Source organism: Tamandua tetradactyla, chromosome 23 (genome assembly GCF_023851605.1).
Source record: "Tamandua tetradactyla isolate mTamTet1 chromosome 23, mTamTet1.pri, whole genome shotgun sequence".
In the NCBI taxonomy this organism is placed as follows: Eukaryota; Metazoa; Chordata; class Mammalia; order Pilosa; family Myrmecophagidae; genus Tamandua; species Tamandua tetradactyla.
The window spans coordinates 12,753,771-12,825,859 of record NC_135349.1 but is presented as its reverse complement, the minus strand read 5'-3'; the positions used below and the strand labels follow the sequence as shown (position 1 = coordinate 12,825,859).

The window sequence follows — 72,089 nt, the reverse complement described above, 5'->3', positions numbered from 1 at the left end:
CCTCAATGACTCCTATAGATTCATCTGGAATCCAGGGGGATGGACATCAGAGGGGGCCTGGGCATGTCCAACCCCCATCCCACACCCAGCGCAGCCCCCGCTTTTCCACTCTCCCCCCTCGTCCACCTGGATCTCAGATTGAATTTCCACTTTGAAAGCACCTTCCCGGGCTCTCTCATCAGTGTCTGCAGTCTGCTTTGAGGATTTCATCTGGACCTAATCAGTGTGCTAAGCAGAGGCAGATGCTAATGCTCTGTTACAATTTTTCTACATACCTCATTTATCCTAATGTAGAGCTAATACGATATTTAAAAACTTAATATTGTAATATGGACCTCTGCTCACCGCAGCCCCACTCCAGCCAAGGCGGCCTGCGGGGTGAAGGTGGGCTGCGGGGTACCCATCCCGGGTGGGAGCTGGCAGCCGTGCAAGGGGGCATTCCAGGGGAAGGAGGGAATCAACTCTACATCAAGTGCTGCCAAATGCAGCTCGAGGGTCTTTCCACTTAGAAGACCCCTGGCTTGTGTTACTTTAACAACATGGCCTCAAGGTCCTTCCACCTTCGTAGACCATCTTACTCTAGCCTTTTGCCGCAAATTATTCTACAGCCAGTGTTCCTTAAAATCACATTTTAATACCAGAAACATTCCAAGCAGGGCAGAGAAGGCAGTGACTACACTCGGCGCCTGGGGTGGGTTTCTGGTTAGTTTCTGGTTTGGGAGATGGGAAAGGGGCAGATTGATTTGAGAGGAGGAGAGATGAAGAGCATTTCTCTCTTTTATAAATGCACACGCATATTACTACCTTTTTTTTTCTATAATCGCCTACTCAAAGCAAAGCCTCATTACTTAAAAAAAAAAAAAAAGCTGAAGCGTCCTAACAATAGTGTATAATTACTTCACAAATGGTTCTGTGGAGTGATTATGCCATTAGTTGAAATGCCTTCCTTCACGAAGGTTTCTCTCCCTCCTCTCTGCCTTCCATCTGGGTTAGGAAAAGAGGGAGCACGAGGTAACTAGAATGATAGGGACCCAGGCTTACACACAGGGTTTAGAGACACTCGTCTTAGCCTGTTGACTACAAAACCATTCCTGCAAATGAATGTAGGAAGGCAGGAAGCTAAGGCAGAGTTCCCCAGGAAAACAGATTCACCATCAGCCTTAGCAGAACACATATTCAGGCAACCGCCTCTAAGGATTCTGGCCACACCAGATGGAGAAAAGGGGCCTCAGAAACATTTTTACTTTTTCTGATTGGATTTCGGGAACTGGCTGTGGGCAATGTGAGGTCACCCTCTCCCGAGATCTTCTGGGGTCCCTGTGTAAGTCCTGCCAAAAGAGGAGAAAGGCACAGATGACCTTTGGCTGGTACCTTCCTGCTCTGTGTCAGCCCCTGTGCTTGCCACTCCATTTATATTATCTAGTAAGCCAGGTGGTGTTTATTGTGCCCATTCTGCAGATCATGAAACTGAGTTCAAAAAAAATTAAATCACTGCCCAAGGTCACACAACCGGTAGGCTGCAGTGGCAAGAGGAATGCACAGACCTGTCAGACTCCAAATACAGAGTTCTTCCCTTTACAACACTCTGTATGTCACACTGGCCTCAAGGCCATGGGTTGGTCCTGGCATTAGTGGGTCTTAAACTATCACTGAACGTTGGCTGAATAATTGCCCTTCCCTGAGCCTCAGTTGCCTCATTTGCAGAATGGAGCTGATAATACTGTCGGAATAAAGGAACATATCAGGGTTAGGATAAATGAATGAAGAAATGAATTAATAAGGTGCTTCGCCACTGGCTGTCTCCTTCACACTTAGATCAAGTCCAAGTAGAACCTATCCTGAGACACAAACATTCCAGACTCAAATCCTGGCTGCCCCAGACCAATGGCACAACACTTAGATGATGTTAATGACAGAAGACAGAAGCAGGCAGAGCCCCCCCTTATGAATGATGCAGGATAGGTTGTATAATTCGGGTAACTACTTAAAACTACATGTTGCAGTAATAATTTTTATTGATTTATAGCTATAAATGTATTTTGTCAATACATATAAGAGGAGTCTGCACTACGACTGCTAAATCAGATGCTTCATTACCACTGATTGACCGGATGATTGATTCATTCATCATTCAGGCTGGGACAGGCACCTAATGAGCCCTGGAAAGCTCACACGCAACAGATTCTCCCTCCAGAAAGAAGAGGTAGTGCTCCAGCAAGAAGAGACAAGGGTAGCTTCACAGGTGGAAGAATTTGAACTGAGCTCAGAAGGATGTTTTTGAACCAGGGTTAGGCACAAAAGTTTCTGGGTGAACCCACACTAGCTGCTTCCTTTTCCAGGCACTGTTATGTTCGATTGACACCTGCCTCTTTGTACGTTATTCGATGGGTCTCCCCAGTTCGGCTGGGATTTGCAGCTGCTGCAGCAGCTCTGCAGCTCCATCCCAGGGCCACCCAATCTGGCTTCTGTGCTCCACCTGAAGCCATGAACATAGATGGAGAAAACCTCCCAGCCCCCAAGACCGGAGCCCTCAGGGCTGCTCCCCTAATACCTGCTGGCCCTTGACCAGCTCCCCATTCCCCCTGGCTGCTGTATCAAACCTCTGTCCTCTCGGGGATGTAACTTACGTCCATCAGGGTGCAGCCCACCCATAACACCACCTGGAGAGTGCCTGAGCCAGTTTGGGAACACCTCAGGCTTCACCTCCCAGCCTCTTACCCTGCCCAACCCTCCCTTGGGACTGACCCCTCAGGTCCGGAAATCGACTCCCACTTCCAGTTTTGGCCAGCTGGCTCTGGAAGGCCTGCCTGCCTGTGGGTGGATGCAGTGAGCTAACAGGACCTGGTGGTCTTCAATTCCTCCCTCCAGGCCTCCTGGCTTGCCTCACTCTTAGCAGATCCCATTCATCAAGATTTATAAAGAAAACAGTACATGCGAGATGGAAACTCCCTCAGGTCCACCCGTGCCCCTCCAGCCTCTCCACCTCCCAGTGACACTCACCTGTGGGCTCATCTAACCCTGCTATCCTCCTTTCCTCCAGCTCCCAGGAAGAGGTAAGCCCCCTCCTCATCGAGGCTCACCCCACCTCCTGTCTAGCTGCTCACCCTCATTTCCAGCCTCCATAGAGTTCCTTCTCAAAGGATAGTCCAAGAGCCCCTCCATACATAGCTGAGATGCTTGCTAAAAACGCAGATTCCTGGACCACCCACTGGCTCTATGTTAGTTGGCCAGGGCTGCTGTAACAATGTATCATAACCCCCATGGCTTAAACAACAGAAATGTATTCTCTTAGGGTTCTGAGGCTACAAGTCCAAAATCAGGGTTGGCAGAGCTGTGCTTCCTCTTGAAGAGGGAAAATCCACTCCCGGCCTCTGTCCTGGCTTCTGGAGTGTAGTGGGGAAGCCATGCTGCCTCTTGGCTTAAAGTGGCAAAACTCACTCTCTGCCACCATTCCATAGCCATCTCTCTCTGTGTTTCCACATTTCCCCTTCTTATCAGGACACAAGTCATATCGGATGAGGGCCCGGCCAAATCCAGTTTGACCTCATCACAACTAATAGCATTTCCAAAGATCTATTCACAAATAAATTCACATTCACGGGACCAGAGATTAGAGCGTAAACTTGGCTTTGGGGGGACATGATTTAAGCCACAGCAATCTACCCAACAAGAATCTCTGTAGGTAGGGCACTGGAAGCACCACACTCATTACTAGAACGACTATTCTGGTATCTGTTGTCCCACCATAATTGTTTTCCACACTCTTTTCTCCCCACCTAGAACTTGGGCTCCCTGGAAGCAGGGACCGTGTCAAGTTCATCACTAGAATCTTCCTAGCACAGAGCACTGGACCTGCCCCAAGACGTGGTAGGTGTCAATTCAATAGTTATTGAATAAATCAATCAATGAATGAATGAATAAGAAGCAGATAATGTTTCTCTCTGTCAAAAGGGGTAATTACTTCTAAAATCTGTATCAGCTAGGAAGGCATCGCAACAGGTCATTATTTGTCGGTGATTAAATGGATTCGCCTCCAGCTAGCCCAATCTTAACAATTGATCAGAAAACTACACACTTGTTTATTTAAGGGAGGGGGAGGAAGCAGCAGCATCTGCATACCAAGAATTTGTGCAACAAATCAGACGTCTGATGAGTAATTTTCCCCACCATTTAATAAAACCCGAGAGGTACATCTGTTTCAATCACTTTGATCAAAGCTAAAAACAACCTCAAAACATGCTGCCTAATGCAGCCTCTACCTGACAGGTGTGAAGGGAGCTATTACATTGTCTCATTGCATCCCCGGAAGTGATTAATGAAAGCCAACACAACTGGCAATGATAGACCAGGCTTCTGGATGGGGTGGGGCAAAGAGCAGATGGGAGCAAAAGGACATTTGCAGGGCTCCGGGGAATGGTGTGTGCAGAAGCCAGAGCTGGGCTTCCTGACTGGGAGAAGAAATGAGGTCCAAAGCCAGAGCCTTAACTGGGGTCTCACTCAGCCACACGCCAGGTTCTCAAAACAGGTAACAGGCAATTGAAACTGCTATCTGCACTCATGGGAAACATGGCAAAATTAATGGTGGAGTGCCAACGCGTGAAAATAATTAAAGGCAGACCATGTGTGTGTATTATTATCTCTGCAATACAGAGCAGTATCTGGACTTTCCTGGAAAGAGCAGTGGACTGAGACTCAGGAGACCCGTGTTCAAATCCTGTCCCTGTCCCTTCCCCGTGCTAGATCTAGGACTCAAAGAGCTTTTCCTGAGCCTCAGGCTCTCCAGTTATAAAATAAGGATGATGGTTCTTAAAGAGTGAGGGTGCTACATACCCTCATTTGCATATTATTAATGCCTCTAAAAAAGCCTAAACAGTGTAGAAGCATGTAAAGTTTTCTCCAAACACATTCAATTTGCCACCTGCTGCATTAGTCAAGCTCAGCCTTGGTTTTGGAAGTACTTTGTCAAAACGTTCTTAATAATAATCTTTTGATGGAGCAGCCGGGGAGAAATCAGTGTGTATGTTCTGCAGAGCTGTGTCATTTAGCCCTTGCCTCTGTGGCTTCTTGAACTATGTCCTTTTGCCGTGTGCATGTGCTCACGCACCGGTGTGCACACACGCCCTTGAACACGTATGTCTGTGTGAGTGTGTGTGTGCATCCTTGAATCCTAGGCCTGCAGGGATTACTTGTACTGTCAAAGGCTTTGATAAAAGGGTATGGTGTGCGTTCAATCCAAATAAAAGCAGACCGGTTGACAGGTAATTTTTCTGTTCAGTCCACTCTACTGAAAATCATCTATATACACCCACCCCTCGTGGGTAAGCTGGTGTAATGTTTAAGGGCACAGATCCTGATTCCAGAGGACCCAAGTTCAAATCCCTGCTCTGCCACACTCATATGAACTTGGCAAATCACTTAACCTCTGTGCCATAATTTCCACATCTGCAAAAAAGAGATAGTCCTGTGTCCCCCCGCCCCAGCTCACTATGAGAACTTGATGAGCCAGTCTGTGCAGGAGCTTCACGTGGGTTCATAGCACATGGTGGCATCCTGGCCCTAGTCTGGCCATGTTCTGCTCTGCTCAGATGGTTCCGGAAGGCAGAACACTGTCTCTCCTTTCCAACCTGCATCCCTGGGGAGAGTGATTTCATCTAGCACACAATGAACAATCAATACAGGCATGGTAGATGAAAACGAATTAATGAACAAATGCAAAGGATTGCACCTGTTCTAATGGAGTTCATCAAGAAAGAAAAAACCCAATCTGTGCATTAAACCTTCTGAAAAACAAATATACACATTTATATGTCACTCTCCAGGTGTAACATGAATGATTCCTTCCACTTGTTTCATGCTTTACTGATGGCTTTGCACTTTCACATTCATTATTTCGATTAATCCTCTGATATATATTGATAAAGATATCAGGGATTATTATTTTTATTTTAAAGATGAAGAAACAAACTTTTCCAGGAATATCCAGACTCAGGTTTCAGATTTCAAGGGCTACCTCGGAAGTCAAGGTGATGTATACTTAAACACAATTGTCCAGACATGGATGAAAAATCCCGACCTATGCACAGATGTCATGTCACACAGCTGTCACCCTAGAGGGGATCATTCCATGGGGTACATTGCCTTTTCCTCCCAAAGCAGAAGTGGGCTGACAGCAAAAGCTAGAACATGGCAGAAGTGGTTTAGAAGGCAGCAGGGTAGGTGTAAGACCAAGCTTTTGCCTGGGACGGCATGGTGGTATGGTGGTGAGGAGGGGATTAGAATTAGAATTAGAATTAGAATTAATTAGAATTAGAATCAGAAGTTGTAAATCCAGAGAGAAGCCAAATTAGCCTGGAATTTTTGCATCCAGATTGGTAGTAGCTCTTGTGCCCATGAAGCACCGTGCGATGGTAAATGCACATCAACAGACTGAGTGCCACTGTATACCAGGTCCTGTGCCAGATGCCATGGATACAAAGATCAGTGTGAAATGGTCCTCCCCTCCAGGAGTTCTGAGCTGCAACAAAGTGGGCTGGAGATCCCAGCCCAAGGGACAGGAAAGCAGCAGTCCTATATTTAATGTACCATCTCAACGCTTTGTCTGCATCCCTGGTCTCTCCAAGCGGGGTCTGAATTACTTTTGTTTTCCCAGCATGGACCTCTCATACAAGGCAGGATCAAAGCAAGGGCTCCATGACTGCTGTCGAACAAAGAGAAGAATCCAGCAAGAAACAAAAGAAATCAGTGGATTTTGTTTCTACTAACTTTCTATCTCCACGTATGACTGATTGCATCTAATGGTCACAGCTACCCATAAGGTAACTGGTGCATCTCCATTAACAGGCAAATAAATGAAATCTCAGACAGGCTCAATCCTTTGCCCAAAGTCACACAACCACTAAGCAAAAAAGCTTACAGAAAATCAAAACCAAAATAACTTAGTTCTCCCCAGGCCCCTTGCACCAGGCCTGGAGGCCTCAATTCATTTAGATCCACACTTCCTGAAAACCTTATTCTGCCAATCACAGATGCCTTCTAAAAGTATTTGTAAGGAAGAAACTTTGGGAAATTGATCCACTCTGTTGGTTGGGTGTTTGAATGTTCTCGTGCTGATCGGGGCTGCACAACGTATGGAGTGGGGAGAAGGCTGCAGCAGGAGACTGTGTCCCAGGCGGCCCACTGGAAGCCCTTCCCCATGATGGAAAAGACGCATCCTGCTTATCACCGGGACACCCCCATGGCCCGAAACCCTGGAGCAGCCTGCCATCCCCTCTTAACCACCCCACTGTGAAACTCTCTGAAAATGTTTCTTTTCTCATCTTGTCAAAATCCACCTCCTGCGTGGCTGGGAAGCTGTCAGGGTGATCTATAACCCCCAGGCAGGCCTGGCATCTGAGCTAAATTGCCTGAGTCACTAGCAATGATAGAGTCATTCTGCAGGAAATTGGAAATCAATTCTTGTCATCACTGTACAGAACTCCCTTTATCCAGAGTTCCAGCTCACCATGTAATGCAACCAAGAAGGACTTGAAAGCTGATATGACAACAACAATAAGAGAAAAGTCCGTGAGTGTGTATGTGTGTGTGTGCGTGCACGTGTGTGTGTTTATCCAAAAACACGCTGGCATTCAAGACGGTCTCAAGACTCCTTTGGCTGAAGGAAGATGCAGCACCCAGAGGATGAAGAGGTTGTGTCCTAGGGATGGCCAAGAACATAAGCTGCACATCTATGACATAATCTACTTAAAACTGAGAAGGGATGGATTCTAGCTCTCCCTGAAGCCCGTAGCACACATCCTCACATCCTCGGAAAAACAGCTCTGCTGCTCCGAGTTAGTGCAAAACAGAGACCCATGCACATAACCTCCTCGTCATACTCATCCATCGCCAAGGAACTTCCAGGTGTGTTGTCCCAATGGACCCCACAGAAGGCTTTAGTTTGCTTTCGGGTTTTAGTGGGTTCTGCTTGCTTTGTTTGATTCTTCGCTTCGTGTTTGGAGAGTTATTAAGGCCACGAAAGGCCCAGATTCTGATTCTATTACCTATGTAGGTTCCCAGGTGCAGGGTGCATGGATGGCTCAGTGGTAGGATGCTCACCTTCCATGCAGGAGCCCCGGGTTCGATTCCTGGACTATGCACTTAAAATTTTTTTAACAATTAAAAAATAAATTCACAAGTACAATCCCAGAAAAACACTGAGTTTCCCTGCACCTCGTTTTTCTATATTTCCTATAAAATGTGAAAAGGAGTACACACCACGGAGTTACCAGGAACCACATGAACAAGGCTGGACACAGAGAAATGCCTTAGGCTGCGACACCATGACCAGTAACTAATATCCATGTAGCCACTAACCCATTAGGCATATGAGAAAACTGAGCACCCCCAAAAGTTCAATGACTTGCCGAAAACTAGTTCATGTGAAGAACCAGAGAAAAAATTATCACTTTTCTTAGGTTCATAAAATGCATATTTGTCCATTATGCAATTTGGAATAAGGATCTAAGATGTCTTTCTCCTCCTTCTTCTGAGGGAGAGGTTTGGAGACCTTTAGGGAAGAATTCACAAATGGGGAGTCGGTGGCCTTGGACCTTTGTCCACTGAGACTCACTCCTGGTTTTCAGAGACTTCTAGGTACCCTAACCTCACCTTGCTGAGTGGTTCTAATGAGCTCCAGAGAATTCTAAATATTACAGATCACATTGTCAAATACTTCTTGATGATCACCAACAGGAGCCCATGCCCTTGTTTAACAATTTCCCACCCTCCATGGCTTGGCTCAAGTGCCCATCTCTTCCAGGAAGCCCCCATGATTGCATCAACTTCCGATGAGCTCTCAAACTCCTTACCTTGCCTATACCATTTATTTGGCACATATTTTCTGATTTTTTTCCCCATTTTCTTTTCCAAATCTTGCCTCCCCAATCAGACCACAAGTCCCTGGAGGAATGGGCCACACCCATCTCCTCTCCTGTCCAGGTGTTGTGCTAGGGATTGGAGCTCCTCGGAAATCTTAGCTGGGGATGAGGATGATGGTAACGAAGTGCTTCCATTCCTCACTGGATGGACATAAATAGCTCTAGGTCTCAGGAAGAGAAGCCAGGGCTAAAAGTTACAAATATGACAAATAGAGACTCCCGACAAAGCCCCGCCATGTAGTTCTGCAGGGTGCTGAGGTCTCAGCAACATGGCTGGCAGCAAAGGGGAAGCCCCAAATGCAACCAGCTGTAAGGCAACTGGCCCTGAGAGGGTTAAGCAAGGCCTGGTAGTAGGGTATCCAACCATGGTGAACTAAAACAAAAATGTAAGGCGAGCAGGACACTGCTGAGAGTGGCCCGGCAGCAGGTATAGTTCAAAGCCAAAGGAGTATCTTCACAGTCTCAGGCCTCAGGCCACAGCCCAAGGCCCAGGACATGAGGGAAGGCCAAGGGCAAGCGCTGGTGTCTTAAAGAGCCTGACCCATTTGGGATGTCCAGCTGTGACAGTGTTCAAGCCCCACTACTCCCTTCCCCTCTGCCCCACTTCTGGAAACACAGATAAGAAAGTCCAGGTGCCCCCTGCTTTGGCATAAGCAGACATTTCCAAACCGGCAAAACCCCAGCTCCAAACCCTGACCACAACAAAACTCTGAGCTAGTCTGCTTTTCCTGCTTTTTTAAGCCATCCCAGACCGGTTTAGGTGCCTGCCTACATTGCTCTCCCTAGAATGCCTTATGCTCTAGTTTGCCAGCTGCCCAATGCGATATACCAGAAACAGAATGGCTTTTAAAAGGGGAACTTAATAAGTTGCAAGTTTACAGTTCTAAGGCCATGAAAATGTCCCAATTGAAGCAAGTTTATAAAAAGTACAAATTAAGGCATCAACCAGAGGTTGCCATCACTCGAGAAAGGCCAATGACGTTCAGGGTTTCTGTCTCAACTGGAAAGGCCCATGGCAAACATGGCGACATCTGCTAGCTATCTCTGCAGGCTTCTTGTTTCATGAAGCTCCCCAGGGGCATTTTCCTTCTTCATCTCCAAAGGGCTCGATCTGCGTGGACTCTCATGGTTCTCGTAGCTCTGCTGCTTCTGGTGAATCTCTCCAAAATGTTTCCTCTTTTAAAGGATTCCATTAAACTAACCAAGACCCACCTGGAATGGATGTAGTCCCATCTCCCTCTAATCAAAAGTTAATACCCACAATTGGGTGAGTCAGATCTCTATGGAGAAAATCTAATCAAGTTTCCAACATACAGTACTGAATAGGGATTAAAAGATGGATCAGGATTAAAACATGGCTTTTCTAGGGTACATAATCCTTTCAAGATGGCACACCTTATTATGTCAATAATAAGTATATGTGTTCCATCATCAGTCTCAACATCTGAACCACATTTGGGGGTGGGGGGGGATCATCTCATCTTCAAGGTGGGACTACAATAGCTGGCAAGAACCAAACACGGTGCCTGACCCCCTACAGTGAAACAAGCTTGGGTTTGGGTAGGTGAACTGGGGCTCAAGACAGTATTTTTAGCTGGTCTGACATGGAGCAGAGGTCAGGAAAGATGAAGCTACATGAGAGCCAAGGATCCCACAAGATCAAGGCCAGAGCCCGCCAAAGGTGTTAAGCTGAACCAGGCAACTGCAAGGCCGGCCAACAGGTAGAGGCACCCATGCTGCCACCTGCCAGGGCCAAGGAAAGGAGGGCCTGATTTGGGCCAATACTATAAAGAAATTCTCCCTCTAGGGAAAAAGTTGGCAGTGCCACAGCCATGGACACCAGTAAGATTTGAAACAACCTGTTCAAGTAGCAAGCCAAGCAGAAACTAGATTGGCTTTGCCAAAATGATTCTGAGACCTGTGTTCCTTGCCTTCCTCAATCTTACAGGCTAAAAAGCTAAAACGTTCCTTCTTTAGGCTCTCTTTCAACTGAGGGCGATGCTGTGACATAGTTTGGACCAGGAGATATAATCAGAAATTTACTGAGAAAATCATCCCCTGCAGGTTGAAAAGACAAAGCCCAGTATGAAGAAAGCCTTTGTTTCTTCCTCCCTCTTCCTGCCTAGGACACAGGTGCAAAGCAGTGAGATGCAGCAACCACATTGTGACCATGAGGATGAAAGGATCATGCAAGGATGACGGAGCAAAATGTAAGAAGGACCTGAACAGCCCCGGCTTGTTCTCCTGGGAACCTCTGGTTATGTGAGAACAATAAACTCTTGCTTGGTGAAGCCACTATAATTAGTTTTCTCATTCTCACAGGCAAATACCTTCCTAAGCAGCATGTCGGCAAAGCTAGAGGAAAAATCCACAGATGGCTGATCAAGAGCTTAGTCTTTAGCATCAGACAGACCTGAGCTTGTGTCCCTCCCACCTCTGACTTTCCATAAGCTAAGTAGACTTGGCATGTTACCTCTCTTAGTTCCTTAATCTCAAAAGTAAATATGATAGTGCTCGCTTCAAACAGTGATTCCAGGACTTACAGGCAGTGAAATAGTGAAGTCCTTAGCCCAGAGCCTGGCACAGGGTAGGTCCTCAGCAAATTCTGGGTCATTTCCATTAAACCTCTTGTTTCAACAAGGTCAGCACTCCTTGAAAGGACAATTATGGAGAAATTCATTATACCTTCCTCATTTTATACTTTTCAACCATGTAGACACTTCTGTGCCATATGCATGTTCAGAGATCAGTGGGACACACAGATGAGTCTCTAAAGACATACTGAGAGAGAGAATGGAAGTGTCAGCTGCTGCTTCTGCCTTAAAATTAAGATCTTTAAAAGGGCTTCAAGCACATCCCAAGAGGACTGTCAGGATCAAGCACTTGTGTTCTTAGAGACAGTAGACTCGGCCAGTTTTCCACTGAGGAGGCAGAGGGTGATCTAAGGGGCAAAATAGAAGAGGCATCACAAAACCCTTCCCTGGCGTCTCCTCTCCGAAAATTCTTCTAACAGAAAAAATTCTTCTAACTTTTGTTCCGTGATGAACTTTGAGCTTCAAATGCAAATCTGCTGGAGACAGAACCCAAATTCTCTTTAAAGTATAGATAACTGGTAAAAGGGTTTCAATAGAGTGGAGGAAGGGTGAAAATGAGAGTGCACAAAGAGGAAGCCAGAGGTCCCATTGACAAGTTGGGGGCCATCACAATTTGGCCAAGAGTTGATCTTCTATATGAGTCCAGTATTAATCCCTGAAAAACACACCTGTCCCTGCAGTATTTTCAAAGCCTGGGACTCACCCCCTCCTCCCCACTCCGAGGTCACCACCCAACTGGGAGCCAAAATAGCCACTGGAGTCCCTCCAGGCAAATGCCCAGGAACGTCCCAAACACAGGGGCACAGAGGAGCCCCCTGCCTCCCTCCTCGGGACTGTCGCAATAAGACTTGCCCACGGGACCCGCATCCAAGGCTACCCACAGCTGGCTGCATGATCAGGTCCACTGGGACCCACCGACTCATCAGGCAGAAGAGGCTGAAGCAGAGTACATGCGAAGAATTAAATGGACAGTGCTGTCATCCTACCCGTAGTGAACCGTGGCCTGTGGCTACCAAGCATTGACCCAACAAACAAGCATCTCCCTTCCTTTGGGGAAAGCAGAAATCCTCTGTAAAGCAGGAATGTGAGCAGACACACACATATGTGCGCACACAATTTAAGCATGATTCCATTGTATTTTTGCGTGGGCAAATATTCCAATTAACGGTGATAAAACGGAGGCCCCAAGAGTTAAAATAACTTGGCCAAACTCAATCCAACTAGTAAATGCAGTCTCAGGCTCTCACTCAAATCTCTATTCTCTGCCGCTCTGAGTAATTGGCCTAAATACTTCCCATATGCTCCCAGGCAAAGCGTCTTGAGGCACCTTGCCTGTCTATGGCTAGTGGGAGACCTTAAAATTTTTATATTTTAAAGTGTGGAGATGTTTCCAATAGTTCCTGCCTCTGTAAGTCTTCTCCTCTGGATGAAAAAGAATCTGACTGGCACGTCTGCCCCACATATGGCCGCGGCTAAATGTCTAACAGCTTCAGTCCCGCATTTGATGGCAAGCGATGAAGAGGAAAAAAAATAAACCCTTACACAGGAAGAGGCCTGCCTGGCTTCAGCGCATTCTCCTGTGTCAGTATTCAAGATGCGTGCGAGGCCACCTCTCAATAATTTTTAGTGTGTTATTCTCCAGGATCTTTGAAGTTTCTCTTATGGGGAAAACATTTTCCTAAGTTATTGGCCTTTTTTAAACAGCAAAATATGGAAGTCTTAAGATCTTAGCACTCACGGCTCTTGAATACTTGCGCAGAAGTGGTAGGCAGGACCGCGAGGACTTTTCCTTGTTCTCCAGGAGAAATCAAAGCAAAGCGCCGTGTGACCCAGCTCCCACCGCCCCTTTATCAGCGGGGGGAAGGAAGCACTCACTGCTCAAGCCTCCAGGCCTCTCCTGGACTCCAGCAAGAAGGAGGCTGAGCAGGAAGCTGCTGTCCCTTCTGCAGGAAAGCAAGGGTCGCCTGGGCACTGGGACAGTGCTCTGAGTTTCCCCTTAACATATCTCCCTGCCACTCTCCTTTCCTTGATACACTGTCTTATATTCGATTGCACAAATGATCTTTCTCAAAGGCCCCTTCTTCAAGAAACGCCAGAAGGACTCTCTATGATCCATTACATCAAGTCAAAACTTCCTGGCCCCAGGTGGGCCACGGTGGCTCAGTAGACAGAGTTCTCGCCTGCCATGCTGAAGAACAGGGTTCGATCCCCAGTGCCTGCCCATGCTAAAAAAGAGAAAGAAAGTCCCTGGCCAGGTCCTGAGCTCCCTGCCACTGGCCTCCCCCTCTACACCACTACTCATATCTCTGTGAGTGTCAGACCCCACCTGGCCTCTGGGTCTTTGCCTAAGGAGCTTCCTGCACCTGTCAGCCTGTCCCACTTGCTACGCACACCCCAACCCCTCTAGGTCCATCTGATCATTCCAGGGTTTCCTCTACCAATGTGTTGATGCAAATGACATCTTTGGCTTAGGAGTCAGGCAGACCTGAGTTCAAATCCCACCTCTACCCCTTAATGGCACGTGTAGCTTCACGCCTGGCCCATGGGGGACGTTTTACTAAGTCTGGGTGAAGACCCCCAAGCCCTTTCATCCAGGCGCCTAGAAAGAGGCAAAGTGTTAGAGAACCAGGGGAACTTGTTGGTTTTCTCCTTTCATTAAAGTTGCTTAAATGCATCTCATGTACGGATTTTTAAGATTTCACAAGCCACCTCCCCCAAAGCCTGTCTTAACACTCCTGACACATTTTCAAAATCCCCTCCCTTTCTTCTTCAAACAACTGCCAAAGCAGGGGCTCCCTGTGCTTCTTGCCAGTGCTCCGGCAAGGAATGTCCCAGGAATAGGACGTTTACCCACACAAAAATCACTTCCTTCCTGGGCTCTGCATGTCCCATGGTGGCTGGGAATCGCTGTCCTAAGTCAAGGCAGTTTTGCATGGAGCACACCAAGGGCACAACCAGGTGGAACAGGGGGAGAAAGAGGAGCGGGATGGCATGGGGGGTGTGCAGGGCGGGCCTGGGGTTTAGGGATCTTACGGCAGAGGCCGCTCCCAGGGGTAGAGCAGCCCTGGAACCAGGCTCCAAGATCATCCTAAAGTACGGCTTATCCCCAGGGGGGGCCGTCCCACCTGGCAGGCTGGGATGACCCCTGGATAAGCCCAGTGTGGGAAAATAAACAAATGAATGAACAAATACTGGGTGGCTAGACTCTGGATCTTCCTGATCAAAGTAGCCACTTCCTACTTCTGAAAAGCACAGAGACATGTTCGATCAACCAGATGTTACCCAGGTACCTTGAAATGTGAAGGTCAAGTTCCTTAATTTATCTCCTTCTAGATACCCCAGGGTATAGTGGAGCCTTGAGGAGACTCCACACTGGGGGGAGAGGGGAAAGAGGAAGAGCAATCTCGAATCCCCTGGGGTGAGGCTGGTGTCAGCACCCAGAGGACACACAACACGGTCACAGTGTTAAGCAGGAGCTGATGTCAAGAAAGAATCCACAAGTGGATGGGCCCAGTAGACACAGCACACGAGCAGCCTAATTCTAGGTCACTCCATTTGCCAGGAAGGTGCCTTCGATTTCATGCCACAGCCCAGTTTAGCAGATGGTAGTGGCTGCGATTTTCCCAACTTCTGGTTAACAGAATCTATCATACTGCAAAGAAGCACCCAGATGGGACAGATCCCATTCCCCCACCTTCAGGGGTGGTTATGACACTGGGACCTGTGTAATTAGACTACTCCCTCCCTCTTGCTGCAGTGATTGGTTGACCGAGGGTCACATGACCTGACCGCAGTCTGTAGAAGTCATCCCTGGGACTTTGGCTGGGGCCCAGTTAAAACAGTGTTCTCTTTGTGCTGGGATTCTCCACCTTAAAGGACAATGTAGGTCAAGAGCTGTTGGAGGCGCTCTCTCTAAGCCAGCTTGGTAGGTGAACTCACTGCCCTCCCCACTACGTGGGACCTGACTCCCAGGGGTGTAAATCTCCCTAGCAACAGTGGGACCTGATTCCCATTGGTGAGCCTGGAATCATGGGATTGAGAAAGGTTTCTTGACCAAAAAGGAGGAGAGAGAAATAAGACAAAAAGTTTCAAGTGGCTGGGAGATTTCAAACAGAGTCAAGAGGTTATCCTGGAAGTTATTCTTAAGCATTATACAGGTATCCCTTTTTAGTTTATGGGGTATTGAAGTGGCTACAGGGAAGTACCTGAAACTGTAGAGCTGTGTTCCAGTGGCCTTGATTCTTGAAGATGACTGTATGACTATATAGCTTTTACAATGTGACTATGTGATCGTGAAAACTTTGTATGTGATGTGCCTTTTATCCAGGATATGGACAGATGAGTAAAAAAAAAAAAAAGGTAAAAATGAATAATAGGGGGAGATAAAGGTAAAAATTGATTGGATTGAAATACTGGTGGTCAATGAGGGAGGGGTAAGGGGTATAGGATGTATGCGCTCTCTTTTTGTCTTTTTATTTCTCCTTCTGGAGTGATGCAAATGTTCTAAAACATTTGGTCAAGAATACACGTCTATGTGATGATATTGTGAGCCACTGATTGTATCCTAGGGATGAACTGTTTGTATACGAATATTTCTCAATAAAAATATTTTTTTTAAATAACAACAATAAAAGGACGATTTAAACACTAAGAAAAAAAAAGAGCCCTTGGAGGTCCTTCTTGCTACCACGTGGGGAAACTCTGAAACCCACCCAGTAAAAAAAGAACAAGGAGATGAAAGAGAGAGAGACTCCTGATGATGTCAATAAAACTCCTGGATTCAACAGTTTGAGAGACCAGATTCACCCCCCTTGAACTTCCCTGGGACATGAGCCAATAACTACCTTCTGTCTGTTAATTCAGGTTTCCATTACTGATAACTGAAATCCCTCTGACTTGTAACCTGGATTAAGGGCTCAGGGCCCTCACCCTTCAGGCACCTTGTCTGCAGGCAGGAGGCCTGCACCCCACAAAGGCGGGGCCGGAGAGCTCGTGGCCCCTCTCAGGTTCCACAAGGAAAATACCCGGAATTTGGCAACAGGTCAATACCCAGAATTATGCAAGTCTCATCCTCCGTTTACCAGCTGCGTGACCTGGGCTGGCTGTTTAATCCCTCTAGACCTTCATTTTCCCAACTGAAAAAAAAATGGTCAAAATAACATCTACGTCTTAGGCTTTAGGGGCAGTTTTAAAGAGAAAAGGAGTATAAAGGACTTGATCCTGCATCTGGCACACAGCAGGAGTTTGATAAATGTTAGCAATTTTTATGTCACCGTGGTTTATCTGCCCTTGCACGTTCAGCACTGCCAACAGGAATGGCGTAGATTATTGAAATATGTACATAAAGCCCTCAAAACAGCATTTCCACTGATGGTTTCAATCTTCTCCCATGTTTTTTTTTTTTTTTCTTTTTCTTTTTTAACCAGAACTGCTTAATACCAACCCTAAAGCCCAGAAGAATCCAAAATGAGGAGAAAAATCGCAGCGATGCAGTCTCTGGGTGGTGAGGCTGGACCCAGGGATGGCATCCGGAGCTGCCTCCTCCCTTTGGATGGAGGATTGGGTATCACAGGCCTTGTCTCATCCTTGGAGAGAGTTCTAGCTCTCTACATGGGATGCCTGCAAGGTGGCATTTCAATTCTTCCCTGCTGCTCCAATGCAAGAGGCTCCAAAACTGGGCTAAGAATCTGGAAGCTGAGGCCCAGATCTGGGGCTAGTGCAGCGTCTTTCGTAGGTGACTTCATTTCCCCCATTTGTAAAGTGAAAGTTCCATTCGATGGTCTCTAAGATCCCTCCCAGATAGGAGCCTTTGTGACGATAAGTTTATAGAGGCCAGCCTTACCTAGGGCTACCTCTTCTGTGCCCAAAATAGAGCTTCCTGCTTATAGAATTATAGGATCATAAAATAAAAACGGTCAGTTTTCCAGGAAAAACAAGTTTGCCCAGTCTTGATAGCTTTGTCTCCCTGGATGAGAAATTTAGAGATAAATGAACCAACCTTGAACAAATGGTGATTATGCTGATTATTTATATTGATTTTAAGGAAAGCAATCAGGATGTTCTGAAGTATGGAAAAGGTAAGAGAGCCAGAGGTTCAATGAGTTTCTTTAGATTAGAGGGGGTAGAGGACACATCCATCTTTCTTCTAGTTACCCAAGGAAAGCCTTCTCTACCGCAGAGACCCTGTTTGAAGGAACTCAGTGGGCAAGTCAGACTAGAAGCCTTGTGGGTCACACTGAAGACCAGCACACCTGCCCTGTGGCCTGTCGAGCCTCTTTAAACCTTTTAATCAGTTGCCAATCTCTCTTATTAATATGCTATTTTGAAATAATTATGGATTCACAGGAAATTGCAAAAAAGAAAAAACGTACAAGGAGGTTCCATATCCTTTGCCGGGGTCCCCTCAATGATACATTTTGCCAAACAATAGTACAATATCACAACCAGAAAATTGACCTTGGAACAATCATCAGAGCTTACTTGGATTTCGCCAAGAGGTAGTAATAGTAATAGCAATGGTAAAGATGCTTCCTCCTGAACCTCCCACCAGGTCTGGCTCACTGGGCTCCGGCTTCATCCCATTAGGGGTAAGTTTGAAGCAAATCATGATGACGGCTATAGCATTTGGGTTTTGTCCTGCTGCATCTGGGACAAAGAACAGAGGGGTAGGTGACCAGGGATGGAGGAATCACCAGGTAACGTGGTTCTCAGAGTGTGCTCCTTGACGCCGCTAGCCCAGTCTCTCCAGGGAACCTGTTAGAGGTGTAAATTCTCGTGCCACCCCCTCTCCCGACCGGGGTGGGACCCAGCAACATGGGTTTTAACAGGCCCTTCAAGTGATCTGACACACACTAAAGTTTGGGAACCACCAATCTAGTCAAAGTCTGTACTGCTCCATCGATTGCCACGGTGGCTACTTAAATTTAAATAAGAGAAAGTTGAGTGAAATTTGAAAAGTCAATTCCTCTCTCACACTAGCCACATTCCCAGCACTCCATAGCTGCACATGGCGGGTGGCTCCCATATTTAAAAGTGCAGAAATAGAACATTGCCTTCATTGAGGAAAGTCCTGTTAGGCAGCACTGGTCTGGACCCAGCCTTGCTTCTCAGTGGGGTCTGCAGACCAGCAGCATTGGCCACAGCTGGGAACATGTGAGCCATGCAGAGTCTCCTGTCCTGCACCAGATCCAATGAATCAGAACCTGCATTATAACAATATCCCCAGGAACCTGGGCTGCAATAAAGTCTGGGAGCACTGTGCCTTAGGTTGCCACTCAATGGGTTGGTTTAACAACAGAGATACAGTGGTTCACAGTTTTAGAGGCCAGATGTCCCAAAGTAAGGTATTAACAAGATCGTGCTTTCTTCCAGAGACTACGTAGTATCCTGGTGCTGGCTTGCCACAATCCTTGGGTTCCTTGGCTTGTAGCTCTGCCTCCCTCGTGTGGTCATCTCTCTCTCATGTCTGCTCTTCTGGTTTCTGCTGACTTTCAGCTTCTGGCTCCTCTCCCAGAAGGACTTATGGACTTTCTCTCCATAAGACCTCCAGTCATGCCAATTAAGGCCCACCTGAGTTGAGTTGGGCCATATCTAAAAAGGACCTTAGAAGACCCTCTTCACAAATGAGTCCACACTTTATTTTGATAATACACCTTCAAAGGGCTCTATTTACAAACAAGTTCACACTCACAGGAACGAGGATTAAGATTAAGAACATATCTTTGTTGGGGTAAGTGATTCAATTCACCACATACTGGGTTGAACTACTCAGAACAAGTAAGTAACCTGTTCTAGAACTGCTGACAGAGTATAATAGCATAACATATGCTGCCAACCACACCACACTGCGACATTATGGAGCCCACCAGCCTGAGGACAAAACACCATCACCACCATTACTGTGATCATACATCCCTGCAACACATTGGCTCCCAATAGTTCAACATGGCAATCAGCGTAAGTCAGACAGCATTAGAGCGAGCACATTGCTGTCACCATACAAACAAGTTCATGGCTACCTACAGTACAGCATCCCAGATATGGAATCCTCTTACCAGTTACCTCCACAACTTCCAAAATGGACTTGAGTAGGGAATCTACAGTACCAGAGGGAGAAACCCTGTGGGACTTATAGCCACAAAGCTCTCAATGACCAATGGGGTTTACTGAGTCTGTCTGTGTGGTGTCTTGTTCCCAAGAAAGCTGACTGACATTGAGAATCAGGGTTTCATATGTTGCCAGGAAGGTCTCCTTGCTAACGACCCCCAGTCTCAGACAGAGCCTCCACTATGTATCTTGGAGAAGGAGAGCCCATCAGCTTGTTATCCAAACCCACAAAGAGGCAGCCCTCCCACCATAAAGTGCTAGTCAGTTCCACATCCAGCTCTGACAATAACAAGAACTAACAAGAGCGCCTTAGAATTGCCGCAAACAGATCATTCACTGGCAGAGACGGTCTAAGGGAGGCCCCTGACAAGGGCATTAATGCCAGAGCATTAAGATGTCTTTGATAAGGCTGCTCTAGAAGCTAATAAAACAGTAGCAATACTCTGCTACTGTGGTTCTTTGCCTGCACCTCCAAATATGGCCCATTGTGAAGATTATAATATCAGTTAACTCCTGTGTTATCTTTGTGATAAGACTGTGACTCCACATGAGCCAGCTGTTGGCAGGTTTGCAGCTTTGAGGGTCTAGACACTGGCCAAAGCTCATGAGGCTACTAGTCTCGGACCAGTAATTGTAAATTGCTCTAGATCAAAAACTCCAAAGTGTAAGCAACCACTCTCGTTTGCTAAACCCAGGACAGATCCCAAATCCTGGATTCTTGTTTTTCTGAGACATGAACAAAATCAAAGACTTTCCCCCAACCCTCAAGTGAACTTGACCTGAAGCCATGTCTTCTCTTCATCTCCAGCCTGGCCATCAAACCTGGTATCCGGAAAGGCATGGTGCCATGGAAGGTGCTCTGGGTTGCAAGTCAAGAGAGCTGTGCTGGCTCAACCACTTGGCCTCAATTTTCTCAGCTAAAAAAGGGGAGGGGTAAAGTGAATAGTTTCAGAGACTATGACTAAAGAGTGAATTACCAAAAAGCTTAGTAATGTAAAACTACCCATTTGCTATCCTCACAGATTCTATGGGTCAGAAATTTGGTCAGGCATAGTAGGGACAGTTTATCTCTGCCCCATGGGGTCTGAAGCCACAGCTGGAAGACTCAAACAACTGAAGCTGGGACAGCTGCAGCTCCTCCAGCATTCCTCACTATCTCTTTGTGGTCTCTCCTTGTGATTTCTTTTACATGGAAGCTTCAGGGTAACTGGATTTCTTGGGTTCCCAAGGCATGGCCCCAAGACATGTTACTTGTATGACCCAACCTTGGAAGTCACACAGTGTCACTTTTGAGACATTTTATTGACTGGGCAATTACAAAGGTTCATCGAGGTTCACAGAGAGGGAACACAGACTCCTATCTCTTGATGGAGAACTGCCCTTGTCACAATGTAAGGAAAACACGAAGAAGGGATATGTATTGGTGGTGCCATCTTTGGAAAAGACAATCTGACCAAACAATCTCTTCCAGAAAGAGTTGATGCAAAGATTAAATGACATGACAGTTATACAATCACTTTGGGAAATAAAAAGTGCTGCATGTGTGTACTGTGTGTGCTGTTTACTCACTCAGCAGACATTAACTAAGCCCTTGCTTTGTCCTAGACACCAATGAGTGCACTCAAATACCCCCATCTAGTTGGGAGATGGGTGTGAACCCAAGGACAAGCACAAGAGTAATGAGTGCTATAAAAGAGGGATAGATGAGGAGCTATTGGCATTAGGAGAGGACAAAGCATGGGCAGATGGACAGACAAGAATAATATGAGTGAAACTCCTTTGCACATTTTTAAGTGACAGTAATGGTGGTGACAATCTTGGAAAGGAATATAGGAAGAATTTGCATTCACTTTATTGTTTTCTTTTGTTTTTCCCTCTTGACAAACCTTACTCTATCTCTTCCTGTAATCCAAGTTTCATTCATTTAATTGATCAATCATTTATTTACTCAACCGCTATTTAAGGACGGTCTATTACATGTCAAGCATTATGGGAACCTAAAAGAAGATAACACATGGTTTCTGCCCTCAAGGGGGTCTGAAATGGAGATCTTAAACAATTGACACAAAGTGGGTACAAAAAGATTAAAGCAGGAAAATCCACCACCACATCTCTCACCTCTCCCCCACTGCTTGCTCCCTGTAGTTCCTCTGAGGTGGGCACAGACAGCTCCAAAAACCCTAGGCACGAGAGCCCTCAGCTCACCAGATAAGGACATCCACCCCAGCATTTTGGCCATCTTGCAGTTCCCTTTTCTCAATCCCATTTGTCTCCTCTCATGCTCCCTGCCCTTCCTCCAGGTCTGGCCTTCTCAGACAAGACCCCCACATCTGCCTGCAGTCCCTGCTTCCCCAGCATTTGAGGGTTAATATTTTCTAATGCTCCCTGCAGAGCTTGAAGCTCAGCTGTTATTGCCATTTGAAAATTGCTTCTTTCAAATTGCTCTGCTGCCTCTTAGAAACAACCACAGTGCCATCCTCTGGTGAAAGTCCTAGATTCCACTTGTTAACAACCGCACTCTGCACTCGGGAGATGGCTCTAATGATTCCTGGGGCTCCTTCCAAAGACCCCTCCCTCCCCACACTGTGACCTCACTATCTTCCTAAAGGAGCCAGGGGGTCCTGATCTACATCCCCACCGTGGAAATTCTGGGAATCAAGAGGAAGTCGCTGGAAGCCTGGTCCTCAAAGGAAAAGGAGACATGAGGATGCTCAGACACCAGGATGTCGGAATTAAATAATCCTGTGGCCATCCTTTTGGTCCGCAGGGAATTTACCCTGTGGTAGGAGAGTGGAGTGGGCTGTGCCTCTCTCCTGAGATGTTGGTTCACTGGCCAGGGAGCAATCTTAGAGGAACAGAAAGTAGAGCAACCAGGTGTCCAGATTACATTTGAGCTTTCTGCCCAAGAAGAAAGGAATTAAGAAAATAACAGCTGTTTACATGTAATACATGTAATACATGTTCATGTCTGGTATTTTCTCTATAAGCAAATTTCATCCTGAAAATATGATGATGAGTTTCTAGATTCATTCATTCATTTGTTCATTCAAACCTACATTTTTTTAGCACCTAATATGTGCCAGGCACTAATCTAGGTGCTGAGAATAAAAAGAAGACAAAATCTCCTGCCTTCATGAAGCTTACATACTAGTGGGAAGAGACAGACAATAAAATAGACAAGTTAAATACAAAGTAGATCACAAAGTACAAAGAAAAACAGCAAAAGCAGCAAAAGATGAGGAGGATTGGTGGGGGTGACATAACTGTTAACAGGGTATTCGGGGGAGGTCTGAAAGTGATAGTTGAAAGGCCTGGAGATGGTGAGAAAATAAACCAATGGCTTCTGGAGAAAGGGAATTCTGAGCAGATGGAAAACATGGAGATGGAGTGTGTCCGTTATGTTTGAGGAACATGGACCGATATGCTGGGACGGAGCCAGTGAAGAGAAGTGTCATAGGATAAGAAGTTAGGAAAGATAACAGGCTCCAAATTCTTCATCAGCATCATCATTAGCACCCAAGCTCTGGTTAATCCTAAAGTCTAATGATTACAGCTGGGAGCACTAGGCTGTATGAAAACACCAGTATGACAATAGTCGATCACATTGAACTGTCAAAATAAATAAATAGAGCCAAATATATTTCCTTCACCTCAATCCAATCCCTTTACTGGTTTGGAACTTGATAGTCTTCTACAAAATGATTGTCAGAGCATGTTTGAACACCTCCCCTGGTGAGGAGCTGACTATCTCTCCAGAGAGCTCATTCCAACTGTCAGATCCAATCCTTTGGCTCTAGGGTTTTAATATTTCTCAATTCCAAGAATATCCATGCCACAGCCTGGTGGGATTGCTTCTGTTGGTTAGAATAAAATTGGAAAATAAGCCATTGTACCACCTCCACTCTCTTTTATACCCTGGGAAAATTCTCTGCTACTCCTCCCACTGAGAGAAGGAGCCTAATTCTATTCCCCCTTGATTCTGCACTGGCTTTAGTAACTTGTTTGATGGGTAGCTTGCAGCAGAAGTGGCTTCTACCTGGATCTTTTGAAGCACACACTTTTGGAACCCAGTCACCATTTTGTGAGAAACCTCAAGTAGCCCTAAGACAAGCCCAGATATGGAGAAGAACTGAGGTCTCTGATTGACAGCACTAGCTGAACTCCCAGCTGAGAGTCAGCACCAACTTCCCACCCATGTGAGTGCACCATCTTAAAAGTAAATCCTCCAGCTCCCAGCCACCCCAGCTGACACTGCATGATACAGATATAAGCCATTACCAGCAGGCCCTGCTCAAATTTCAACTTCATGGGCAAAATAAATAATTATCCTCGTCTTTGGCTTCTAAATGTGGAGGCGATTTGTGGCACAGTCATAAATATCTGAAACATCCTCACCCATCCCCCTTAACTGAGAAGCAACCTTAGCTCTCAGCTGATGTGAGTTGGTGCTGGAAATGAAATATGATCCTTGCATTGGTCAGAAGATTCTTCTTTATGATGAGACACAACCTAGCTTTCCTTAACTTCCATCATCCATTCAACACTTACAAGTACCCACCATGTGCAGACCCTATGCTGGAAACTATGGAAGACAAAAAGAAGATGGGCCAGTCATTTCCTCAATAAGTTATGCTCTAACGGAGGAAATCTGAACCCTTCCAAAATGAGGCCATGTGTTAAGTGAGGAAAGAAGAATTATAAAGTTCTAAGAAACCCCAGAGAAGGAAGAAATGTGTTCTGCCTGGTGGGGAGTGGCAATGAGCCAACTCCAGAGGGATGAAAAGGATTTCACCAGGGGAATGAGGGAGGGAATGGGGAGAGGGAGAGTGGAGAGTGGATTTATGAAAGGACTGGAACTTAGAGGGATTGTTTAGCAGGCTACAGTAGCTGGAGCAGAGGATGGAGATATGAGGCTGGGAAACATGGTCAGTTTTTATCAAAAAGGACCTTGTAAACCAAGCTAAGGGTTCAGATTTGATCTTGAAGGCAGTGGAGAGTCAAATGAGAGGTCTAAGCAAGGGCAGAGCAGAGGGAAATTTGCATTTCAGAAAGGACTGGCTGCAGTGACAGGCTCAAATTGAAAGAGGACAAGCCAGGAATCTTTTCAATAGCTTGGTCAGGAAATAACAGTGTCCAAAATAGGGCCCTGGAGTTGTAGAAGATATTTCTTAGGAAAGATTACAATACCCAATTGGAGATCAATTGGGTGGAGCAGAGAGGTCTGTTAAGGAGATCCAGATCTCAGCTGGACAGGTGTGAGGAAAGGAATAGCCAAGGCCCATTTGGTTCATTTTGGACAGCTCTGACCTGGCCCTTGGGACAACTCAAACCCTGCCTGTATTTCAAAGGTTCAAAAGCTGCCATAATGTCTCAAGTTTCTTGCGTGGGTGAAGGTCATTGGCTCAAGCTTCTTCGTTCCCAATAGCCTTGTTCTCCTCTTGTCTCTTCTTTCCCGATAGTATTAGAATCCTCATCTGCTCATGGGGGCAAGCCTCTTCTCTTAAACCCTACTCCAGGAAAGGACAGACTTTGCTAAGGCTTTTAATATCTTTTTAGATGTCTTTTTATTGATTATAACATCAATATAAGGTGTTGAAAACCTTTGAACATGCATAAAAGTATAAAGAGTAATATAAAAAGCATTTATAATCCCATTTCTCAGAGAGAGTCTTGTTCATATTTTGGGATATTTCCTTCCAAGATTTTCTCTATTCATATATATTTGCTTTATCGATTAATATTACATTAACAGCTTTTTTCTAGGTCTTTCATATTTCCTGAAAAAACACTTTTTAAATGGTGGAATGGAGTCCAATACGAGCAAACCTAAGCCTAAGTAATTAGTCCCCTATCATTGGACATTTAGGTTGTTTTGTGTATTGTGAGGGAAAGCTTTTGTTTGTCTTGGCCACTACAAAATCTGTTAAGCATGTTTGTGCATAAATCTTAGGTGTACATTTACAATGATTTCTTTAAAACCGATTACTGGAAGAGGTCAAGGGTTAAAAGATTTGAACAGGTTTAAGGTGTTTTATATTTATGACAAAGTTTCTCCCTCAAGATAAAAGGATGGTTTTGTCAGGTCCACTTCCTTTCTACCCTTCCCTAGTCAATTGTGAACAAAAAGATGCAGCCACACATTTCAGACCCTGAAGTTTCTGGAAGACATTTACTGGCTCTGTCCTGGTGGGAATTTGAAACTTGTTTCTTCCCCGCAGGATGGCCTTACCCCATGATTTACAACCAGCTTGTGCCTGCTCAGTTGCTGCAAATGCTGTCCTCAAAGACTGTCAGCCAAAATGGAATGAAGTACCCAGGTCACTTGGCCTCTGAGCAAACACTGGGGAACAGTGGCTGCTCTCTTCTGCTTCCAAAGGAGCATGCTGTTTTAATTATACCCAAGAATGCCTTTGTGAAGTCCTTCTGCTCTCCAGAACTTTTCTGTCAGTCCTGGGGCCCAGTCTGCTTATTCCCTGGGCTGTCTTGTCTGAAATTCAGCAGCTGGCCAGCCAAGTCCTTGGCCACCTCCCCTGCCAGGCCCCAAATTCTAGGCAAGGACTTTGGGGGTTACTCATCAACAGGCATCCAAGGTGCCTGGATGAGGGGCTCTGGCCCAGACTGTGGAATCCCTGGACAAGGGCTGGATGAGCTTCAGCTGGCTGGGGGCAAAGCAGCATCCGTCAGTCCTTTCTGCAAGATGTATAAGCCTTGTCCTCAAAGCCAGACTCACTGCTTGATAGGAGCTGGGGAGAGAATAGGTAGGATGATTTTAATCCCAATCAAGGGAAAATCAGTCCAGAATATTCTTATCCAGACTGTAGAAAGAGGGAGCTGCTCCAAGCATGCTCAGACCCTTGCATTGTGGGCTTGGCTAGTAGGAGAAGGAGCTGGCATAAGGAGGGGTCCTGCATTCTCTGGGCAGGAGTGCCCACCTCTGGATAAATCCAAAATGGATAACTGACAGGCAATGGCACAGCTAAACTGAAGCAGGTAATGCGTTACCAGGGGTTGGGGGTGGGGCAACTTGCTGTGTTGAGGTTGAGAGGCCAAAGAAAAGGGGAAATGTCTTCCTCTCAAGCTTTGGCCAGAGTCAGATAATTACATTTTGTTTTAAGATGATCACACTGGCACCAGGAGAAGAATTGCAGAGGGCAGGTCTTTGAGGCTATAGAATCAGTTAGGAATATTCTACAGTTGCCAGGGAGAGAGAGTTTGGGGTCAAACCACAGAAGGGGCAGAGGAGATGAAGACTAGTGGAAAACATCAAGAGATCAAGGAAGCAGACTGATAGGATCTTACTGTGGGACATCTAATAGGCTCTAATTTCCCCAACTAACGATGACAATAATAGCACCTGCCTTACAGGGATTTTGTGAGGATCGAGTCCAATGACACATGCAAAGTGCTTGGAATAGTGTCTGGCTTAATGAGTCTCATCAAAGATAGGTCTTAAAACAGTATTATTTACAACAATATCACTATTATGTCAGCTTGCAGGTCAAGGCCAAAACTATAATCTGAAATCAACATGCAGAAGGCAATTAAAGTCATGGCAGTGGACATGATTGGCCAGGGCAGAAAGAAGATTGGAAAATGAGGTGAAGTTGTTGCTCAGGAGGGATTTATGAAAAAGTAGAGAAAGAGCAGCTCAAGTGGGACCAGGTAAGAACATGTTGCAAAAGCCAAGGGGAAAATGTGTTTTGAGAAGGAAAAGGTGCCAAAGTGTTGCAGATGGATCAAGAAAGATGAAAACTGACCAGTGTCCCTTGGATTTAGCCACAGAGAGGTCATGGGGTCTTTGGGAAAGTATTTTCAATGGTGACAATGAGACTGAAGTAAATGGAAAGAACAAGAACGTGCATGACAGATGGTCATCCCACATTACATATCTAAGTGCACAACAATAGAGGATTAAGACTCGTCTAAGTAACCCAGGGCTTTTATGACAAATACCACACAATGGTTGGCTTAAACAACAAGAATTTATTGGCTCAGCATATTGGAGGCTGGCAGTCTTCCAGTCAAGGCATTGGCAGGCTTGCTTTCTCCCGAAATCTGTTCCTTCTCATCTCTCTCTCTCTCTCTCTCTCTTCCACTGACTGCTGACTTCTTCTGATTGGCCACACCCAAATTTCCCCTGTTTATAAGGACTCCAGTCATATGAATTAAGGTCCACAGTGATTCAATTTGGCCTTACCAAAACAAGCTCTTCAAAAATCCTATTCACAAATGAGTCCACAACACAGTAATAACACCTTCAAAGGTCCTATTTATAAATGGGTTCACACCCACAAGAACATGGATTAAGACCAAACATGGTTCAACATGCTGTAGGAAGCAGCATATTAAGGTATGATGGCTCTGTTCTTTTCTTCCTAGCATGGTATAAAAATAATTATGAATGGATTAACAGTGAACAAAGGAAGCCAAAAGATACAGTGTCAAAGTAAGGCAGAATGAATTTTTTAAGGCTAATCATGATGTAAAAATATAAAACAGAAAATGGCTGAGGCCTTAACTTTAGTGTTTAAGAAAAACTTTCATTACTCAAGAGCTGGCAAATACAATGGGAAAAAGGTAAGAGTTGGATGTGGCCCAAAATAACAAATAGTGTCAACTGCTGCTTCAGAACTTTGCAGCCATGGTAATAGTAAAACCCAGACAATGCAAATTCTTGTGGGATTTTAGGGCTCTCTGCTATGGCTCTGCATGTTTTCTGCCTGTCCTGGGAGTGCTGTGAGGATGGTGGTCTTGTCTTCTTGCCCTCTTTGGCATTTGCAGTGCCTAGCATGGGGTCTGGTAGACCTCAAAGGACAAGAAGAGTGTGTGAAAGCATGGAAGGTTATATAATACAATGTCAATCTTCCTTGAAAGATCAAGGAAGAGTGCAGATCTAAATTAGAATTGCAACCCTCTAAAAAATGTGCACAAAGAAAGACATAAAAACGTTGAGCATATTAAGGTCCAGGGTTATAAATTGGATTTTTTTCTATACTTTCTTTTCCTAATTTTCTATATAGGTTTAAACGTTTATAATGTTAAAACATGAAAGAAAGAGAGAGAGAGAGAAGGGGGGAGGGAGGGAGGGACGGTGGGAGGGAAGGAAGGATTGGAGCCAGATGACTTGGCTTAGACCCAACCATGCCACTTACCAACTATGTGACCTTGAGTGAATTCTTTAACCACTCTGTGCCTCAGTTTTTTCATATATAAAATGGACATAATAATCATAGAGTTTTCTAAGGGAAAAAAACAACAATTACATGTTTGTGTCACTCTGAACTCCTGGACCCAGATCCATGCCATTGTCCTGGTGATGATAGGGGAGGTGGGGAGTGGTGATGAATTTTTCATGCTCCAAAAATGGGTGGAGATCTCCTCTTCATGGAAATGTCCATTTTTTTCCCAAAGCTCTAGGAAACCTTGCTTAGCTGCTTCAGATCTGACCCAAATGTTCTGACCCAAAGGTCCTATCTCACATTTCTGCGATTGTCCCCTGGAGTAGTAAAAGCAACACAGGTCTCCCAAGAGCCGTTATTTACGAGCAAATGTTGGAGGTTTGTAATACCTCCGCCCTGCTGAGCTAAGTGTCCACTCTGACCTCTGGATTCTGCACACATTGGCAAGCAGAGAACAGGTTTTTCTCCCCACCATCCCTCAACCGCACCCTGTTTCTACGGCCCGAAGGTCTTAAAAGACAGGACAGAGTAATATCAATTTTTCCTGGCTGAGGCCTGGGAAAAAGAAGAAAGGGATCATCTATGATGGACCAAGATGTCCCAGGAGAAACTCTCCTGTGCTCATTCCCTGGCTGGTGTAAGAAGTTGCCTCTTTCTTCTTTTGGAAGGAGCAGATGAGCTTATTGCATGGCTTGGCTCCTCAGGTCTTCCATGTACGGACCAAGGTCTGTTCTCATTCCTGGACTTAAGCCTGAACTGCTTTCTCTCGCTTTATCCTTCCAGCTCTCAACAACCCCAACCAACCTTTCTGCCTACTCCTTCCTTCCACACTCTCTCCTCACCCTCCAAATCCAACATTGGTTACACACCCCCAGGCTCTTGAATCCTCTCTGCAATGTCTCTCCTTCTAGGGGCAGGAGAGGGCGAGGAGATGATATCAACTACCACTGGTCCTTTTGGTGTACCCTGTGGAAGCCTCCAGCTTGGGCATTGCTGGCTTGGCCCCTTGGAGCTTTCTCTTCGCAGGGAGTCTCTGCCGGCCTGCTCCTGACCTGTCTAATATTCTCTCTGGATCTCCCATGAGACTCCACTCCTATCATTCAGTAAGTCCCCAACAGCAACTTTGTTCCTGACACTGATCTTTACAAAGGAAGTGCCCATCTTATCCTCTCAACCTTTTCATCTTGGAGCCCTTCTGAGGCCCAAGGTTCCAAGCCCAGTCCATGGACTCTCCCGGGGCTGCCTCAGACCAGACCCTCAGCCAGGAGTCAACAATTGTTAATTGCCCTTGTCTTTCATTTATGCTTGAAAACTAGCTTCTCATTTGACCTTGTTCTCCTTGGTGAGTCTAAAAAAATAATCTGGGAAAACAGCTGCAGAGAATTTGGTAAACGATGCGATACCATGTCTTCTAGTCTTTGAACTAGTGTCTTCAAATTATTTTGACATCCATTTGGTCACCAGACCTTCTAAATCACTCTATAAGTTGGAGCGCGCCCATATTTTCCAGATGAAGAACTTGAAATCCAGAGATGAAGTGTATTGCCCAAAGTCAAACAGCCAGTAAGTGGCAAAGCTGCAATTTAATGTCCAATGTTTCTGCACTAGTCCCCTGCTCTCCTCCTGAGGGCAGGGACCAAACCCCAGGGCTGTGCCCAGGACCCGAGGCCCCAGATCCGTTCTAATGGCCACTGCAGCGACAGTTTCAGCTAGGTGGTGAGTGGACTGCAGAAGCTAAGAAAGCCCAAAATGAGCACTCTTAGGGCAAAGAGGCTAAAAAAGGGGAGGCATCAACCTCAGAACCAGGGAGTTTCCATCTCCACAAGAAGTGGAGCTGTGGAGTCACATGGCAAAGTGCAAGAGCCAGAGGTGCTATCTCAGACATTTTCCCTGTTGTCCTTTCTGGGCACTCTTGGATACCCTTCCTGCTGAGCCACCAGCCCTCCTACTACACAGGGCACTGAGTATCCATTCTCCCTGGTATTCTCCTGTCTGGGCCTCTTTCATCTGGATATAGTGGTTCTTCATTAGGCCCTTACTGCATGGAGACTCCAAGTCTCCTTTGGGCGTGTCTGCATTGTATATAGAGACCCTAGAAGACACCATCCTAGCCCAGATTCTCCCAAAAGCAGAGCCTGAGAAAGGAGTTGAGTGCAGAGCATTTATTTCGGAGGTTACTCCAGAAAGCAGAAATAAGGCAGGGGGAGAGTGAGATGAGGGGTGGGGAGGAAAAGTTAATGAAGGATAAGTCAGTGAGGTCACAGCACTCTAGGTGAGGCAGGCTCTAGTCTACTCTAACTCAGAGAAACATTCAGAAAGCCCCTAGAATTATCCTCAGAAAGACAAGAAGCCGGGGCAGTTACCCATCAGTTCCCACCTTCACTGGCCTTATAAGGTATCCTAATCAAGGGAATGACACCCCATCCTTTTTACCATATTCTATTGGTTAAAAACAAGTCACAGGTTCCATCTGCACTCAAGGATTGGCACCATACAAAGATGACTCATTAAGGTCACTGTACAGTATGTTTGATATACTAGGTCAGTGCTTATCAACCCCTGGTTCTCATAAGAATGACTTGCGAACTTTTTCAAAAACAACAATGCCTAGGGCATGCCCCAGAGATTTGAATTAAATTGTCCAGAAGAATCTGAGGCATCAGTATTTTTTTTAAAGGTCTCAGGTGATTTAGCGTGCAGTCAGATATGAGAACCACTTGGCATGGGAAGTGGGGAAGGAAATGGAATTCTGGGGTGAAAGGAGCTGTCCCAGCCTCAGCTGTGAGTCTCACCATGACCTTCTCAGGTCAAAGGCGATCTTTATTTCTCAGCCCCAGCAAAAATAGCCACCCCCAACTTCTCATTGCATCAAAGCTCTATCTCTGCCTCCAGGAGCTGGGCTGGGTTCCTGTTCCTCAGCCTTGAACAGGCTTGGGGTTCCTTCCCCCTCCCAGCCCTTTTCCATCTTCCCACACCTTTCCATGGTTGCATACCCCACTGGCTCCACATTCATTTCGTCTGCCGTTATTCTCACCCACCATTTCTTTCTCTCACTTTCTTTTTCTCTCTCACCTCCTACATCAGTCAGGGTTGGATCAGAGAACCAGAACCACCAGGAGATGACTATAATAAGAATTTATTACAGGGATTGGAGCCCATGCAATTGTGGGAACTGGTTACAAAGTCTTTATGAGGCTGTCGTTACTGTGTCTGGTGCAGGAACCTGCAGTCCACAGGGCAGGTGGTCAGGTAGGAAAGACGGAGATGAAGCAGGGGAGAGCCAGGACAAGCTGCAATCTGCGAGGCTGAGCTGGAATCCATGAGGATGGGCTGGAACTCACATTGGTTTCTTGTCTTCTTTCAATTGCCACCTTCAGTGTCAGAGCTGATCTGCAGGAGAAGCTGGGACCTTTCAGCACAGAGACAAACCAACAGCTGGCCTAGGGATCAGAGGAGCTGAAGCCAATTAGGTGTGCCAAACTACACAGGGAGCCTCATCGAGGCCTGAGCCTGCATCAACCTTCCGTGTGAATCAAGAACACACCTGCTGCTCCACATCCATCTTCCGAATCTCATGTAAAATAACCCTTGTGACCTAGGCTAACCGAGAACTAAGAGGGCGTGGTAGACCGAATCGTGTCCCCCACAAAGACATGTTCAAGCCCTAATCCCGAGTTCCTGGGGTGTGAACTCATTTGAAAATGGGATATTTAAAGATCCTACTAGGATGAGATCAAATTGAATCTGAGTGAACCTTAATCCAATGTGACTGGCGTCCACAAAAGCAGAGGAAATGTGGGCACAAAGACTGAGGAGGAGAGAGAAGGAGACAAATCACCACGTGGCATAGGCAGAGAATGAATCACGCATTGCTGAGAAGCCACCACCAGAGCGCTGCAGACTTCAGGGAAAGCATGTCCTGCCCATACCTTGATACCAGACTTCCAGCCTCCAAAACCATGAGCCCATATATTCCTGTTGTCCAAGGCAACCAGCAGGTGGCATTTGTTAGAGCAGCCCTGGCAAACTAAGATAGCAGGGAAGGGGATTCTAGGAAGTTCAGTTTCAGCTTAGCTATGTTGACACAGTGCAAATGCACCATACCTCCCCTCTTGCCTTCTCTTTCCCACTTCTCCTCTCCATCTTTTTCTTTTTTCCCAGGAGATATCTCAAGGCTTTTCCAGTTATGATGGTTCATTTCTGTGTGAATCTGAATATTTACTAAGGAAGTTTGGATGCTTCAATTGGATAGAGGGAAGGAAGAGAAAATGGATCAAGGAAGAGGGGATTCTGTCTGGTAATGGTAGTTGAAGGGGGACCCACAGTGAAAGTCAGGTCTTCACCTTGCCACCCAAACCAAAAGTGATAAAGGGGCCTGCACTTTCCAAGCCCCATCGGCTGCCTCCCTGACCCCCATGTCAGGGTCCAGGACCTCTCACCCCTCACTGCAAACCCCTCACTGTACTTAGGAACTTCTCTGGCAAAGGTCCACACTGGAAAGAGTTTTCCTTGGGTCCTGCAAAATCAGGGCAAGGTCCCTGGCCTGGGACTTGAAGATATTTTTCCCCTGCAGTGTTTCTTTATGTTTATACCTTTTGCTAGATAAGTCCAGCCTGGTACCCACCACTTCCAATGATCCACTTATCTGAGAAAATGTAAAATTATATACATCCTGAGTATCTGACCTTGCAGCACTACCAGAGCCTTGAGTTGCAAATGGGGATATTGAATCTCTGCAGAGTCAAATGACTTGTCCATGATCACTCAGCCAGGAATCAATAGATTTAAGTTTCCAACTCAAGCTTCCTGGCTCCTGGCCAGGGATCTTTCTTCTCTGCCAAGCTACTTCGTGAAATAAAGACTCAGAAAGTAATGTGGTTTGATTTAGTCCTCCAGGGATGGGCTTAGTCAACTAAGGCTTATTAGTGGAAGCTCCCCAAAGGGGCCTTATGAGTTCATGCTTAAGTGGAGGAAAGGTTGTTGAGTCCCCTTCAGTGAGGCCAAAGCTCCTGTTAGCTGGAGGAGAACCACAAATATTGATCCAAAGAACCAATTTACCCAATAAATCAGTCCTATCTCTACCTGGGAGATTTGCCACAACCCAGGCCTGCCAAGCCAGGCAGGCCTCCGTGAGATCTAGGGCAGACAGGACTTTGAAATGAGGGTAGCACTGCAGGGAAATGAAAGTTCCTCCGCTCAGAAGGGATAATTTGGAATTTGGGGCCCTCCTGTAGGATCTGCTGGCCTCTGAGCTCAAGCAGTTAACATGAGCTCTGCCATCTTTCAGAGGGTTTGGAGATGAAACACAGTCAGCCGCCACACTTTTCAGCACAGCCGAAAACAGTCTGCAGGGGCCCATCTGGAGCAAATCAGTCTCACTGGAGTGAAAAATAGCAGATGTCGGAGTACGCCAGCAGCCCCGAGAAACTCGAGCCCTGCTGCCCTCAACTGTGCCCTCACAAATCATCCTTGCACAAATCACTCACTAGCGCAAGGCAGCCTCTTGGTTCCTGGCTTCTCTACTGCCCTGGAGGCCTATCCACGGCTGCAAAACAGGTTTACAATCTGGAAGGGAACCCTGGAACCCCTCAGAGAGCTGTCATCCAGGTTTCCTGGCTCTAAGTCAAAGACTCATAGACTAATAGGACATCAGGGCTCAAATGAACCACTAGGATCACATGAACCAACACCACCATTTTATGGATAAAGAGACTGAGGCCCTGACTCAGCAAATCTACTCTGAGGCTTTGACAATGACTATCTCTAAAATGCCTTGGAAAAATTAAGACCTCAGTGAGGTTTGTTTCGATACTTAAGTATCATCTGTAACAAGCCAGGATAGGTAGATAGATAGATGGATGGTTAGAAGGACAGGTGGATGGATGGATGGACAAGCATGGATGGATGGATAGATACATATAAATAGGTAGATAGTAAAGGATACCAATAAATAGACAGATAGATGATAAATAGGTAGAATGGATAGACTGATGGATGAATGAATGGCTGGAAGGACAGATAGAGGACAGACAGGTAGATCAATAGAGAGGACAATGAACAGATGATTGGATGGATGAATAGATGGATGGATAGACAGATGGATAAATGGATGAACAAATAAACAAGACAAGCAGAAAGGGAGACAGAGAGAGAGAAATATTGAGAGAAAAAAATGAGAAACAAACAGAGACACACAAGGACAGACAAAGATAAGAAGGAAAGAAGGGAGGGAAGAAGGGATGTGGGAACAAACCAGGACACTTTGCTTCTCATTGCTGGCCCATGGGGTGTATTGGTAACTCTTTGCTCTCTTCACCTTGTCACCCAGACCAAAAGTGTTCCAGGGAGATGCTGCTGGCCTACCCCCATTGGCTGCCAGTTGCCTGAACCCCACTGTCTGCCCCAGGATCCCCCACCACAGTTCACTATACCTAGAAATTATCCTAGCAAAAGCACCTGCAAAAACCAAAAATTTGCCTTGTCTTTGGAATTTGCCAGAGCTTGCTTTCCAAACAGACCTATTCTTCCTCAATAATTCCCCAGACAAATCATGCCAACTTGACCAGAATTGACAGAGTCCAGGTTTTTCTGAGGTTCTCCAGCTTTGGCCTCCCCGAGCAGCTTGGCAGCCCGGTATCATGGGCATATCCACGGGCTTTATCATCAGACAGACCACACTGACTCTGACCTTCACCAGCACGGTGACTTCAGGAAAATCTTACAATGTCTTATCTATAAAATGGGGAGTAAAATACCTAGTGTTGTTAGGATTATTAGATTATAAGTATTTACTACAGATCTGGGCACATAAAAAGGGCTTGACAAATGGAAGATGCTTTTATTAAAGCTCCTTGCACAAACCCTAGCACAGAGAGAGAGAGTCAAGCCATGGTGGCTATGATAATTATGTGCTGTATCAACAAAGATTGTGACCTTCATGATCAAAACCTCATCTTAACTTCCTCAGCACCCATGGTTCTTGTGTGGATCTAGGACTTAAACTTTCTGATAGATTGGCTATTGGGTGACCTGTTATTTTCTCCAGCATGCACCATCAAGGGTTTCTTTGCAGCAACATGGACAACTTTACAAAGGCCAATGGGTTTCTCCAAGAGAGCACAGTTTTGACCTCATGGCCAAATCCGTGCAAATCGTTATATATACAACTGTACTCTACTTCCCATGACCATTTGGCACAACCCCAATAGCCCAACTGGACCCCAGGCATCTCATAGCAAGCTCCAGAAACATATCCCAGGAGCATATATGCCAAGGCAAGACAAAAGTGTGAGATGAAAGGAGAGAAGTACACAGAGGCTTTCCCCAAATACCTTCATCCATGACCAGGCTTGCATAGTTCATTCATATCCAGAGAAACATGCAAATCCATTCCCCATTTCCCACCCTCAGAAGAACTTTTCTCTTAGTTTGCCTTATTAAATATTCTTATGATTGAACTTCTCATCACACCTATGCTGGTTTAAAAGCATTAGGTATACCAGGGAAGTCGTGTTTTAATCCTGATCCAATCTTGTGGGAACAACCGTTTCTTTTAATCCTACTCAATAAAGTGGGTTGGAAACTTGCTTAGGTCATCTCCACAGAGATGTGACTCTATCCATTCCAGGTGGACCTTGATTAGTTTGCTGGAATCCTTTAAAAGAGGAAGCATTTTGGAAAAAAGATATAGAGGCTGTGAGGCCAGAGACCTTTGGAGATGAAGAAGGAAAACACCACCAGGAGAGCTTCATGAAACAAGAAGCCAGGAGAAAAAGCTAGCAGAGGTCATCATGTTCACTATGTGCCTTTCCAATTGAGAGAGAAACCCTGGATGTCATTGGCCTTTCTTAAACCTAGGTATCTTTCCCTGGATGCCGTAGATTGGACATTTCTATAGCCTTGCTTTAATTTGGGCATTTTTATGGCTTTAGAACTGCAAAATTGCAACTTAATAAATTCCCCTTTTTAAAAGCCTTTCCATTTCTGGTATATCACATCCTGGCAGTTAGCAAACTAGAACAACATCCAAAAAGTTAGGAAAATTTCAGAAAAATATATCAAAGAAAATAACAATTAGGCACAAGCCTAATACCAAAAGGCGTCCCCAACCTTTCACAGAGTGGATCTCAAAGTGCAGTCTGCAGGCCAGCAGCAGCTGCAGCACCACCAGGGAGCTCGTTGGAAATGCAGATTCTTGGACCTCGTGCCAGATCTGCTGACTCAGAGACTCCACCTGGGGGGACGCCAGGCGCCCTCCACGGGATTCTGAAAGAAGCATACTCAAGTTCAGAAACACTGCTATAGTGTTTCTTTTCACTGTGCTTTTTAACATACTTGAGTTCATTCTATGAGCACACTTTTATGTTTTGATTATTTCTCCCCTGACATTATATCAAAGAATCCTCCTAGGTCATTAAAAACAATTTTTAAAAAAATATTAATAATCATCCTTCCTAAAGTCATATACGGCCCAGCGCCACGGTTGCACCATCATTGACTTAATCAGAATTTATTTCCAAACAGCTTCGGGGCAGCTCTCTAAGCCCCATGGTCCAACTGGATTCTGCAAAGTTTGAACTGCATGGAACAGAAGCGGGAAAACCTGTCAAGGGACCCCTCCTGAGACAAACCAGGATGTCACTTAAGAGGAAAGTGACCCCTCCTGAGACACACCAGGATTTCATTTAAGAGGAATGACCATTACGGAGATAGGTTCAGGCAGGTCAGAAGAGAGGGCACTGACTTGAAGCCCACAGAGGGGGCTGCAGGCCTGGTTCTATGGCCTCAACAAACCCACTGCCCTCTCTGGGCACAGGTCTGACCAAAGATCTTATTTGGTGGGTTCTGGGCACATCTCATTGGTTTCCATCATCTCAGGCGGCGCAGTTAATGCCAGCAGACAAAGCCACTTAAGTCATTATTTCACTCGGCCTCCCTCTGCTTTTCTTCCCACCTGAACTTCAGTCACACCCATCGCCAAAAAGGGGGTGTAGCAATCAGGGTTCTCCAGAGAAACAAAACCAAGAGGACCAACAAAACCAGTAGGGGATATGTGTCTGTGCATGTATGTGTGCCTATGTGTGTATGTAGCTATTTATGTATGTATTTTATACACATATGTATGTATATATATGTGTGTGTGTTATGTTACATGGATGCATGTGTGTGCATGTGTGTGTTATACGTCTGCATGTATGTGTGTGTATATGTGTATTGTGTGTGTGTGTGTGCACATGTAAAAAGATTTTAAGGAATCAGCTCCCACAATTGCAGTAAGTCCAAGTTTTGTAGGGCAGGCCGGCTGTCTGGAAACTAAGGCAGGATTCAATGCTGCAGTCTCAAGGCAGAATTTCCTCTTCTCCAGAGAGCCTCAGTTTTGGTTCTCAACTGATTGGTTGAGGTTCACCCAAATCATTGAGGGTTATCTCCTTTATTTAAGATGATTCATGATTATGAATATTAACCACAGCTACAAAACACTTTCACAGCGACACCTAGATGAGCATTTGATTAAATAACTGAGTACCATCACCAAACCAGGATGACACACATGACAAACTATCCCTGTCTTGCAACCTGCCTGGAAGTATGTGAGGCTTGTCCAGGGTCTGATCAAGCCCCAGCCACTGGGGCCCAAGGAAGGACCATGGCCAATGGCCGGGGCCATGTCCTCAGGGTGAACATCAGGCAGTTTTGTCTCCTCAGACACCAAGCAACCTTGGGGGAATTAGCTTTGTCTTGGAGCAACCAAAGGCTGGACTTCCCATGTAGACTCCACGATGTCCCCCAGTCTGGGGCCATTGCCCACTGATCTGGAAAACAAGCTGCAGAGCTCACACCATTCTATCCCCAAATTCCAGCTCCTGAGAGGCTGGCTAGCTCTTCCATCCTTTCCTCCTTCATCCATTTCCAACTACCACCCCAGCCAAGGTGGCTTCTCCCAGTCTCCACCTGTCCATCCAAGACCTGCCCCCTTGCTGACCCTTTGCCCCAGCAAAGACCCTTCAGCAGCCCCTGCCCTTTATGAGGGAACTTCATTTCTATAAATACATGCAAGAATTCCTTCCCCATCTACCCAACTTCACTGAAACCCTCAGCATTTCACTTCCTTCAAAAGTTTCCCAAGAGTAGGCTATCCAATCTTTACCCTCCAGCTCCAGTCTCTTTGGGCCAGAAAGAAGAAGTCACTGGCTCTCCACTTCTGCTTCTGGGCTGGTATTCCCCAATCTTAACCACTCATACCATCTGGTCATACCCATACCTCTCAAATGCTGGTCCCCAGAATTCCTGTCTACCCCAGCTCCTGCTCTCCTCCTATGCAAATTCCACATCTGCACCTATCACCTTCTCAAAGTTCAGAGGCTTTCTCCACCCTGGTGACTATCTTCTCCATCCACTTCAGCCACCCATGGCCAAGAACACTTTCAGAGCCTTGTCATTGGCTACCTCTGAAATCTTATGTTTTGAAACTGCCTTCTTAGCTTATCTTCTCTTGTCCCTCCACCTCACATTGAGATTTCCTTTTTAACTGCACCGTGCCCAGCATCACCCTTCTTTGCCTAGATTCTTAGCCCCTCCTGGCACTAGGGTGGTCTCCAGCCTGGCCCTCCCACATCATTTGCTTCAACTTTTCTTGAACCCATAGCCTCAGTTCACCCATCTCTGCCTTCTACCCCTCCCTGGGCAGCTCCTGGTTTCCACTAGTACAGAATCTAACCCACCATTGTTTGTTCCCAGCAGAATCCCAGGCTGCAGTGTCAGGAGAGGAGAAATGCCAAAAGACAGCCAATCGTTCAATCACCCATTGATGAGGTCTGACCTCAGTTGCAACTCAATCCAAATCCCTGCTCAGACCTTTGATGCATTCACAGTTCACCCTGTTGACCCTCCCTCAATTCCTGTTCCAAAACTTGACTTCTTTTCTACAAACCCCAGCCCTATCTCTGCACCCTCACTCTTAGAGAAGGCTCTAGCTTGGAATCTATCCGAAGTGACTTGCCTCCCTTTTAACTCCAGGCATAGTTATTTCCACACCCATTCTTATCTCTTCTTCTGCCCTCCTGGACAACAACCCTCTTTTACCAATAGTAACCCACGCATGACCAGGAAGCCACTGTGGCAGACTGTATTTTCCAAAATCAGCCACAGCCATGTTTCTGCCCCAACACGCTCTTCCAGACCTTCGCCAACCCCTCATCACAAGGTAGAGTCTGTCTACCCTCCCCTGGAGTCTGGGCAGACCAATGTCACTACCTGAATCAATAGAAAACAGCAGAAGTAACTCCATGTGACTTTGCTCCTCCTAGACTTTGAGGCTAGGTCTTGGAAGGAGATGCAGCTTTTTCCTGGCTACCTCAGTGTGTGCATCTGTGGAGCCTGTAATAAGTCCAGCTTCCCTGAAGTCTCCAAGCCTAAGAGGCCATATCAAGAGGCAACAAGGGGAGAGAGAGACAAATGCCCCAGGAGCCCAAGCTGTGCCAGCCCTGGCTATTGGCATCATCTCAGCCCAGAGGTGAGATATGTGTCTGAGAATGCCTTCAAGATGGTCAAGCTCCAGCCACTATTTTACTGCAATTGAGTGGAAACCCTTAGTGAGAACACCAAACTAAGTCAAAATTGCCCTGGAACCATAAGATAAATAATAAAATGACTATTGCTGGTTTTAGCCACTGAGTGTTGGGTGATTGGTTGTGCAGCATTAGAGAGCTCAACATTTGCCTCCTTCCCATTCCCCGAAGCCCAGCTCCATTGAACATCTGTCCTGGCCCCCACAGCTTCGGTCTCCCACTTTCCATGACTTCTGCTCCCATGGAAAGTAGAGGATGGTTTTGTCTCCACCGCGTTCTAATGGTCCATCCCCTCAATTCCCCTCCCCTCCAGCAGGGCCCCACTTCTGCTCATCTGCATTGCTCAGTGCCTTGAACTACATGCATACAGGGTCTGTATCTTTGTGACTTACCACCAGCTCCTGAGGTCTGGCTTCTGCCTCTGCCATGCTCAACAACTTGCTCAAGGTCTCCAATGACTTTTCCATCACAATATTCAACAACAACTTCTTTGCCTTTTTGTCATTTGCCCTCTAAACCACATTCAATGGGATTAAACAGTCGTTCATTCATTCAACACTGACTTAGCACATCCAAAGCTCTGCTAGTCTATCCAGGGTGTTTGTGCAAATGAAATGAAAGCCCTTTTGCCTCCAGATGGGCCAAGCCTCACCCCAGGGCTCAGGAAACCAGCTGGATTTCAGAATCCCACTTAGCCCCTCATCCCAGCTGCACACTGGACACAGCAGCCTGGTCCTTATCAAGGGCCAAGTTCTGTGCTTAGTGCTGGGAACATAAAAATGTCTAAAAACCATGCTGGTCTCAAACTACTTTACAATCCTGAAGTGAGTTGACAGTGACCACCCTAAAGATATGTCCAAACTAAATCCCTGGAACCCATGAAGGGTCTTTGCAGGTGTAAATTAAGCATCTTGAACTGAGATGTTATCCAGGATTATCTGAGGAGGCCCTAAACCCAATGTCCCTTTAAGAGACATACAGAAGAGAACAGACAGAAGAGGGAGGGCCATGTATCCAGAGGCAGAGACTGGAATGATGTGGCCTCAGCCAAGGAATGCCAGGAACCACCTGGCAAAAGCTGGAAGAAGCAAGGACGTATTTTCTCCTAGAGCCTTTGAGGGACAGCTGCCATGCTGACACCTTGATTTCGAACTTCTGCCCTCCAGAATTGTGGGAAAATACATTTCATTTGTTTTAAGCCACTAAGTTTATGGTAGTTTGTTATAGTAGCCCTGGGAAACTCATGCAAATCTGTAGTGTGAGGCAGAATGTTAACAAAACGAAACAAAAGTTATAAAACGATGTGGAAAGTACAATAACAAAGCCATGGACAAGATGCAAAGAGATGTCACCTACACCTGCAGAGGAGAGCCAGGCATCCATCCAAGACAAATGAACAAGGCCCTGGGGCAGGAGTGGGGATGTGACAGGCAGTGATGGAGAGAAAGGTCATCCTGGCGAAGCGAGCAGCAGAGCTGAGGCCTGGAGTTGTGGAAAGGGCCTGCTGACATGGAGGGCAGTACAAGAGGCTTGGGTCTTAGGACTGACACCTCCAAGGCCCTAAATGCAGGCTAAGGTGTTTGACCTTGTCATGTAGGGCAGCTCAGGAAGCAGGCTCCCCAGTTTTCCAGTGTGAGAGTGCCTAGAAGAAAGGGAAGGGACATGATTTATGGAATAGAGGCATCTAGTCCTGTGAGCTCAGCTGCAGCAGCCACTGGGTCTCCCACTTTTAACTCATCGTACCAGAGCTGCACTTCTGGGTCTGCATTTTAACCTGAGAGGCTCTGGGTAGGACAAAAGAAGACACCAGGCAGAGGTTCTCAGACCACAGGGACACCAGAATCACTGGAGGGCATGTTAAACAGATCACTGGACCCCACCCAAGTCTCTGATGCAGTAGTTCTTGAGAAGATCCCAAATTTGCATCTCTAGCAAGTTTCCCAGCTGATGCTAATGTTTATGATAGCTTTTATCTAAGAAGGGATAGTTAACCCTGGGGGAATTGTCCCTCCATGCTTTCAGGGCATGTGAGTTATGCCTTGATTCTTGTTCTCTCTCCAGTGACTGGCACATAGTAGCTTCTCAATAAAGAGTTGTTGAATTAACAGTTTGTCTTAGTCTGCCAGAGCTGCTATAACAAATGCCACACAATGGGTTTGGGCTTAAACAACAAGAATTTGTTGGCTCATGGTTTTGAGGCAGGCGGAAGTTCAAAATCTAGATATTGGCAAGGCTTACTTTATCCCCAAAGACTGTAGCATTCTGTCATTGGCTTCAGGTAATTCTTGGGGCTCTTTGGCTTTTCCGTCACATGGTGATGCCCTCTCCTTTCTCACTTCTGTGACTTCCAGGTCCCCTTTATAAGGCCTCCAGGAATCTGGGGTAGGCCCACCCTGCTTCAGTTGGCCACAAATTAACTAAAAATAACACCTTCAAGACGTCCAGTGTGCAATGGGTTCATACCCACAGGGACGTGGTTTAAGAACCGAGGAACCAAGGGGTCTAAATTGGGGTAATAATTCAACCTACCACACAATCCTAAATAAATAAGGAAACAAAAGCCCCAGAGTCCAAGACCAACTCTTTTTTCCTCTGACTGGCAAAAGGCAATTTTGAGGCACAGGGAGCATCTCCAAACCCATTTTTACTCCTCAGCTCCTGTCGCTGGGCTCAGTGCAAAGAATATGAGTGTCACCAACCCAACCCCTCCACCCTCCCTTCCCCCTGATTCCAGGAGCCGCCTCATTGACATGCAGCCCACACAGCTGCAGGGCTCACTTCTGGATCACTGAGAAATGGGTCCGATTTGAAAATGTCAGGATCTCGTTAGCAATTCCAATGGCCACAGCAGTAATTACACCTTTTCATGTTCCAGCGTGTTACACCGCATCAAAACTGACACAGACGCCTGGTTTTATAATATCACAGCCTGGAAATAAATGTCCAAAATGATATGAAAATGTACTAGGAAGAGATTAATAACTGTTCTTCTAGGAAGAAAGATAGCCCTTTTCAACCAGTATATTATATATTTTTTTCCTCTTAAAAAAAGCCTCTCTGATAGCATCTCTCCTTGAGGGGAACTGAATTATATTATCACTCACAGACTGTAATCAGTTCTGTCAGCTGCAGGGCTGAGCTGCTAAAGGCAGAGGGGGAAGCAGGAGGCATTGCTGGAAGGCAGTTCAAAAAGGCAGCCTTGGAAGGTACACCCCGACCCCACCCCCAGCCCAGAGTTTTTCTTCTTGGATTAAGTGGAACTTGGATCTGCTGATTGATGAGCATATCATTGCAAAGCAGGAAGGTTGAATGGGAGCAAACCAACATCTATTTTACCTGGAGATACCTTTTCTGGCCACTGAGGACAGCTTTCTCCTCTAATCGGAGCACTGACCGTCTCTCTTAAGGGTCAATCCAGAAGCAAGGTGCTAGGAGATGCCCAAGGAGGGAGCCCAACAGTGACCATTTACTGAGAACCTCCCATGAGCAGAAACCCTACCTTTGAAGATTTCACTGTCCAGCTAGGTAGGACAGAAGAGGGAGCCTGCTATGTGCTGGTGGTGGCTTGGGCGCTTCTTACGTATCATCTCATATAATCCTCTCAACAGTCCTAGAGGTTGTCATCATTATCATCCATTATATAGACAAAGAAACTGAGGCTCAGGGATCTAGTCACTTTCCCAGGGCCACACAGGCAAAGAGCTTCAGCATCTGGAGAAAACCAGGGCCTCTGACTTCAAGAGCCAGGCTCTTCGAGTCCTCCATGTTGATTCCAGTGGTAAATGCTAAATGGCACAGAGAGCCCAAGACCAGGAGCAGCTGTCTAGCTGGAGGCAGAGACTTTGAGGAGAACCACAGCTCGTGCCTGCAGAAAAAAATCAGATTAAAGTGAAATGGCACCATTGTTCCAACCCACCCTGGACAAAGGCAGTAGAAGAGACTTCAAGGTGGTAAACAACCCCAGAGTTGCCGAGGACATATGAAGGGCTATATTTGCTGGGCAGGGGCCAAGACAAGAACCACAGCTTTGGGGAGCTGTCCTTCCTAACCCATCCGTTTTCCTATCCCCAGGGCAGTATGGAGCCATTGGGGACTCTCTTGTGGGTCCCTGGCCTTTTTGGCTGGGAAAGACTGACTCAGGAACTTCTCTCTGGGGTGTCCCCCTTCCAGAATCAAGTGTCTCCCAAAAGCTACCTTAGACAAGGAAAGTTGTATAAAAAATAATTGATGTTGGCAGCCTGGAGTAAAGGTTAACCTGCTTTAAGTCCTGCAGTGGAGAGGGGGAAGTAGAGGGAGGATTCAAACTCCTAAGACCACTAGCAAGCACAAGACACAGACACAGAAATGACAGTGAGATCCTGAACTTTGCATTCACCTTGGATTTATCTTCCTGACAGAAGGGCTGAACTCTGAAGGAGAGTACCAGCCATAACAAAATCAATTTGCAAAGATGGTGAAAGATGTTTTTTGCTAAGGTTTGCTTGGTTTTGTTAGCTCCTGACACTCAAGAAAATCTCTATCATAGCACTAGCTACAAACAAAGTCAAGAAACAGACATCTCAGGGAATAAGTCTCAGAGCTAATTTTTTTAAATATTAAAATGTACAGTGTGCAACAAAAGATTACAAGACAAAAAAAAAGGAAATGATGGGCCATACAAAGGAGGAGGATAAAATGTAGAAAACATTAACAAAGAAGACAAGACTGAGAACATACCAGAATTTTTTTTTTGCATGGGCAGACACTGGGAATCGAACACAGGTCTCTGGCATAGCAGGTGAGAACTCTGCCTGCTGAGCCACCGTGGTCCACCACCAGACAATGACTTTTGAAAAAGGATCTTCACACGCTCAAGGAGTGGAAGGAAAATACAGAGAAAGAACTAAAAGACATCAGGGAAACAGTCAATGTGCTCAAAGAGATTTTTTTAAAGTACAGAGAAAGAATCAAAGGAAATTAAGAAAATTGAATGAACAATGTGGGAAACAATATGAGAACCTCAATAAAAAGATATAAATTTTAAAAAGAAGCCAATTGCCAACAGCAATGGGAACTGAAGACCACAAAAAGTGAAATGAAAAATTCTCAGGTTTTCAATAGCAGATTGGAGTTGGCAGAAGAAAGAAACAGTGAACTTGAAGACAAGATAAGTGAAATGAGCCTGGCTGAGAAGCAGAAATTTTAAAAGAGCTATAAAAAAGGAAAACAAACCAAGAGCCCTGTGAGACACCATCAAATATACCAATATGTGCATTATATGTGTCCCAGAAGGGAAAGAAAAAGAGAGAAAGGGGTAGAAAATCCAAAGAAATAATGACAGAAAACTTCCCAAACTTAACAAAGACATGAATATGCACATCCAAGAAGCCCAAAGAACACCAAACAGGATAAACCTGAAGAGACATGCACCCCATCACATATTGATCAATAGTCAAATGCAAAGGATGAGGAGAGAGTTCTGAGAACTACAAGAAAAAAGCAATGTGTTATGTAACAAAAAGTCCCAATTAGACTAAACGCTGATTTCTCATCAGAAACCATAGAAGGAAGAAGGCAGTGGGAACACTCCCTAATTTGTTCTATGTGGTCAATATCACCCTCATATCAAAGCTAAATAAAGATACTATGAGAAAAGAAAATTACAGACCAATGCCTTTTATAAATATAGATGCAAAAATCCTCAACAAAATACTAGCAAACTGAATCCAATAGCACATTAAAAGAAGTTTACACCATGATCAAGTGGGATTTATTCCAGGTATACAAGGTGGGTCAACATAAGAAAATCAATTGATGTAATATAGCACATAAACAAAACAAAAGTAAAAAAAAAAAACACATGATCATCTAAGTTGTTGCAGAAAAGGCATTTGACAAACCAAGCACCCCTTCTTAATAAAAAAATAATAATAAAATTAGAAAACTAGAAATAGAAGGAAACTTCCTCACATGATAAAGGCATTATGAAAAACCCACAGTTAATATCATACTTAATAGTGAAAGACTATTTTAAAGTTTTCCCTCGAGAATCAGGAAGAAGACAAGGATGTCCACAGTCACCACTGTTATTCAGCATTGCACTGGAAGTTCTAACCAGAGCTGCTGGGCAAAACAAATGAATAAAAGGCATCCATATCAGAAAGGAAGAGATAAAACTTTCCTTATTTGCAGATGACATGATCTCATATACAGAAAATCCTAAAAAATCCACAACAAAACATCTAGAGCTAATAAATTAATTGAGCAAAGTGGTGGGACACAAGATCAACACCTGAAAGTCAGTAGTGTTTCTATACACTAGTAATGAGCAGTCAGAAGATGAGATCAAGAAAAAAATTCCATTTATAATAGTAACTAAAACAATAAAATATCTAGAAATAAATCTAATGAAGGATGTAAAGGACTTGTACACAGAACTCTACAAAACATTGCTAAAATAAAAGAAGACCTAAATAAATGGAAGGACATTCTATGTTCTTGGATTGGAAGACTAAATACTGTTAAGATGCCAATTCTACCCAAAGAGATTTACAGATTCAAGGCAATCCAAACCAAAATTCCAACAACCTTCTTTTTGGAAAAGAAAAAGCAAATTTATCTTTGCTGGGGAAGGGGGAGGGATCCTGAATAGTCAAAGCCATCTTGAAAAAGAAGAACAAAGTTGAAGGACTCACATTTACCAATCTTAAAATCTATTACAAAGCCACATTAATCAAAACAGCATGGAACCAGCACAAGGGCACACATACATTGACCAATACAGACAAATTGAGAGTAGAGAAATTAACTCTTATATTTATGACCAACTGACTTTTGACAAGGGGGCAAAGACCGCTCAATTGGGAAAGAATATTCTCACCAACAAATGGTGCTGAGAAAACTGGTTGTCCATACGCAAAAGAATGAAGGGGAAGGGGAACCCCTACCTCCTACCATATACAAAAATGAACTCAAAATAGATCAAAGACCTAATATAAGACACAGAACTATAAAACTCCTAGAAGGGAAGCATCTTCAGGACCTCATATTAGGGCGTGGTTTCTTAATCTTTACACCCAAAGCACAAGCAACAACAAAAAAATAAACAGGACCTCATCAAAATTTGAAACTTTTGTACATTAAAGGACTTTATCATGAAAGTAAAATGACACCCTACACAATGGGAGAAAATATTTGGAAACCACATATCTGATAAGGGTATAATATCCAGAATATATAAAGAAATCCTTCACATTAACAGCAAGAAGACAAATAACCCAATTAAAAATGAGCAAAAGACTAGAATGGATATTTCTTCAAAGATATGTAAATGGTAAAAAAAAAAAAGCACATGAAAAGATGCTCAACATCATTAGCTGTTAGAGAAATACAAGTCAATGCACAATGTGATACCATTTCCCATCCACCACAATGGCTATTTAAAAAAAAAAAAAACAGAAAATTTCAAGTATTGTAGAGGATGTGGAAAAATAGGAACACTCATTCATTGTTGATGGGAATGCAAAATGGCACAGCCACTGTGGAAGATTTGGCAGTTTCTCAGAAAGTCCAGAATAAAATTACCATATGATTCAGAAATCTCACTTTTAGGTATATGCCCAAAAGAATTGAACATAGGGACTCAAACAGATATTTGCAGACGTTTGCTCTTAGCAGCATTATTCACAAATGCTAAAAGATGGAAGCAACCCAAGTGTCCATTCACTGATGAATGGATAAAATATTGTGGCATATTGATATTCCAGATACAATAGAATATCATTCAGTCATAAAAAGGAAGGAAGTTCGGATACATGTGACAACATGGATGAACCTTGAAGACATCATGTCTAGTCAAACAAGCCAGACAAAAAAAGGACAATATTATATGAATTCACTAACATAAAAGAATTAGAATAAGCAGACCTACCAGGGGAGGGGTTAGGGAATAAGGAGTTAATGATCTAAAATATACGGAGTTTCTATTTAGTTTGATGAAAAAGTTTTGGTAATGGATAGTGGTGCTGGTAGCACAATATTGTGAACATAACAGCACTGAATTATATATCTGAATGTGGTTAAGAGGGGATATTTTAGATTGTATATATGTTACTAGAATAAAAATACAAATGGAAAAATCCATGGAATGCTACAGCACCAGCAGTGAACTCTATATTAAGCTATGGGCTATATAGTTAACAGACAATTACAAAAATTATAAAAATCTGCTTTCATCAGTTGTAACAAATGTGCATGATTTTCCTGTAAACTCACAACTTTACCAATTATTAAAAAAAAAAAAAAGTAAGAATGGCAGCAGGATGGAGGTGGATGTGGTTACATAAAAGAGCAACCGAAGGGGTCCTTGTGGTGATGGAACCGATCAGTGTATTAACTGCAGTGGTTGATGCACACTTACACCTGATAAAATTACAGATAATTAAATGCACAAGTGATTACACACAAATCCAGGGAAATCTGATAAGCTCGGTGAATTGTGTCAATGTCAATTTCCTGGTTGTGATATTGTACTACAGTTGTTCAGGATGTCGTCTTTGGGGAAATCTGGGTGAAAATCTCTGCGTTATTTCTTACAGTTGTATGTGAATCTACAATTACTTCAAAATGAAAAGGGTAACTGTTTCAAAACCACTAAATGGGGAAGTCACTCCAAGCAAAACGTCTCACAGAGCGAAAGGCTTAGAGGCAGGACTGGACCTGGTCTGCATGGGGAACTGTGGTCTGATGGAAACAGAACCTTCAAGTAGAAATGGGTGATGTGCCTGACCATCCTGGAAGACAGAGGCCGTGCCTTCTCCCTCTCATAAGCCCTCCAGCTCCTGGTACAGAGCCTGGCAGGTTTGCTTGTTTGTGTCTCAACTCCTAGTAGGTGCCAAAGTAGCCATTTCATTGGTAGATGGTGTGACATAGTGGAAGAGTTGAGGCTTAGCCACGTAAACCTTAATGCACACCTTGCCTCTATCACACAATTATGCTTGCCCTTGAGTAAAATGTTTAACCTCTTTGAGACTTATTTGATCATTTGTAAAATGGAAATAATTATGCCTACACCACTGAATTAGGGGGATTCAAGGAGAAAATATCTGTAAAGCCCATATAAGAATACCCAGCAATGGTGGGCACTCATCAAAGGGCAACCACTTTCAGCACCAGTCTGGTGACTCACTTTGATGGGGTGGTCAGGGGGACACTGAAGGACAGAAGAGTGGGGCCCAGTTCTGGGCATATCTGGGGTGTATGTAACAGAGCAAAGTGGGACCATGTGATTTGGCCCTAGCTGGGGTTCTCCCGGAAGCCCTCTAGGAACTCTCAAGACCAAACACCAAGAGTTCTCAGCCTCCTGATATAGATAAGAAAAGAGATCTGAGACCAGGAGTTAAGACCACGAAATGGAAAGAAGGAAATGAATGATGGGAGAGGGATAACTGTAAGCGACAGTAAGGAGCTCTGCCTGGGACACTGGTTTGAGGTCAAGGAGAACTCTGGGTATGTTGATGGTTGATGTCAAATGTTAGCCCAGCCCCCAGGGAAATTATCCCAAAGGTCCCAGCTCTCATACACCTTTGGTTTATTGAGTATCTCTGTGCATCCACCGGGCACTTTAGGAAAGGAATTCCAATGTTCTTTTGTTGCTCCCAGGCTTAATTCTGAATGCAGTTCCACACAAACATGACCACCACCCCCAGACACACATGCACACACACGCATACACACACACTCCACCCTGCTTCCAGACTTTGCTTACATTTCCATTTCCAGTCTCAACTTGTCCTGTGGTCTAGACACTGAACACTACATGTCTAACTATGACCTTAGCCCCGTCATTTATGATACTGATTTCTTGCCCTCCTATACATTAGCTCAGTCCACCCTCAAGAAATGCTATTTCCAAGTCATCCCAGTTTCAGAATGTTTCACCTTAGCACCCAACCTTCATGAATTTCCGCATCACCCCATTAGCAAAAACCAAATAAAAGAGGTTAGACCAACAAAGTGTGGTTAAATCCTGAAAGCCCCAATGGGCAGGAGAGGAGATGGTGAACAGTTGGGAATCCCAGTTGCAAGACATGGTGAGGATGGGAAATGGGAAAGGAGCCCAAGGTTTAAAACTTAAGAGGTTACAACAGAGGGGCCTGGGGGAACCCAAATGAGCCAACCAGACATGAGTGAACCCCTAGACCCCGTCTATTTGCTCTACCACCTCCGAACACAGTCATGGCGCTGGAACATTCCTGCCCAGCATCTTCCGGGGAGAGGCACCTTCCCCTACCCCAGCCCTTAGACTGTGTGATGGGGGACCAGGGGGTGTTAATGATCTCCCAGGCTGTCCGCCACATTTTCACTGCAGAGCGGGGATCTGCCAGGTGGGGGTGGAAGATGGCACAGAACAGAAGATCCTTTCTCAAGCAGACCAGCAATCGTTCAAAGATTGGAACTGGCACGATTAATGAAGCCGATTACTGCCAGCTGCTAAAAGGAACTGAAGTCTCTCACTATCAGTACATTTATGACAACAGAGTAATTAGAGCTAATTAAGAAAAAATGAAGCAAAGAACAGTGCAGTCAATTCATTCTGGATAAGCCTCGAGGTGTCTCCAGCCCTCTCCGGAACCCCCAAGGAAACCTTCAGGTAAATGGCCCTGCGTTTGTCTAACCTCTTTTGAGACTGTATTTGATCATTTGTAAAATGGAAATCATCTTAGTTTGGCTGAGACAGAGCAGAGACGTGGAAGAGAACTACTCCCAGGCCACTCTGCAAACCCAACAAGGTTCACTAGAACTCAGTGGGAAGAAAGGAGGGTTAGTTGAATCCACAATCTGACTCTGTCTTATCTACATGAGACTCAGTAATTCTTCAAAAGAAAATCTCTTTTCAACCAGGTGTGTGGGGGTCATCTGAGGTTAGCGAAAAGAGACAGTCCTTAGTTAGATTTTATCCATCAAAGATTAACAGAAAAGCTGCATCTTCGTCGGACATATACATCCCTAGGTATAAATTGATAAAGTATGCTGCAAAGGGACATGCCATATCGATCACAGTCAAATAACAGGTGGCTCTCACGAGGGTGGCTGATCTGCTCCCAAGCCATCCATACATCCTTTGTTCCAGCTTCCATTCCTGAACAGAGGCATGGATTTGCAGGAAAGCTAGCTGGGACAGGGCAGAGATGATGGTCTGGAATAGAAAGGCAGTGATTGCTCTATCCTGAACTCCAGATGCTGGAATGCAGATGAACTGACAGCTGAGAGCATCTCATAAGCCTAAGTGCATCTGCCATTCCCTGTTCTGATCTTCCCAGAGTTGTTTGAGAAAGCTAATTCCTCAGCCTTACCCATAGGTTGGCAAAGAGAACAAGCACATAGGAGGACGAGGGGAGCCCTCGGGAGTTCCCAGACGCCACAACCACTGTTGGCTTTCTGATCCTTGAAACCTGCTCAGAGGAACAAAACCCTTCATCCCACCAGGAGAAACCCAACCTAAGATACAAATTCCCCCCAGGGAGGGTTATGAGAAGCAAAATACTAACTCAAAAGGAAAGGGTGATACCCCTCATTGGGCCAAAATGCAGTGAACACCAGCCCCAGGTCCTCCCAGGTAGGCCTCGCAGAGGCACACTAGGTAGGTGGGCCAGGGGCCAGGTAGAGTTCTGCAGGCTGGGAGCTGGGCAGATTTCCATCACAAAGAGGTAAAAAATGGGTTTCAGAAACCATTTTTGGAAACCCACCCGGCCAGATGGAAGCAATGTGGGCCTCTCTGCCATTTAGTTATGGTCTGCCTGCGTGCTCAGAGATCTTCAAGGCCAGAGCAGAGTGAAAAGTAAACACAAGCTTGTAGATGTAGGAATTAGAATCTTTGCCAACAGGCTGAGAAAAGCTAAGCACATGTGCTCATCCCGCTGCACCCACCTCTCACCCACGGTCCCCACAGAGGGTCCCTCGGCCTCTGGAGCCAATTCATTCACCTGTAAAATGACAAAGCAGCACCAGGTGACACAAGTTCCACTCCAGTTCTAAAAACCTCAGTGAGTCTAGGGTTTTGCACCAAGCTCTGATTCTTAAGTACTTTGTGTAAGTGGAATCACAAAGAAGAAAAACAGCATACCTCCACAAGAACCAGTGGATATACTTCTTGGCTAAAAAGAGCCATTCTTTCTGGAAAATGAACTGTAGTCTTGGAAAAGGCATTAAATCAAGCATCATCCTGAAAACACGTGTTCAAGGCCCATGACTGACATGAGAAGCCAATTAGAATATGCAAGCTGGTTCTTTTTCTTCAGAGTGTCTCAAAGTCTAAATACGTACACATGTCTGGCATCTCCTCAGGATCAAGATGAGGTTTTTTTGCATGCGTTGTTTGGAGTTTGAATTTTATTGGATCAATAGCAGCTGTGGATGGTGTAAAGAGGAAAAAAATTAGAAAAAGAATCAGTGTGCTGTTCTTTCCTTATGGTTTCTGTCTTCTTTTATTTCTTTAGCCATTTCAAATATATAGTACTTGTTTTGTAGTCTATTGCAGTTTGTTGCTCTGTTATCTCAAAGGCTCTTTTTCTCTCCATAAGGATTAAAGTTCTTTCTTGGGTATCGAGGCCTTATCTCCATGTCCAACCCTGACATCTCAGGGCAGGAAACATGGAAAGCTATCGGATGAGGAATTGCTGGGATTCCAGCAAAAATTGTGAAGAGCACAAGCCTGAGACCCCCTTCATGTTGAAAATAAAGGATATTCCATTTCTGGGGAATGTTCTGGTAAGCAGGAGACAAAACGAATGAGAGAGCTAAAGGCTCCTGGAGCTTATCCTGGGAACTGAGCTCATCAGCAGTAGGTATGTATCAGTTAGTCTGAGCTGCTGTAACAAAGGGCCCCCAAAATACACATTTCTCACATAACACTCAGGGGCGACAGTCCAGAGCTAGGGGGATGGCTTTGCCATCTTCAACATGCAGCTTCCCTTTCTGGACCCAAAATGGCTCTGCCAGCTCCTGCCATTACATGTGCATCTGAGCCAGTAGGGAGCAGGGAGAGCAAGCCTAGTGCATAACTATTTCTTTTAAGATTCTGTGACAGAGGCTGCTAACTATTCACCAAAATATGCTGTCTCCTTATTGGGGGATGTTGTATTTCCTAGCCTCCTTGCAGTTGATAATGGTCATGTGACAAAATTCTCTCCAGTAGAATGTAGACAGATATGGAAGATTGGAGAGAGGTTTATATGAGCCAGGTATGGAAATGGTACACATGAATTCTGCCCCATCTCATTGCCTGGAACTTGGCAGCATGGCCTCACCTAACCACAAGGAAGGCTGGGAAATGTCATCTAAAGGTGTGTCCTGCTGCAGGTTTCTCAGTTTCTACCACTACAATGTTCCAATGCCAAAACAAAGGAATCAATGTTATGCTAGATCATATGTAGATATTAACTTTTTCGGTGGTGGGGGGGCATGGTCCAGGAATCGAACGCAGGTCTCCTGCATGGAAGGCGAGCATTCTTCCACTGAACCACCCGTACACCCAACATTAACTTTTTAAAATCTGTATGGTAAGTATAAGAATCCCACTTTGCAAATGAGGCTCAGAGACCTTAAGAATTTGCCCAAAGTCGCACTCTTAAGAAGTTCCAGGATACAGACACAGGTCTCTCTCTGCAGCCCATGCACTTTCCTCTGGGTTCTTCTGTGCAGAGCCCCCTTTGCCTGCCCCATAGAATGGGCCACTATGGCCCTTTACAATGACCCACAAACACGAACTTTTCTTATGAGGCCCGGAGACCAATCTCCCTTGGAAGATTCCTTTCCTTTCCAGACGAAGGCAGGAAAATGACCCAGGAAGGGAGCCAGGGCTGCTTGAGTCATCACCTGCAGGGGACATGAGTCCAGAACCTGTCAGAAGCCCATGAACCCAGTGCTGATGATGGAAAAGGCCTGGCAGAGAAGGGGACAGGGCCTGATGTGTTTACATAGCGGGTGATGGGGATGGAGGTCTGAGCCAGTCTCCCCCACAGGTCCCCCAAACACTCCCTTCCTCTTCTCAGCCCAAATTCATGCACATGCACTCAAACCAAGCTGTCTTGCCAGCCCTAGGGTTGCTGTGGTATGATATCGGGAAGATTACACTGGGCACCTGCTACCGTAAATGGACTACCTTCCTGATTCTAAGAGGCCACGTGCTTTATTTTGGCATCACTGTTAGTTGTGAACCACTATAGTCCTATCTGAAGACCAGCATGGAAAAGCCTGAAATGGCATCATTTATTCATTCATCCTTTTGGGAGGCAGCATAGCTTAGAGGTGGACCGCCCACAGACAGACTGAGCTCGAAATTTAGCATCATACCGGATGAGAGTCCCTGAGCACACCAATTAACCTAATTGTGCCTTAGTCTCCTCATCTGTAAAATGGGATAATAGCACCTCCTCATACCAGAAAACACTTGGAAATTATTGCTTCTCGGGCTTAGAGGATTTGGGACAGGGTACGACTCTGCGTTCATCTGAGAAGGCAGGAATGGAATAAATTGTCTCCTTGTACCCAGCACTCCCCGAGCATGGTACCACAAAGCCATGGATGCTTTGCTCCCCAGCATCATTCACCCTCATTGCATTAAGGGAAGGAAATGAAAGCATTAAATGCCTTGCACAATTTCTTTATCTTACTCTTTAGCTTGAAAAATTATGCACGCTGGCTGCTTTGTCATATTCTTATTAGGGGATAGATGATGTCTCTTTCTCCTAGGATTCCAAACGAGGAAAGAAAGCTGTGATTAGATCCCACCACCCTCAGCCATCTCAGGTCTGAAGGTGAAGTCCAGCTTCCCTCCCCTGGGAAGTAGCAGCCAGGCTGCTCACAGAGCTTGCCCTTGGACAAACCTCTTCATCTTTGTCCCCCTCCACTATTTGGGGGGCAATCAAAACTTTGCCCAATAAAGGACTGATAAACAAAGTGCTGAGTATTACCTCATTTCATAAAATGAAAATGAGAGGGACTTTGTTTACAACCCCTTTTGTTAGATATCTGTGTCTTCATTTGAGTCTTCCACTCATCGCCATATAAAAAAGAGCCAAGAAACTAATCAGGGCCTGGGAAAGCGATGGGCCTCTCCTTATCTCTGGCCAAAAATGTTCCAATGCCACCCAGGTGCAGCCGGGAAGACCAGGTGAGTGGCCTGGGCAAAGTGCTTGGAAGGGGCTTCCCTAACAAAGTACTCAATGGAGGCGAGCAAGTGTGTTGTTTGATAAACATGCTGAGAAGCTGGAATCAGCCAAGCAGAACAATGCTAAGAGAGAATATTCCAGGTGGAGAGAATGCTCTGGGCAAAGACGTGGAGATGAATGAATGCTTTGGGGTACAGGAGGTGTTTTAGAAGAACTAGAGCAGAAAGTATGGGTAGAAGTAGAGATGGGTCTGAGATGAGCTCACCAAGCAATTTTCAAGGAGGGAAAGAATGCACTGAAGGTCAAGTTCAGTCACCGTCCCAGGGCAACACCATGCCTGCTCCCTGGGATGGACACATCATGCCTGTTCCCAAACATGCTGCCTGTGTCTGGGCAGGACCTGGGACATGGGGCAGGGGTGGTGCCTGCCAGTCTCAAGGTCTCTGACCTCAGGTGAGCAACGGGCATTTCATTTCATGCACAAAGTCACAAGAAGACCCAGCTAAATGGTCCTCAGCTAGACAACGTGCCAGAGCCTCTCTTCTCTGCAGAGCTTCCTGCAGCTGCAAGCAGGGAGCATTGCTTCCTGCACTGAATGCTCTACGCACATCATCTTGATCTGGTTGGTCAAACTCTCAGGGCCTCAGTCTCATCATCTGTAAAATGATCTACATAAGCATGCATAGATTAGGGAGGTGGTCTGAGGAATAAGTAAATCTGTATGTACAAAGCCCCTGGAACATGGTAAGTTCATTTCCTTCGTTATCTGTTATTATCATTATCATCAGTATCATCTCATAAATAACCCTCTGACTGAGATGAGCTCACAAATGAAGAAACCGAGACCAAGAAAGGTAAGGGGCTTGCTTATAATGGATTCTTGGTGACCTAGAGTGGAAAGCAGGTGCTTAAATCGAGGCATTTCCTACATCACATTGCCTCTTCATTCCAGACAAGGGAGGTCTCTAGAATAATGCCTTTATAGTGACATCTCTAATAGGGGTTAAGGAGATGAGACTCTGGAGTCCAGCTCCCTGGATGCTACCACTTACTAGCTGTGTGATCTTGGGAACATTATTTAACTATTCTGTGCCCCAATTTCCTCATATGTAAAATGGGTTTAACAAGAGTGGCTCACTTGTAGGGTTGCTGCAGTTGACCCTAAATGACCTAATATAATAAGATCCTTAGAACAGCCATTGGCATAGGGGAAAGGCTTTCTCTAATTAGTGTTCTTTTTACAACTATATCACGTCTGGGTTATACTTTTCTGGAATCGCTTCCTCAAAGCTGAAATATCAGACAGTAATGATAATGAAAACAGTAACATAATAGCTACCACATAGCTGTCTTAATAAGCATCAGGCAGGGGGCCACAGGCTTTACGTGCTTTATCTCATTGAATCTCAGGAGACGCTGTGGTCTCAAAACACTCTCAGTTTTTAAAAGGCCAAGAGGGCCTTCAGGCAGATCCCAGCGAGGCAACATGTAAGGATCAGGCTGGATAAAATCAAAATCAAAAAATCAAAAGCTGCTGCTCAAAGATGAAAGAAGCCAGACACAAAAGGACACATACTGTATGATTCCATTTATATGAAATATCCAGAGCAGGTAAATCCGTAGAGACAGAAAGCAGACTGAAGGTTTCCAGGGGCTGGGGGTGGGAGAGGGGAATAGGGAGGGACCATTTAACGGGTGCAGGGTTTCCGTGTGGGGTGATAACAATGTTTTGGAACTAGTTGTCCAGTATTGTGAATGTACAAAATGCCAGACATTTATATACTTAGAAATGATTTTTATGTTATGTGTTTTTGACCACAATTTTTGTTTTTTTTTAAAAAAAGCTTCTGCTTGATCATTGTTAGAACTGGTGCTAATTATTTGGAAAGGGGAGGCATAGTGTAAAAGCCAGAGTACAGCTTGGAGCTTGACACCAAAAGGCCCATGCCCGCTGGCCCATTCTGCCAGTTCTCATCTGTCAGATGGTGAGTCAGCAGAGAGAAGCATCCTGAAGACATTGCTGTCTCTTGTAAATAAGTAGAGGTGGGACCAGGCTGTTTGGTCTGGGACGCGCACAGCCAGACCCTCACAGCTAGGGATCCCTGGGTCCCTGCCAACAATAACACCTGAAATTGTACCATTCAAGCGTCATGTCTCAAGGCCCATCACTCATGCCCAAGTGTGTTCCTAAAGCAAAACCATGCTCCAGCAGAAAATTATTCTTCAGTAGCTCTTAACGTACCTTTTTCCTTCTCGCCCCTACGTTTTCCTGTAACATGCTCCCTTTGGAGCTGAACACACAGTAAGCCTGCAGAAAAGGCCTGTGGCTCAACTAAGGAGAATGGAACAGGCTGAGAGAACTGCAAAAGACAAACAAAGGCCTTTTTCCCATCGCCAACCCCAGCCCAGACAAGCCTACCAAGTCCTACAGGCTGAGAAAGAAAAATCTTTAACCCAATTATGTCAAACCCCACTGGATACATTTGATCCGGGAAAAATATCATCTCTGGCAATCATAAAGAATATTAAGGTATTAGCAGCCGCCGTTTCAGAATTGCATTGGAAGGAGAGCCGGAAATAATTGCACATCAGTTGCTCAAAAATCAGCAGTAAAAGAAATTTACATTAGTGTATAAATTACCCTCCCAGCAATATAAATTAGGATTTTATACCTTCTAATGACAACAGTACAGGCCCTGGCTGTGCTAAGCAGAGATTTCATGGAGGAGGAGGCGGCTGTGCTCCAGCAGGCACCTGGGCCCCTGAGCTCAGCTCCCTAAGCAGAAGTGATTTGCATCTCACTGTCACCCGCCTGGCCCTGCTGGAAGATTCTCCGACTCAGCAAAGCACGAGGCACACCGACCTTTTCCAAAGCCCAGCCCTGGCTCTGCAGAGAACAAAGGTGATTTGGCTCCATCCACCCAGCACAGGCACATTGAGACTTCCAGATACCGCTCTTGGAAATAAAAGGCTCTGGTTGTACTTGCAAAGCTGCTACATTATCAGCATTTTTGTTACATCTGGGGACTTGAGCTGTAGTTCCTCAGCTTTGTGGCAGGGCAGGCTAAGCAGTTTAGAGGCATGGCCTACCTTTGCTGCAAGGGCAAGCAGGAAATATCAGGAAAGCCTCAAAGTGGAGGAGACAAAGCCCAGGACACGGAGGGTAAGTAAGGTGTTGAATGGGAGGCTCTCCCTGGGGCAGATGACAAATGCCAAAGGCAACCTCATCTCCCAGGGCAGGGGGCTGGGGCATATAAGGCTGCCATCTGTTTCAGGGACGATGAGGAGCCATGTGCTTTGGAGGTCAGAAATCTCTCCCTGTTTCTTTCTCTCTCTCTCTCTCTCTCCTCTCTCACCATTCCCCTTGTCTGTCTCCCTCTTCCCTCCCTCCCTCCCTCTCTCTCTCTCCGTCTCTGACTCTGTCCCTTTCTCTGTCCCCTCCTTCACTCTCCCCATCCCCCTCCCTGTCTCTCTTTAGGCATACAGACCTAAAAGATGTATGAGTGTCAGCTTCTTTCTCTCTTACTATACATTTTGACTCTTTTCATTCAGCCAAGGAAAAACGCTGCCAATAGCTCTGTACTCACTTCACCCCAGATAATTAACTCATGAATACACAACCAACCAGAGTCATTTTCTCCCTCAGTCCCAGGGAGATGCCCTGATGAGCTCTTCCTGGTCACACGCCCACCCCTGGACCAATCACATTTGTGAAGGAGATGGGGTATTGTGATTGGCTAGGCTCGGGTCACATGATTGCCAATGCAGTGGTGTGGGGGCGGGGCAGGGGAATGGTGCATTTGTAGCCCCACGGGAGGAGGAAGGGAGCGGAGTAGTTTCCCCAGAGAAAACAGAGATGCTGATTGTCCGAGGGGTCCCCAGAAATCAGTCATGGAGCCAGAACCGGGCCCCCCGCCCCTGCCTGCAATCCTGAGAGCTTTCTCTGGGCAGTGCCCAATGAGGGGGGCACTAAAATTGGGGGCAGGGCTGGCCTGAGTCCAGGGACGCTTGGGGTGCTATGATTCTCAAGGATTTAGACACAATAGCCTACGAACTGGGCCGAGAGAACGTGGAGCACAGTAAGCCGCCAAATATGGCCCCAGGCAGGCCGGACCCCTCTGATATTTTTTAAAACTCTCTGCATGGTGATTGCCAGGCACAGCTAGCATTGAGAGCTCGGGATTAAAGCCCTGGAGTGTCCAGATCCATCCCTACTGAAATTGCAACTGGGGTAAAATGTCAGGGGCCACGTCGCGCAAGCAGAGGGCAAGCCCAAGACAGGTACTACAGAAGAGGTCAGGGGACCAGGAGACAGACTGTGCCTGGAGATTGGGGTTGTGTTGTGTGGTTTCTGGTGGGATCAGTGGTACTGATGGATTAAAGTAAACCTGTGAAATCACAGACTCACTACCTCTCTGAGAAAGAACCCTTGGTGATCAACCTCATTTCAGAGGCCCTGAGATTGAGGGCGAGGAGATGGCAACCAAGGTCACATGAAGTTGATGGGTAAGGTGGGCAAAACCCCACATTTCTAGACTGCCTCCCCAATGCCTTCCCAGCATCCAGTCCACAAAAGACAGATGGCAGCAGAGGTTGGCACCTTCCCTGGGCTTCTCACCCACTGCTCTACCCCTGGCAACTTCCGTAGGCTTCTCACCCACTGCTCTGCTCCTGGCACCTTCCCTGGGCTTCTCACTCACTGCTCTACCCCTGGCACCTTCCCTGGGCTTCTCACCCACTGCTTTACCGCTGGCATCTTCCGTAGGCTTCTCACCTACTGCTCTGCTGGCATGTTCCATCCGGAGCAGTGGAGAATAAATGCTCCAGAGCTGTGATTGCCTGTTTCCACTGCGCTGGGGTCTTACATTTCCAGCTGGATTGGAAACCCCTTGAGGAATCCAGGGTGGCTATAGCATTGTGGAGAAGCAAGAAGACCTGGGTTTTATGCTGGCTTTGGTGTTCACAAGCTGTGTGAGAGCACCTCAGTCTACTCATCTGTAGAATGGGGGTCCTGGTACCTCTTTCCCAGGGCCGAGGAAGGGAATGAGGAGGTGATTTAAGCCCCATCGGAGGCCCTGGGCAAATTGGCAGCAGAGGCCAAGATTCACCCTCTCTGAATCACCCACAGGCTGAGAAGCTACTCCCTGATCGCTGAGCTGGTTAATTAATGTGGAGCCCGGGCCTCCATGAGGATGCCCTACTGATGATATAAGATCCCCGGGAGAGTGAAATGTTATGTGTCACTTGTCAACGAAGCCCAGCGCTTTTCAGTGAAATAAGCATCTGATTCTGAGAAAAAAAAGAAAAATTTAATAAAAGCTGCTGGTGGTGTCTCAGTGATTTATACCATCATTTCCAACCTTCGCCTGGTGATTCCCTGGGGAGATGCCAGTTATCTCCGGGGACTGTTGTGTAATTCTCAAAATACTCCTCTAAACAACATGAATCTTTAATTCATTTTAACTAATTTTTAAAATCAGATCAGGCAGCACTTTTCCAGAAAAAGCTTCACAGTTTGGAGTGAAGTGAAACCTAAAAGAAATGGGACGCTCTGGCAAGCAGACCCAGGAGAGAGACAGGGATTTCATGCCCAGTTTTCAGTGTTTCAACAACTGCACATTGCAGGTGTGAATGGTTGACTTTGGACTTGTTACAAAACCCTAAAGTAGCAATTTTCCCCAGGCTTTAGGGGAAATGGACCTTGGAATTAGAGACAGAGAGGTAGAGCTTTTGGTAGTGTCTGTTCCCAGAGGCACCCTCTGTCCAAGAAATGCTGGATTATCAGCTTCTTATTCGACTCTAGAATTGGCCAATGCCCTGAGCTGCCTCTTCCATTCTCTACTCTCTAGAATCTCTTTCCATATAGCCCTGTTGCTTCCAAAGTTCTCTTGCCTTTCAGTGTATATTTTTTTCTAGTTGTTCTCGGCATAATGGTTTACCCATGTTTTAGTTTGCTAAAGCTGCCAGAATGCAATATACCAGAAATGGAATGGCTTTTTAAAAGGGGAATTTATTAAGTTGCAAGTTTACAGTTCTAAGGCCATGAAAATGTCCAAACTAAGGCATCCAGGGAAAGATACTTTGATTTAAGAAAGGCCCATGGGTCCAGAACACTTGTGTTGGCTGAGAAGCACATGGAGATGTCTGCTAGTTTCCTCTCCTCATTTCATAAGGAGGCATTTTCCTTTTGCATCTCCCAAGGTTTCTGGCTGTGTGAGTTCTGTTGGCACTGCAGCTTTTTCCAAAATGGTTCCCTCTTAAAGAGCTGCAGTAAGCAACCCCACCTTAAATGGGTGGAGACACATCTCTATGGAAACCATCTAATCAAAAGTTACAACTCACAATTGGATGGATCATCTCTCCATGGGAACAACCAAAAAGTTCCCACCCAGCAATATTGAATGAGGATTAAAGAACACAGCTTTTCTGAGGTATACAGCAGTTTCAAATTGGCACAACCCACCACATATTATTTCCTCCTTCCCAGAAGTTCAGGTTAAAAAGCATGGATTTGTGCCCATGAAATAAAGTCTTGGGTTATATGGACTAAATCCATCCATGTATTCATGCAGTAAATATGATCATGTAAGAGTTGGTCTCTCTGGGCCCATTGCTTTGTTGGGTGGAGGCTTCCTCCCCATCCCATAGAGTGCATTAAGTTCCCCAGTTGTTACAAAAGATTGAGTCTCCGCTCTCCTCACTACAGCTGAGCCAGTTCTTCTGTGCTTTTGAGCCACTTAGGTAGTATTTTGCTTATTGCTTCAAGGCATTCTGTGACCTGGTTTTGTCTGGATAAACAAATTGGTGTATAGGAATGGTAAATACTGGTGCATAAGTGGTCTTACCTAGTTCTACACCCATGACAGGCATCACTAATCAGTCATGAGCCTTTTTCCCTCCCAGCTAAGACAGGGCCGCAGGATCACAGATGACCAATTGACGACAGAAAGCAAGTGACATAAACCTGAATCCTTAACCCCTCCGCACCCAAAGGCACAGCCCAGACTCCACATCCAGCCCTTCTTCCTGGGGCTTTGTTCCTGAGATTCAGAACCTGGCTCAGACTCCGCGTGCTTGGCGCTCCAACTCCAGGCAGCACCTAGGGTGGCAAACTTTGGACTCACTGTCCCTCGCTTGTTTCCCATACTTACTCCAGGTTTGCCCTGCCCTGGTCACTGTTCCTTTCCTGGACTCCCAGCCAGGTTAATTGCCAATTGATTGCCTTCACCTAGAACCCCCTCCACCCTCTTCCCAATAGCCTCCCTGCCACCCGACTCACTGCACAACCTCGAAAGCCATTTCATAGCCCAGTTCTTCAGACTGGCCACATTTGAACCACAGTTCAAGAGACCTCAGATAAGCATCCATCTCTTCTGGGCCTGCATATCTTCCTGTGGAGATTGAAGCACTTAAAGTACATCTGGGGTGGCAAACAGCTGGCAGGCATGCTGCCCCCTCCCAGTTCCATATCCGTGACAGGCATCACTGATCAATCTTGAAACTCTTTCGCACTTAGTTCAGACCCACTACTGCAGAGCTCCAGGTAACCAGTCGGTGGTGGTTTGGAATTGTTATATGTTCCCCCAGAAAAACATGCTCTTAAACCTAATCCATTCCTGTGTGTGTGACTCCATTGTGAGTAGGAACTTTCCATGAGGTTCCTTCCGTTAAGTTGTCACCCAGCTCGTTCAGGATGGGTCTTAATCTCATTACTGGAGTCCTTTACAAACACAATGAAATTCAGATAGAGAAAAAGCCACAGGAAGCAAGAAGGTGAAGGTCAACAGAACCCAGAAGAGAAGAGAGAGGCCAGGAGGGGCCACCGTGTGTGTGGTGATGTGAAGAGGAGCCCAGACGGGGCATCACTGGCAGCCAGCCCCAGAACACCAGTCTTCAAGAAGAAAGCATCGCCTTGTGACACCTTGATTTGGATTGCTCCTGGCCTCAGAAGCTCCCATTGTTAAAGCTGACCCATTGCATGGTGTTTGCCTGAGCAGCCCAGGAAACTAAAACACGCTCCAGACACCCAGAGTAGGCACACAGGATGAACCTTATTTGCCATCCCCATCTTATTAATTTTGTAATTGTTTGTTTCACCACTGCTGTTTGAAACTGTCTCCAGTCTCTTTAAGCTCTCAGGTCAAGTCCTGCCTCTGTAGGTGACAAATCCTACATTATAGGAAAAAATAAGCCATTCTCATGTGTGGTGGGCTGAATTATAGCCCCCAAAGATGTCCACGTCCTAATCCCCAGAACCTGTGGGTATGTCTTACCTAACATAGTGAAAGGGACTTTGCAGCTGTGGTTAAGGATCTTAGGATGGGACAATAATACTAATACCCTGAATTATCCAGGTGCGTCTAATGTAACCACGGGGTCTTTATTAAAGGGAGGCAAGAGAATCAGAGTCAGAGAGTAAGAATGGAAGCAGATGTCAGAGAGAGAAGCTTTGCTGCTGGTTTTGAAAATGGAGGCAGGGCCCATGAGCCAAGGAATGCAGGCGGCCTCTAGAAGCTAGAAGAGGCAAGGAAATAAACTGTCCCCTGAAGTCTCCAGAAAGAACACGGATCTGACAACACCTTCACTTTAGAACTCCTAACCTCCAGAACTGGGACAGAATATATGTGTGCTATTTTGAGCCACTAAATGTGCAGTAGTCTGTTACAGCAGCAAAAGGAAATTAATTCGACATTCTACTGCAACCTCCCTGCTCCTCTGCCTCACCTCCCACCTCTAAATCTCTGTGTTGGGACTTACCTCCTTCTTCCCTAGCTCCCTCCCTCCTCTACAAGGAGCTCAGTACATCTGTTTGCAAGCACATGTTCTCTTGCCTTGTTCCACGGTTAACCAGGTTCGTACTTTGCCTGAAGCCCCGGTAGATGATAAACCTGCAGGAAAGGGTGGGACCTGGAGCCCTCGTGTGTGTGTGCAGTGCCTGCGTAGGATGAAGCCAGATACCCCGGTTGAGGACATCTCTGGGATGGATGCTGGCTCTGCCCCTCCTTAAATGTGCAGCCTTGGCAGGTCGCTTTGAAGCTTCTGCTTCCTCGTCTGCAAAATGAGCAGAGGGACGGTGCCCATTGGGGCATTGCAAAGATTTAATGAAGTGATACTCAGCAGCACCCCTGAGCATCCATGACAGGAAGACTTCTGTCATTTCCCTGAGACTCTGACTTGACTCACACAACCTACCGGCCCCAGCAGCCTCCCTGCTCTGTTTTATTGTTCTCTTTTGATGCTTGAGCTTTCTAAATCCTCATAGCTACCCTGTGGGGTAGATACTAGTGTCCCCATTTGATGGGAGTAAACACTGAAGGAACTGTCAATGACCTTGAGCATGCAGTCTTGAGAATGCTAGAGTCAGAGTGTCTGTGTTCAAATCCCAGCTTCACTGCTTATTAGTTATATAACCTTGGGCGAGTTACCTAGACTCTCTGCCTCAGTTTCCCCTTTTGTGAAGACGATAATAGAATTGACTTCTTGGGACTATTCTGAGAATTCATGTGAAAAATTTGAAAGGGGCTTAGCACATAGTAAGCACTGTATGTGTCATTAAGATCTAAGGGCTATTGTGTTAAGTCACCTGCACATAGGACACAAGTGATAAGTAGGAAACCCACTTCCTTCTCCCTCCTACAGAGGTTCTCAGTAAAATTTTATCCAAGTCAATTGATTTCCACAGATCTTCTCCAATCCCAAAGCTAGAGTTCTGGATATATCCTGCTCTGTTTAATGCTCAGCCCTGTTCTGACACTGATGAACACTGGGTTTGCAGAAGTCCACAGACTCATCAAAGTATACACTGGACCTTGGCTGCAAGAAGACAGATGACCTGAGCCTCCTTTCTTCTTTCCCGCTTGCCCCAGGCCCCAACAGTTATTCTCATCTGCCACAACCCCTCAATCGCTCAAATGTCATCTGGGAGCCAGGCTGCCAAGTCCAGAGAGCTAATAGAATCCTCCTTGATGTACAACTTAGAACCTTTCCAAGATTTCATATACCACCCAAGGACCCTGAGCCAGCCCCACCGAAGACCCCCTTCTTACAACTCTCAGCACTGACCTCAGGGAGCTCCAGCTACTGCCTGCTCTTTTCCCAGCTCCTCCAATGCCTGGAATCACTGGAGACAGAGCAAACCACTCCAACATTGGCTTCCCTGGACCCAGGGCATGATGGATAAAAATGAAAGCCAGGGTCATATAGGGCAAGGGAGAAAGCTGCAGTCCCCTCACTACAGGACCCAGAGGTAGAACTGAACTAAAGCTGATAATTTCTCTTCTCCCCTCCTGGGCTTTAATCTCTGAGATGGCAATGACCCTTCTTTTCCCCCTTCATGTCATCATAGGCATAGGGCCTGCATGTATACAAGTTGCTCAAGAAATGCTGCATGGATTGATGAATGGATGGATGGATGGATGGATGGATGGATGAGTTACTGGGTGAGTGAGCAAATAAGTAAATGAATGAAAGAGCTGCTTCAACATTTGTCTTTGAATGGATTTCCTGCCCTTTTTCAGTCTATTCTCCAAGGAAATATAACATTTCAGCCCCAAATAAAAGGAGTTTAAGTCCTTAAGGAACTGGCGTGTGAGATATTTGTGCTTGGGGGGCAAATTAAGGGAAACCAAACTCCCAAATCACATCATGAGGTCCTGCGACGAAGCTGTCCCTGAGGGTGGTGGGAAGCCTTTCCAGGTGCTCAGAGCCCTGGGTCCCAATCTGTCCTGGACCCTAAGTGATTGTTAACCCTACCAGGGACTTCGTGACCACTAGCCCATCCTGGAGCTCCACAGAGAAACCTGCCTGAATTCCCAGAAGCAGGAACCTCAAAGCCATGACCTACTCAGAACCTCAGGCCAGCCCCAGACTGTGGCTTCCTCATTCACCAGAACAACTGGGAAAGAAACTTCAGGTATTTATGTGACACCTGAGACTCAGAGGTAGACTTCCAGTGCTATGAAAGTCAGCACTATCCCATGCAGGAACTGTTTAAAAAGTTGAGAAGGGATCAGAGCTTCAACTAGAGATATGAATGAAGCTAATCTGAATAGGACTGGAATAGACCAAATACAAGGTAAAGGATGATATCGTCCATACTTTAAAACTTCAACTTCTGTGTGAGACCAAAGGGAAAGATGTTTATTTGGTGCAAAATTTATATTTTGGGTAGTGCATCACCTAATTTACCTTGTATGGTCAGTTTAGTTGAACACCATAAGTACATGGAATCTTGAATAGGGCATGAGATCTTGTTGGTTTGTCCAGATTAGTGTGACTCCTTGATATATCCCAGAGTAATTTGGGCAGTGAATAAAGAAGTGTTTGCAAAGTCTATTTGGGGGAATGGGGAGAAAGGAAGAAATACTAAACCTCCCCATTTGGAGAATTCCTGATATTTTCACAAGCAATGAGGTCAACCAAATCAATAGGCTGAGCCCTCAATCTTGGGATTGACCCTTATGACACTTATTCCTGCAAAGAATAGGCTAAGCCTACTTATAAGTATGCGTAAGAGTCACCCCCAGAGAAACTCTTTTGTTACTCAGATGTGGCCTCTCTCTTTCTAAGCCAACTTGGCAGGTGAACTCACTGCCCTTCCCACTACATGGGAGGTGACTCCTAGGGCTGTAAATCTCCCTGGCAACATGGAAAAGAACTTCTGGGATGAGCTTGGACCCAGCATCATGGGATTGAAAAAGCTTTCTTGACCAAAAGGGAGAAGAGAGAAATGAGGAAAAATAAAGTTTCAAAGGCTGAGAGATTTCAAACAGAGTTAAGAGGTTATTTTGGAGGTTATTCTTATGCATTATATAGATATCCCTTTTTAGTTGATGGTGTATTGGGGTGGCTAGAGGAAAGTACCTGAAACTGTTGAGCTGTGTTCCAGTAGCCTTGATTCTTGAAGACGATTGTATAACAATATATCTTTTACAATGTGACTGTGTGATTATGGAGACCTTGTGTCTGATGCTCCTTTTATCCAGGGTATGGTCAGATGAGTAAAATAATATGGATAAAATATAAATAAATAATTAGGAGGGATAAGAGGTAAAATAAACTGGATAGCTGGAAACACTATTGGTCAATGAGAGAGAGAGGGGTAAGGGGCATAGGATGCATGAGTGTTTTCTTTTTATTTCTTTTTCTGGAGTGATGCAGATGTTCTAAAAATAATCATGGTGATGTATACACAACTATGTGATGATATTGTGAGCCATTGATTGTGTATATGTTGGATGGACTATGTGTGTGTGAAGTTTGTCAATAAAAATATTAAAAACAAAGCAAAATTGGGAAAGCCAAAAACACCACCCCTACTTGGATTCCAGCTCTTATCTCCAGCCTTGCTTTACCCATAGCTCAGCCAGCTCTGTGGGATTAAGTATGCAGATTCAGGAAAACCCATATAAAATGTCTCTTTGAAGGACACAGTCACACCTGAATGGGGAAAATGGAAAGCACAATACACAGAAGTGAAAAGTTCAGGCCTGGAGTCAAAAAAACCTGGCACAGCTCCACTCTCATTAGCTATGTGACCTTGGACAAGTCAACTAAACCATGACTCAGTTTTCCCATCTATTAAATAAGTATAATTCCCAACTCATGAGGCTCTTTGAGGGATTAAATGGCCTGGTGTCAGGAAAGCCCCACATGGAAGCACCTGCACAAATAGTAGGTCTCCACCAATCGTGGCTGCAAGTGACAGCAGCTGTGGTATGAAGATGGTGACAGTGTGGGTTCTAATGTGACCAATCAAGCCTGGACCTAAATCACCATGATAAGAGGAAGAACGTGACGTGTGACACAAAGAGGGGCAAGTTCCAGAAAAGAGAGGTGATGTTCAAAGCCTCCTCCCTCCTCCACTTTCCCAGCTTCTCTTCTCCACCCTCCGTCTTCCCCAGCCTCTGTTAAATCCTAGGGAACAGAAAGACAGGGCCTGGGAAGCAGATGCGCCTGTAGCCAGGGTTGACTGGAAAGAAAGAGAACCTCAGACCCTGTCTTGGTTTTCGGGGGCTGCTGTAACTAAGCACCCTAAATCAGATGACTTAGACAATAGAAATGTATTGTCTCACAGTTTTCTCGAGACCAGAAGTCCCAAAGCAAGATGTCAGCACTTTACACTCCTTCTAAAACCTACAGGGGAGACACCTTCCTTGTCTCTTCCAGCTGCTCGTGTTTGCTGCGACCCTTAGCATTCACCTCCTGGTAGCTGTCACCCCAATGTCTCCTCTTCCCTCTCCCCATGTCCTTCTCCCTGGTGTCCATCTGTGTCCCAGTTCCCCTCGTCTTAGATGGACACCAGTCGTGTTGGATGAGAGCCCACTCTAATCCAATTTAGCCTCATCTTAACTAACCACATCTTTTCAAACCCACTTTCCAAATAAAGTGCCTTGTCGAGATGGGGGGGGTTGGGATTTGAATGTGTCTTTTCTTTTTTGGCAGGGGGACCCAATTCAATCCATTACAGATCCCTTTTGCTCAACCCAGGTTGAGGATAAAGTACCCCTGGCCTTCTGCCTCGCTCTTCCACACTACACACAATAGACTTTTATTAAATCTGCAGACTTGTGACTCCGTGGAAAGAGGATCTGGGGCCCCAGACAGGCGAGGAGAGCTGAATCAGAAAGACAAATGTCCGAGGAGTGGAACGCGGCCTCCCAGCAACGTGACAGCACTCTGGCAGAAGATCTATTCCAAGGAAGATCTATTTCATGACAAATCCCCCTCCAGAGTAAAACTCCCTTTAAGTGTTAATGGCAGAATCCATAAGAAAAAAAGATTCCCGTGAACAGAGCATATTCCTGAGGGGCCACTTTGCTTCTTGCTGTGTAGTTACAACCCTCCGAGGAGAGCTATCTGCACATCAATTTCTTGTTTCCAGAGAGCAGAGGGGCTGAGTTTGACGGAACAGGACAAACATCTTTCAGCCAGGCATGCCAAAGGGAAAAGGAGTTGGGGAGTGGGCAGCCAACAATCAAAACGGTACTGAGCCTCCAGCATCCATGAAAAGCAAAATGGATCCAACAGACCCGGTTTAAAACCCCAATCTATTTCTCTATCAGTAATGTGGCCTTAGCTAGGTCAGCCCTGCTCTCTGCCTTGGTCTCCCCAGGTTCCAACTAGGGATGGCATTGTCCACTGATAGGGTTGTTTGAGGATGAAATAAAATGATGCCCGTTAAGATCCCTGGCCCAGAGCTGACGATCATTACATGTGCATGACCCTCCACATCTCCAGGAATGCTTGTCGCTTTCCCCATCCATTCCCCCATGGGAAACACTCTGAAAATAAGATGCCCAGTTCCTGCAATTACAGTCTGAGATAGGCCCCAGGTGTCTGTATTTCCAAAGAACTCTGTAGGAACCACTGGGTTGGGTTCCTGGTGCTGAAAGATAGCGTTGAAAGATGCCCAGAAATGCCAAGCTGGAGGTATGGTGGGGGTGGGGGAGGTCAAAAGCAGGGGTGTGGATCTCTCTATTATGATTCATTGCCTTTTGGTACTCTAAAACAATCGCACCTCCTTTTCACACCATCTTTAGCCAACAAGACATCCACCTCCCTTCTTAAAATGCTTCTGCCATATTGGCTATTTTGTGCAAAATTTCTAGGACAGTGGTTCCCAAACTCAAGCCCACAGCAGCATCACCTGGGTGGGGGGTGGGGGGGGGTCCTTGTTAAAACACGAAATCACTAGGTCCCACCCTCAGAGTGTCTGATCCAGTGGGTCTGGGTTAGGGCCCAAGAATTTGCATTTCTACCAAGTCCCCATGTGGTGCTGATGCTGCCACTCCTTGGAACACAGGTTCATGATCACATTCATCAAACCTTGGTCAGAAAGTCTTTCTGCTAGAATATCCCTCCTTCACATCTACTCCATGGCCTCTATTTCCTCCATTCAAAATCTGTGTTGAAATCCAAACTTGTGGGAGGGGTGTGGTACCCCCAGAATCATACTTTGTCCTTCTCTTGTTCTAGGGGGCTGCCATCGTAGACATTCTCAGTCTGCTGTGTCAACCAGCTTCAGATGGAAAGGAGACACTGGCAGGAAACCAGATACTGGAGCAGCTAGAGGCTGCGTGTGTCTTTCCTGCTCTCTCACTGCTTCCCAGCCAGGTCTCTGGCATCATGACTATAGCTCCCACCATAATTTCAACTCTCACCAGACTTCAGGAACTCCACTCTCATCCCCCTACTACTACCCCTTCTGGCCTGGGTGCAGTAAAAGCTTCCAGCCATTACTAGTCCCTGAGAACCTCCCTGTCCTTTGTGTGTTCTCTTTGGGCTCCTCTCACTGAAGTATCTGATTTTGAACCATCCACCAGAATTGGTACCATCAGATTGTCAATCAATCATTCACACTTCCCTGTGACTTTGTTCCCTGATTCTCAAACTTGGCCGCACAATGGAACACCCCCACCCACCACCCACCAACTGGAGAGTTTGGGTGCCTGGGCCCCACTGGCAGAGATCCTGATTTATTTGGTCTGGGGTGCAGCCTGCACATCAGGAATCATAAAAGCTCCCTGAGGACTTGTGGTTCCAGGTGAAATGGAGTAGATATACTTCTCCCTATTCCTTCCATTCAGTACAGCTCAAAACCCTGGACATTAAATACAAAACCAACAGAAGACTTTGGAAAGTGTAGAGAAGAAGGAAGAATGGATAGGGTTCTCAAGGAACAATTCACTGGTGAGTTGCTTAGATTTTCTTTATGCCTCATATATCCCAGACTGGGTGCTAGAGAAGTTGGTAACTTGGAAACACAAATGAACTGAGTGAAAATGAAACTCAAGATATCAAAATTTATAGGATACAGCTAAAGCTGGGTTAGAGGGAAATTTGTAGAACTAAATGCTTACATTAGAAAAGAAGAAAAGTCTAAAATCAATCTAATCTCTTACTCTAAGAAACCCATAGAAGAAGAATAAAATAAACAACAGAGCAAACAAAAGGAGAGAAATAATAAAGTTAGCAGAAATCAATGAAGTTGAAAACCAAAAAGCAATAGAGAAGAAGCAATGAAATAAAAAGCAGGTCCACTGAAAATATTCATAAACTGACAAACCTGTAGCAAGACTGACCGGAAAAAAAAAAGATACGCAAATCTCCAATTTCAGGAATGAAAGAGGGGACATCACTACATCACCTGCAGGCATCAAAGAGATAATAGGAGAATACTGAAAACAACTCTACACTCATAAATTTGACAACTTAGATGAAATGGACCAGTTCCTCAAAAAGCACAAACTACCACAACTCACTCAATATAAAATAGATCTTTCAAATAGCTCTATAACAGTTAAAGAAATTGAATTTGTAATTTTTAAATTTCCTAAACAGACGATTTCACTGGAGAATTCTACCAAGCATTTAAAGGAGAATTAGCACCAATTCTACACAACTACTTCCAGAAAATAGAAGAGAATCGAGCCCTTTTCAACTCATTTCATGAAGCCAGTAGTACCATGATACCAAACTAGATAAGGAACAAAAAAGAAAACTACAGACCAACATTCCTCGTAATTATAAATCCTTAACAAAATATTAGCAAATAGAATTCAGCAATACATGAAAAGAA

At 45.5% G+C, this 72,089-nt stretch overlaps 1 long non-coding RNA gene across 4 annotated transcripts; it reads right to left on the bottom strand.

Moving 5' to 3' along the window:
* Positions 1-31,927: 31,927 nt before the first annotated feature.
* LOC143667141 (uncharacterized) lies at positions 31,928-59,210 on the bottom strand. Of its 4 annotated transcripts, none has more exons than XR_013167870.1 (5): positions 59,136-59,210; positions 52,465-52,748; positions 52,269-52,324; positions 43,861-44,226; positions 31,928-32,234 (listed from the first exon to the last, which is right to left on the bottom strand). It is a non-coding gene; the product is annotated as an uncharacterized LOC143667141 (long non-coding RNA). The 4 variants fall into 4 exon arrangements; XR_013167868.1 differs by having other exon boundaries at positions 58,999-59,197; XR_013167869.1 differs by having other exon boundaries at positions 31,928-32,184; positions 58,999-59,197.
* Between the last annotated feature and the right edge of the window lie 12,879 nt (positions 59,211-72,089).